At 36.0% G+C, this 60,948-nt stretch overlaps 4 protein-coding genes and 1 non-coding gene across 6 annotated transcripts; all 5 read left to right on the top strand.

Annotated features, from left to right (window-relative positions):
- The first annotated feature begins 521 nt into the window (after positions 1-521).
- On the top strand, positions 522-10,023 carry LOC141720876 (pentatricopeptide repeat-containing protein At1g76280). 2 transcript variants are annotated; one of them, XM_074523526.1, is made up of 14 exons: positions 522-662; positions 742-826; positions 922-973; positions 1,129-1,316; positions 2,020-2,127; positions 2,651-2,833; positions 3,515-4,039; positions 4,312-4,407; positions 4,605-4,778; positions 5,695-5,922; positions 6,640-6,783; positions 6,885-7,073; positions 8,146-8,280; positions 8,986-10,023. In XM_074523526.1, the coding sequence occupies exons 1-14, from the start codon at positions 649-651 to the stop codon at positions 9,697-9,699; spliced, it is 2,835 nt and encodes a 944-aa protein (XP_074379627.1). In that variant the 5' UTR covers positions 522-648; the 3' UTR covers positions 9,700-10,023. The 2 variants fall into 2 exon arrangements, with proteins under 2 accessions (XP_074379627.1, XP_074379628.1); XM_074523527.1 differs by lacking the exon at positions 922-973 and having other exon boundaries at positions 602-662.
- Positions 10,024-10,649: 626 nt separating this feature from the next.
- On the top strand, positions 10,650-16,148 carry LOC141720874 (O-fucosyltransferase 16-like). Its single transcript, XM_074523524.1, has 10 exons — positions 10,650-10,875; positions 11,108-11,152; positions 11,248-11,347; positions 11,448-11,524; positions 12,319-12,407; positions 12,538-12,721; positions 13,267-13,448; positions 14,113-14,215; positions 14,574-14,905; positions 14,999-16,148. Exons 1-10 carry the CDS (start codon positions 10,702-10,704, stop codon positions 15,393-15,395), a joined length of 1,683 nt encoding a protein of 560 aa, XP_074379625.1. The 5' UTR covers positions 10,650-10,701; the 3' UTR covers positions 15,396-16,148.
- A 155-nt stretch (positions 16,149-16,303) lies between these two features.
- LOC141720875 (uncharacterized) lies at positions 16,304-17,844 on the top strand. The gene is made up of 2 exons (XM_074523525.1): positions 16,304-16,600; positions 17,086-17,844. Exons 1-2 carry the CDS (start codon positions 16,451-16,453, stop codon positions 17,716-17,718), a joined length of 783 nt encoding a protein of 260 aa, XP_074379626.1. The 5' UTR covers positions 16,304-16,450; the 3' UTR covers positions 17,719-17,844.
- A 7,265-nt stretch (positions 17,845-25,109) lies between these two features.
- LOC141717114 (uncharacterized) lies at positions 25,110-26,196 on the top strand. Its single transcript, XM_074519226.1, has one exon. The coding sequence runs from the start codon at positions 25,195-25,197 to the stop codon at positions 26,113-26,115; it is 921 nt and encodes a 306-aa protein (XP_074375327.1). The 5' UTR covers positions 25,110-25,194; the 3' UTR covers positions 26,116-26,196.
- A 22,222-nt stretch (positions 26,197-48,418) lies between these two features.
- On the top strand, positions 48,419-48,525 carry LOC141723096 (small nucleolar RNA R71). Its single transcript, XR_012576088.1, has one exon. It is a non-coding gene; the product is annotated as a small nucleolar RNA R71 (small nucleolar RNA).
- Positions 48,526-60,948: the final 12,423 nt, after the last annotated feature.

Raw genomic sequence — 60,948 nt, 5'->3', positions numbered from 1 at the left:
TTTTTAGTTTATAGTGTATGTAAATGTATTAAATAATACGTTTATACAAATTTTATAAAATTGTACACATACTTTATACATATATAAATATATTATTTGTATTTAATCGTAGAAAATGTTCTATAATCATCATCAAAACGGTAGGGGCAACAAAAAAAAATCAAAAAATCCGATATTCGTCCGAAATATCTGCATTAGTATTCGAGAAAAAACGGATATTATCCGTATCCGAAATAAAGCGGATATTATCCGTATTCGAATCCGATGATTGCGGAGGCATATCCGTATCCGAATTATCCGTTTGACAACCCTAATTTTATGTACCAAAATTAACAATCCAAACCCTATTGCACGAGATTAAGATTTCGATTTTTGTTAACTGAACTGGTTAACCAAAAAACAAGTGGCCTTTATATTATGTCTATCCTGAAATTAATTAAAGATTTCCTTAATATACCAAGAATCAAATATTAGCAAAATACAATAGAAAATGAAATTTTAAAATTACCCGGAAAAAAAAAAGTTGTTGAAGTTAATCATAAACACAAAAGAAGACAAAATTTGAAAATGAAGCAGTTGTCGTAAAATGAAAAACCCTGGCACAGCCGCCCGGTGACAACACTCTCTGGGTGAAGGCGCGAGAGAGATATGTATAGATCTCTGTAAGTCTCTATCTATATATTTTTTCAGTTCAATTTATTTATACATCTTTGCCTGCCTAATTGTCTTCACATTTCACAGAATTTCTCGTTCATTTTCGTACTCAATTCGCAATTCACAGCTGCTTAAATCCCAATTATCCCTAATTATTGACCCGCCCACATATGTAAGTTCATATATAGACGTACATGTATGTATCGGCATCACATCTGTTTCGATATATTTTGTTTCTTTACGCCTGTGTTTAATTGTACAATACAGGCTGAAAAGACTATTGCTGCTAAATTAGGGCAAACATTCTCGCGATATAGACGTATGTAGTATAAAAACTCAATGACATTTTACTCCTTTTTCCATCTAGTCTAGTAATTTATTGAACCTGTGTGGCGTTGTAATTCGTGCTTTAAAACACGTAGGCCTGATTAATTGGCAGTGGAGTATTGACATTGTTTAGCCCTCGGTATGCAGGTAGTTATGTAAGTTATAAGGAGGCAGTTGAGGAATCGGTGCAGGCAAAAATTGTTCAAGCGCTTCGTGTAGGTGATCGGAGTACAGCTTCCTCGTTGTTGCAAGATGTTAACTTTAAAGACGGTGTTCTTAGAGCTGATGATTTTCTTGATATACTTAAATATTGCGCGAGATCGCCTGATCCATTGGTACTTTACTGTGCATTTTGTGTTTATGAAAATTAATATATATAATCGTCATTGTTAGATTGAATATGGTTGTTGTGGCGAAAGATTGTCCTGTGCATAGGTAAGAAAATGTAGGGACTTGACTGAGATGGATATTTGATATTGTAGGACATGTCTTATTACACTGTTCGATTTTTTTATATGGTTTGCAAAGAGAAACAAATGCTAGAGTGTTTCCATATAGGAGTACTTCTTTGCGAAAACTAAGATAAATAATATCAAAACCTACCTACACACCCACCCCTTAAGTGGCGAGTGAATGTTCTTTTTGGGGCGCCAACCTAATGTCAAACTGTGTTTCTTTAGTATTTGATTTTACTTTTTTAATGTCTAAAATAATTTTACTTATGAAATGACTAAAACAAGACAAGTCTAATTTACTTCTTATAGTTTAAACAGATTAGAAAAATGAGAATCAAGTATATGAAGGAAAATACTATAATTAATTTCCGGAAACAATTACTGCGAGAATTATCTGAGCAAAAACAGATTTGGAATTAGGGTTCAGGTCCCATAGGCCACTAATTATCATATTTTATCGATTTAGTCAGACACTTTACTAAAGACTAAACTTTGCATGATGACGAAACTTACCTTGAGATAAATTATAAGGTTGAAAAATTATCCTCTAACATCACTCGTGAAAGTTTTGTTGTCAATGCAGTTTGTTATGGAGACATGGAGAACTATGCAGTTAAAAGAGGTCAGCATGTCCGGAAAATGCTATCTTCTTATAACCCGAGCTCTTTGCAAGGGAGGTTACATAGAGGAGGTATTAATAGTGTATGATTAGAGCACTTTTGGAATATCATTGATAAACATCATCATAACCGCTATGAAAGTAATTCATCTCTATGTGGTTTTTTACAGAATCAAGATATCACATCTTTTGTATATTATAGAAATTTGTTTGCACACCTTATATCAAGATATCTGATTGTGTTTGAAGTACTGGAATTCAGATGAGAAACTTCAAGTTACATTATATGGACACAGGGTAATTATAGAAACCAGGCAATTCCTGAGACTTAAATAAATATTTACAGGGTTGTAGGATTAACTTTACAAGATTTCTGTCAGGATCTTTAATTAATCAATAGATATGCTGGGAAGAAGCTAGATAGAAGCAGTGGTTTCTGGGCGTAATTGTAAAAATCTCTAGGTCTCTTAATTTAATGAATCATAACTTAGATTCGATACTTGTCATTAGAAATGAAATTAAACTACTTAAAAATGTATTACTGGTCTGTGACCATAGTACTTGTATTGTAACTCATCCTTTTTTCTCTGTTCAGGCCTTCAATTTGATAAACAATCTTGGCGAAAATTCAGACATCTATCCTGTCTTGCCTATGTACAATAACTTATTGCATGTTTGTGTTGAGACACATAGTGTTAATAATGTGATAAAATGCCTGGATTTAATGGAGAAGCAAATGGTGGGGAAGAATGAAGCAACTTATATGCAGCTTCTCAAGGTGTGTGAAGAAAATTGGTTTTCTTTTCTGTTGTGTTTTTAGTTTTAGTAATGCATTTGAGAATACTGGGTATAAAATTCACTTTTCTGAAGCTTATTGTATCGTTTGCTTAAGCAGCTGCTTGGACAATGTATTAATTGTTTGCAATCTAAAAAAGGAAAAACACATATTGCATCACAATGGTAAAGAGTCTTGTTTTCTCTACACCAGGAAATAATTATTGGTTAATTTAGCATTTAGCTTAAGATGAAGCAATTTGTGCATGGGTTTACGTGGAGAGTAGGGATTTTTTATCCCAATTGACTACATGGGCTGGTTACATTCACAGTAATGCGAACATGTGCACAAAGGTTGTGCATGCAGATATAAACTGGGAAAGAGAGAGCGGGGAGGGAGAGTAAATGTGCTTTGCATCTTTTTTTCAGAGTTGTTTAAGGCAAATCAAATTCTTATGTTAATCACCTTCTTGGATGCTATGTGCACTATATATAAAATTAAAAGGAAAAGAGCTTTTTGCTTAGGTGGTCTCTCAGTTGTGAAGAGAGTCGATTCAACTATGCTCGCAAATCATTTGCAGTTTGCATCTTTTCCTCATGCACACATATGTTCAGAGTCCCAGCGTAATATTGAAGTGTTTCAGGATTTATAAATTGATTGCTAGTCTTATTATGTTGTTTCCAGTTTGCAGTTTTACAGCAGAAGTTGTCTGCAGTCCGTGACATTTGGAAAGAGTGCAACAAATACTACAATCCCAGCATCATTGTCCTTAATAGATTTGTATGTTCCTTCGCGAATCTAGGAGATTTGAGTGCTGCCTATGCTGTTTTACAGCATATGCTAGGGTTGCTTCTCCAAGGAGGTTCAATTATCAAAACAAATGCCAAAGGAAGTCCATATACTCAGAGATTAGACATTCCTATACCTTCCTACACTGCCTTGAATTTGGAAAATGTTAACATAGATAATCAGCCTTTTGTATCATCTGTCGTTGAACACTGTAACAATGTGGGTACACAGGAAAGTAATAACATGCAGTTATCTACTTTCAACTTAAAAAAATGTGAAGGTGGAAATATTGGAACAGATGTCCTAAGAAGATGTGTGAGTGTACCAGTACTTCAGGTTTTGAGGGCTTCTTTCAATAGTGTTATATATGCTTGTGCACAAGCAAAAAAGTCTTTGTTGGCAGAGCACATAATTCTACAGGTACCCCAGTTTGTTATATTCTCTATCTATATGTCTGTGTTCAATGTATAGTTTGTGGTAAAATGTAACCAGAACCTACATAGTGATCAAACTTGATGTGTAAGCTTTGTTTACCTAATGGTCAGAGCCACTGAGTATGCCAATTAATTCCTAGGGATATCCTTATTAAAATAATGCCGCTTGTTGATATCTAGCTTTGGTGAAGCCAAATGTTTTTTCTATAAATACTAGCAATCATTCTCTTCCATAAAGTTTCATCTCCTTTGGTTTAGATGCAAAATTTGGGTGTGGAACCGTCAAGCAGTACGTATGTCGGGCTCATGAGAGCTGTTGTTAAAGATAAGGGTTCCCAGGCTGGAATAGAACTGGTACGGATTTTTATTATTGTTGTTGCTTTATGTCTTTTGCAATTACCAAAGTTGGACAATTTGCCAATCAACTTATTATAAATTATAATACATACAGTGATATTTATAGTAGATTGCTGAAAAAGTTTAGTTTTGGTTTCATGTCTCTGAAAGTGACTTTTACTATTTACATGCCAAACAATTCCATTTTTGTGCAGCTCGAGTCGATGCAAAACAAGAATGTCCAACCATGTGATTCAATATTTGCAGCCATATCAATTGGGTGCAGTCTCGACTTAAAAGTAGATTTGGCTGAATCATATCTGGACCGGATTTCACACAGTCCTGTTGTTTATCCCTACAATTCTTGTCTTGAAGCTTGTAAAATTCTGGTAATTATTTTACTTCAGTTTGCAGTTCTGCACTAAGTCTTAGTCATATTAATTCAGTTTTAGCAGGTATAACAAACAGTATAATTCGGTGCAGAATCTGAACTAAAATGCTGAACGCACTGATTTAATGTCATCGAAAATATTTTCCCTATTCAGGACATCGACTATTAAAATTAGAGAACAAACCATTGCGCTAGCTATCTTAATATCCTTGGCTGGGTTCAACTTAAAGAATAGATTTAAATCCCATGCTGACCTCATCTTTATATTCATTTAGGTCTCCACAGAATTTAATTATGTCACAGTTCTGATCCATCCATATAATCAAACACATAACGTTATATACTAGTAAAAATATGTTGCATTATGAAACGACAAAATGAGTGTTACACTGTTGGTGCAAATAACCCTCCCCACCTGATATATTTTTAACTGCCAACAGAGTATATTATGGCAAGCATTTTGTTTGTAGAGATGGGTGGAAGTTAGAACATCTGTCTGTATAGTTTTAGGCTTTTAGCAGCTTCAGTTTGTTTAAAGAAACAGCTGTTCTTTTGTGTCATTTTTTGATTCTAACAGATTATAGTATTTGATCCCAGTTTACCATCTTGAAAGAGAAGTATTTCATTTAATTTGACAACAGCTTCTTTTGTCTTGATGATTTAAGTGGTGACATGGAGGAACTCTGCTGGATCTGTATCCAATAAGTTCATGACGGCTAATGGGTGAAAACTGATTATAGGTTATACCAAATTAGTCGATTACATTAATCCTTGATGACTACGTGCTTTGTAGTTTGATGTACACTCAGAGCGCTGACCATCCTTTTCTTTTAATCATATGCATCCACTTTGAGTTTGTTTACCATCGTATTCTCAAAGAGCTGACTTCACTTTAATAATTGAATATTTTTCAGGATCAACCTGAACGTGCTACTCGAATATTAGCCAAAATGAGACATAAGGAACTCCGGCCAAATATCAGAACATATGAGCTTATGTTTTCGTTGTTCGGCTATGTAAACGCGCCCTACGAATCTGGAGACATGCAATCACGCTTAGATGCAGCAAAAAGAATAAGTGCAATAGAAGCAGATATGCTAAAGAACGGCATCCAGCACAGTTCTTTATCAATTGCGAACCTGGTGGGTGTACTCTACTTATTCGCAGAGTGTCCTAATTTTTAGTGTAGCAGTTAATGGTCTCTGGGATTTTATCTTGCATAAAACTCTCATCAGTTTTAGTCAAACCTATAATTTTTTGTTAAATTGGTTGTAAAAAGTAGTTTGCTACTTATCTAGACCTTAGAACATTCTTCCATCAATAAATTATGTATGACATAATTTGTTTGATATACTGTGTAACTATGATGATTATTTGGGTCATGTATTTATGTGAGGTGAACCCTATATAGGATTGTATCCTGCGCGATTGGAACTCAGTTTGGTGAGTATATACTAATTCCCTGCCCCACCCCTTAATTCCACAAAGGGTGCTAATTACTTCTTATACCATTTTCCTAGCTTGCTTAGAAGTACTTTGTAATCACTTCTGTTGTATAATTATGTTATAACTTGTTAGAGAAATCAAGTACAATATATTTAACATTAAAAGCAAATTATCGAGAAAGTGTATTTCACTTGTATTTTGTGCTCAACTGAAAGTTCAATAGTTTTAACTTGTAGGATTAGAAAAGTACCCTCATTCTTCTTGAGATAAAAAAATACATATAGAATTCTAAGCATGTTTGCTAGTGAGTCGATGTTACGCCTCAATAACTTAAAATGATTTTTAAGTAGGTACATTTTGCGCACTTTGTATGTGCATTTGTTTTAAATATCTATTTTTTCTTTATAATTCAGCTGAGAGCACTGGGGGCTGAGAGGATGATAAAAGAACTGATGCTATACTTGCGTGTGGCAGAAAGGAATTTTTCTTTTTACCAGAAAGAATCAATAACACTGATCTACAATGCAGTGTTGCATTCGCTTGTTAAGGCTGAAGAAGTAAGTATTTATTGTGTCTGATTGTTTTGACTATATCAGTTATCCTAACACAGCTGTTCATTATTTTTTAAACTTACTTTTTTTCCCCTTTCTTGATCCAGACTCAATTGGCAGCAGAAACCTTCAGAACTATGATAAATTATGGATATCAGCCGGATCTTGCTACTTATACTACCATGATTGATTGTTGCAGCATTGTTGGAGGTTTTAAGTATGCATGTGCACTAGTTAGCTTAATGATACGTAATGGATTTTGTCCACAGGCGGCAACTTACACTGCTCTCACAAAGGTATGGTTGTGGGTATTCTTCATCCTGCAATTTTTGTAACCTCTTATATCTGCCATTTAGATTTTTACCCTGATTTATAACTCCTTATCTAAGACTGTTGTACCATCACTTTCTAGACAAGCAGCAACATTCATAATTCTTCATCCACATTCAGTTTAGTTTTCAAGATTGACATTAAATTCCATTACTCGTGTTCCAATAAGACCACTCTAAGTCTGTGTACTAGTTCTGGTTATTCAGCACACTAGTAAACTTAATTCTTGCTTCTTTGAGGTATGGCTTTAGTTACTTTAAATCCTGGTAAGTCTACCTTTTTAGTTATTTGATTTATGATATTTTAGTTTATAAAATTCATGTGCTCTAGGAAAAAACATTCTGTTGAGGTACATGATGATTATTAGTAGCAGAGAAACAGAGATTAACTATTTATTATATTTTGTTTTTTGCTTGTGGAATGATGACTCTCTCTCTCTCTCTCTCTCTCTCTCTCTCTCTCTCTCTCTCTCTTATATATATATATATAGAAGAACACATTCACATGCATTTACTTTTGGGAAAATATTGAACGGAAGTTTGAGGTTTTTAACCGAGTAAAGTGTAAACATGTTCTCTATATTCTTTTGGTACATGTGTCTTTTCCCATCTATTGCAATCCTGGAACATTTGAACCTTTCATGTAAATTTTGTTGATGACCATTTACCTTAATTTCTTACTGTCTTAATATGTGGACTGTCTTTTGTGTTGCTCTTCTTTACAACTCTTTCTTTTAATTATTTGCTACACTTATTATCCTTGTATCTTGATTCTGTCTGTATTTTGTATCTTGTAACAAATTATGATCCATCTCATTTAGAAGCAAGTTGCAGAATTCATCTGAGAAATAGTAGATTACTCTTTGTTAAACCTAATGAGTTATTGCCATAAATAGTGCAAGATAGTATCAGTGCGTTTGCATTTTTATTATTAAATTTTTTTGAGGGGGAATAATAGCAGTAGGTTTATTTATTGAATGCTACAAGTGGTTTAGCCTAGCTGTTCTTGACACTTTTCTACTGTGTTGGATTAATTCAGATTCTTTTGGAGAATGAACATTTGAAAAACAAGGATTTTGTTGGCGCACTGAATCTTCTGGATATGGCATGTTCTGAAGATATTCAACTTGATAAATTGCTATTTAACACTATCCTTCGAGAAGCGTACCACCAGGTTGTATATGCTGTCTCTCATTGGTGATACTTTGTTTCAAAATTTATACTCAGAAACCCTAATGCATGTCTATGCACTGAAAAAGAGATCCACCAAGTTTATATTTATCTTCGGAATAATTTTATAATACAACATAGATCATGTTATACCTAATAAACCTCCTTAGACCCAATTCAAGTCATTTTCCAAATTCAGTTGCATAGAGTTCCCTTTTGAATGTTTTTTTTTAAATTTTGCATTTCACAGATTAGCTCCTTCCTTTTGTCAGAAGAAGGTTGCAAAGAAGAACAGATAGTAATCATGTAACTGTATTGTGGTTCTACCTGATATTGTGTATTGTGGTTCTACCTGATATTGTCTGAAAGTGATATTTTTACCTCATATCTCCTGCTTTATTTTGTGTCACTTTGTGTCCTGACTTGTGCATGTCTCCCTTGGCTTGGTACTTCTACATAACTAATTACAGGAGTTGGGGCCATGATGGATACAAAGGGATGCAATATGATTTAAATGTATAATTTGTCTTGTTGCAAAATGAGTTAACAATGTTAATGGGTTTCTACTTGGTATATTTTCTGCCTCTAGTTTTAGTGCTAGAGAATTTTTTCAATAAGGGCGATTAGGTCGTTGGTAAAATAAATTTTCAGCAAATTATTTTGCTTGGATCTACCATCAAACTTACCTTGTCTGTCTATATGTTCTCAGAAAAAGCTTGTAGTAATTGAGCTTGTTCTTCAGAGGATGCATGAGAAGAAGATCCTTCCTGATCCAACTACCTGTAGCTATGTGTTTCGTGCTTATGTTGCTCGACGGAGATACAGCACAGCTTTGGAAGCTTTGCAGGTTCTGAGCATGAGGATGATTCTTGAAGCTGGTAGCAGTCTTGAAGAAATGAGATCTGCATATGAGCAGCAATTTATTTTGGCAGAGGACATGGAAGTTGATTCACGGATAATTGAGCTCTTTAAAGATCGTAAGGATAATCTTGCTTTTGGACTTCTTAACTTAAGATGGTGCGCCATAGCTGGACATGCAATTTCTTGGTCACCTGATCAAAGTCCGTGGGCTAAGAGACTGTTGAAGAGCTATGGTTGTGGAAAGCGTGGTAGCTATATAATTGATAAGAAACTTTCAGATACTTATGTTTCTTTACAACGTCGTACCATAAAACTTCTTAAGCATACATATCTCCTTCGAAAGAGTCATAGTTCTAGACAGCGGGGTAGGGTAAAATGTCGTAATAAGGTTTCACAACTTTATGGTTCTAAAATACTTCGTAGAAAACTTGCACAACTTGTTGGTTCCAAAAAGCATGATAGTAAGTGTGTTAGTACCGGAAGGCGTAGTAAAAAGCCTAGCAGGTTAAAACTTGATAAGAGACTTTCAGACAAGTCAGGTTCTAGAGAGACAGTAGCTTAGAATTCCTAATCGTAGTATAGTTTTCTGGTTCACTTGTAATTATAGAAGCTGGTAATTGCTCACTCAGTGATTGATCACTGCTTGTTTGGGGTGATGCATCAGATTGAAAACTTATTTGTTGTGAAATAGTGAGCCTTTGTTTGAAATCAATTTCCTTGATGGCACTGGGTTTTGGTTTTAGCTCACTGCAAGCTCTCACATATCTCATCGAGGAGCTTGATTAAAGCAAGAGCCAGATAGCAATTTTGTAGCATCCTGTTTGAAAAGTGTAACATATATTTGCATCACTAATTGAAAATTGAAAATGTAATGTCATATTGAGAAGGTATAGTTGTTTTTTTTGTTGTGATTCAATTACTTACAACTGTTTAGAATCTAGAAATGCCAATACGAAGTGATATAATGTAGTTTCACTTTCAGCTTACTGTGACTGAATTCTGATGGTTCATTTTGTAGCATAAATTGATATATATTCGATCAATTGCGTTTGCTCTGTAGCTGAAATTAATATTTTTCTCTTTATCTAAATTAAAACCCTTATGATTGTTTCGAGCAAAGAGCAATTAGTTTGTCATCAAAATTGGTCCCTGAGAGAGAGATTTCTTTTCCTGATAAGATTAACTACAAAAATACTCTGACAAAAAAAAGAGATTAACTACAAAAAAATGTAATATTTAAATAATATATTGGATCCTGTTCAAGCGGGAAAATAAAATTTAAATTTTATAACTGCTCCACAAATTGGTGTACCGTCTGACAACAGAGATCTAGGCACCACATTTGTCGGACCCTTTCTGATTAAGAAAAACTGTCCGGGAGATCTTTGTCGCAGTAGTTTAGAAACTAAAAAGTAGGATTAGAACGTCATTATATACGCTAAACAAAGATCCCCCTTGTCTTCTTTTTCTCTCTCCGATCAATAATACATGCATGCATGCATGAACAACCACTCCACATGTGTACAACATATGATGATTATTTGATACTCCGCTCACTTCCATCATGCCTCCTAATTACCGGCGGCGACATCACCACCAAAACCACTATCGCTGCCGCTTTCATTTTATAATTCTGGCATATATTTTTTCTGGCTTCCTCCTCCTCCTCATTATTTTCCTTTCTTTTTACGCCCTGTCTCCTATCAACGCCAATCATCTACGACACCCTCGTTTCTCGGTACTTTCGCTTTGTATAAATATGTTGTTGTGCTCTCTAGGCTCTAGCTATGAGAACAAGTTTAGCGTCATGATGTGTGGTGTTTTGCACATTTTGCCTACATTGTCCTGGAAAAATGTTAAAAGTGCAAAACAATTATTTCTTTCTGACATGAGAGCGAGCCTCTATGTATTTTCCACATTGATTATTTATATTTTTTGCGCGTGATTGATTTTTTTGACATGTCATGCAGTTGTCTTATGGTGTTGGTGCTGCTGGTGGTAAATTTCACGTTCCGGTAAGGACTACAATTTAACGCTAATTATATAAATTTCAAATGTCGTGAAATGAGGTTTGATTGTATCCTTTTTTTTTTTTATTAATGTTATTAAGGATTATGCCGACGATGCAATAACTGATAAAGGTGATATCTGGAGATGGTGGTCGTCCAAATACTTTTATGGATGCTGCAAGCCCAGCAATGACTTTGCAAGTAAATTTATACTAGCCACACATACATACACCTAACGCATACATTTTCGATTTCATGATTAGTAATTAAGTTTAAGTTGTTTCTGCTGTTCAATTAACAGAAGCTGAAGAAATCACACAGGAGAATCGGTACGTGTGCATTGCAACCAGTGGTGGTTTAAACCAACAAAGAACTGGGGTAAAGCTTCATCATTTAAATTGATGCAATAATGTGCCATGTAGATTGTGCTCCTTTCTTGCATCTTTAATCTATCTTAGGTACTTTAAAACAATTTGCTTTAGGATAATTAATGTCAATACTTCGGTTCTGTGTAATAACTACTTCAGACCAATTTTGAGGACATTTGAAAAAATTATTTGATTCATGATTGTGCAAGTATCTCTGTACTTAATACGGGGATTGGACTATCCGAGTATTTGACACATGAAGCCCAGCTTCCTAGGGTTGATCATATAGTCAAACACACCCTTTCTGACGTAATTTGTTGACAATCTTCCCTCTTCCAGGTATCTATCAAATTTCTGATCTGTATAATAAAGCTTAAGTTCCACTTAACTATCTTAATTATAGAGTTTCTACCTGTACTTCAGAATGTTGGTCGTTGCCTATTCTAGCTAATCTGAACACATAGATGCATGATCTGCAGATAAATAAATGATTGAAACTTGATCCGTGGCTAAAATGTGCATTTGTATATGTGTTTGAATAGAATGGTAAAGGGTGTATTGGACTTCATATACTGTTTTAGACTTTGCTGGAACCAAGTAACTTGTCCAGAAATTTGGGGGGCCCTGCAATGGGCTAACACGAACCGTGCACTCTTGGTACAAGTTGATGATGGTTGTGCCTTGATCTGGATTGTGCATTGTAAAATCTGTATTATGTATTTATGCTGGCATTTCATTGTTCATGTTTATATATGTTTTTAAGTTGGATATTAATGATAAGATTGTCACATGTCTTTTTCCCAGATTATAGATGCTGTTGTTGCTGCTCGCATCCTGAATGCTACTCTTGTTGTTCCGACTCTGGATACAGAGTCATATTGGAAGGATTCTAGGTAATTCTGAGAAGTTGTTAATTCTTATGCCACATCTATTGCTATTTCCGAGTGAAACTAACATAAATGGATTTGTTCAAGCAATTGAATGGGGAGATTAGATAACGAAATATTTATTCTATTTGTGTAGTAACTTCTCGCAAATATTTGATGTTGATCGGTTCATATCTTACTTGGCTGAAGATGTTAGAATCATAAAAGAACTTCCACTGAAGGAAGGGAATACATGGATTCCATACAACATGCGTGTTCCAAGAAAGTGTAACGAGAGTTGCTATGTAGATCGTGTTCTGCCCAATCTCCTAAAGAGACATGTAAGTTATTATAATCTGGTTCCTTGTACATATTCTCCCTGTTTTCATACAATTTGTTTTTGTGGCATGCAAGTGTATGCTGAGCTTTATATAGCTAATCTCTATACTGTATTTTTACTGATAGACATTTCTTTTTCCTCTCCCTTCAAGTTCCTTGTTATCTCTTATTGTATCTACTTTCTTCAATAGTTCTTACATTCCATCAATTCCCCTATTCCCATCATTGTCATCTGTTTTCGTTATTGTGCACGTGAATGCATAGTGTATGCTGCAGTAAATTTAGTCATCGTAGCTGATGTTACTTCTCTGGAGGAGTTGTTGCTATATTAACTTAATAGGCAAACTGTAAAGAAAGGACTTCAGATTTTTAATAAATTAGTCTGGTCTTTGGGGTTCATTAAAATGGCCTGTAGACGTAAAAAACCTTACCATTGAGGATTAAAGTGTCAAAACTTTGCTCAGTAGCTGTATTTTGCACAAGTCTGTGACTGAATTAGCTTGAATGGATTCAATTTCTTTTCCTAATACAAACTATGTTTTGACAGGCTGTTCAGCTCACTAAGTTTGACTACAGACTCTCAAACAGGCTGGAAACAGACTTGCAGAAACTCAGATGTAGAGTAAACTTCCATGCTTTAAAGTTTACTGATCCTATTATTGAAATGGGTGAGAGATTGGCCATGCGAATGAGGACTATGAACAAGCATTATATTGCCCTTCACCTGAGGTAGTTTGGATGATTTTTCCTATTTAAGTATGTGGTTTGTTTGGACCAATAATATTGATGCTAATCGTATTCTCTATCTTGGTCTCATCTTAGTGTAGCACTCTTTTGGATCTGATATGACACTACACTGTATATAGTGCAAATATGCCTCGATTGTTCGGTTAATAATTACTGCGTAATGAGGTAGTTATGTTATTGACTATTGAGTGACTTAATCAAAGAGTAAATTGGTATGACGTTTGTGGATGGGAACACAATTTCAATGATCATTTTGATTAGTGATGGTTTAGGGAAATCATGAATGATTTAAACAGTTAAAGTTAAGGTTCCTTTGAATTGAAACATTCCAGTACTATTAAACAAGGGGAATTATCATTTGTTTTGCTATACTTTCTGATATACTATTCATGCTCTTTCTTTATTTTGCCATTTTAACTAGCCATCTCATAGTGCAACAATCTGTTCATCTAATTTGTTATTTACTAGTGCAGTATTGGCCATATATAACATAAAACTTTCTTGTCTTTTTCCTTCTCGTGTTAGAGTTGTTTTGAGCATAACGAATCACTTGGTATACCTGTACTGCCATTTGATGTTTGTTTAGATCGTTAATACTGTAATTGTAACGAGATATATTCATGCAATAGTATGTTTCTTGTATCAGGTTTGAACCTGATATGCTTGCATTCTCAGGTTGCTACTATGGTGGAGGAGAGAAGGAGAAAAATGAATTGGCCAAATTACGTAGAAGGTGGAAAACACTGCATGTAAGGTTTCCCGATTTTGTTTGGTTAGTATAACCTAAAACTTAGTTTTAGGGACTGCTAAGCATATGTGCTGAGCCCCGTTCTACACAAGTGATCAAAATTTTGCTTCGACATGTTAGAATTTATTGCAAGGACTTGGATTATTATTTTTTTGCCAAGTCTTTGATAACTAATTGCTTCTTCTAGAAGAGTATTAAAATACAATAATTACCGGAGTATAGATATCTTCAGTGTTTAGAACATGTTTCTACATTGATAAGTTATGAATTTTCAACTCAAACCTGTCTTTGCCCACAAGTCTATTTTAAGTAGGCTAAATGGTTCATGATAGTTGGATAAGAATCTCTTCTTTGTACAGATTAGTGAGCCAGATAAGTTAAGAAGTAAGGGGAAATGCCCACTTACTCCTGAAGAAGTAGGTCTCATGTTGAGAGCACTGGGTTACAGTAAAGATGTTCATCTGTATGTGGCTTCAGGCGCAGTATATCGAGGAGAAGAGACATTGGCTCCCCTGAAGGCACTCTTTCCAAATTTTCACTCGAAGGAAACCATAGCCAGCAAAGAAGAGTTAGAACCATTTGTGCGGTTTTCTTCTCGCATGGCTGCACTGGATTATATAGTATGTGATGAAAGCAATGTATTTGTTACCAACAATAATGGTAATATGGCTAAGATTTTAGCTGGAAGGAGGTACCCTTGTTTCTATTTGTTCTTGATAGTTAAAAAAAAACCTTTCTAGCGCTGACCATATGCTATGTGAATGTTAATTTTTGGTGATTGCAGGCGATATTTTGGGCATCAACCTACCATTCGTCCAAATAACAAAAAACTCTCTAGCTTGTTTCTGAATCGCGAGAGCATGACATGGGATAAATTTGCTTCTGAAGTTCGTAAGCATCAAATAGGATTTATGGGGGAACCCCAAGAAACGAGACTAGGCAAAGGCGAGTTTCATGAGAACCCTTGTGCCTGTATATGTGAGGATTTAACGGCTAAAGCAGTGGCTGAGTTAAATCCGCGAAAATTTGGCATGGGAAAGATCTCGATGAGGGCAGATGTGAGTGCAACAGTTGATGACGAAAGTAATGACAATGAGCCAGAACTCCTTGATCAGGAAGAAGAAGATGATATGAATGGGTCTCAAGATAATAGTCAGTTCAACAGAACAAGTACTGATTAAAATGCTTCGACATTTGTGGAACGAGAGTTTGAAGAGTTGATTTCAGAGTAGTCAGTGAATTGTTTTGAAATTCAACCTGTTGCAAAACGTTAACCGTTACTAGAGTAGTAGTTCTTGTAATTTCTCTGGGTCTTCGCTTTCTCCTGCTGAATTACTACCAGAAGATGACAGAGTTGCAGTGGATCATCGAAATACAGAAATCAGTTACTTGATGATTGAACCATGCACTATTTAGCAGCAGCAACATGAAGCTGCTGTTTCTACTTGCATTTGGTGAAACAGAATGGTTAGAATGGCTAAGGAGAGACCAAGTCTGACAAAGCATCTACCTGGCTATTACTAACTGATTCAAAGTTAGTTATGACGGTTTTTGAGAGCTCTACTACTAAGCTGATGCACAGATAGTATAAATATAAAAGAATAGAATTCGAGTTAGTTAGTAACGTACAGATAAAAGATATTTAGATACAGAAGAAAGATGAGTAGAGAGTAGTTGTAATTGTATATACAGTTGTATAAGCTTGCACAGCATTGGAGTTTTAGTTTAAGCATTTTTGTGTACTTGTTCATCGCGTAATCAAGCATATTTCACACTCTTTTTAAGTGTAATATAATACGGGGAGCTGTTGCTTCCAATTTTCAGCAAGATTGTAAACAAGTTTACAGGAGAGATTACCGAAAAGTAAAAGGCGATCAGGTAAATTTGTAAATCCTTTTCGATTATGAGAGAGGTGTTCTCTAAAATGCGCGCAGACAGTTGGAAACAAACTGCTAAATATTTTATTTATCTATTTCGTTCCTTTCTGATTTGGTAGGGTGATCCAGCAATTAGACTAGCTTAGAAAATTAAATATTACTGTCCGTAATAAATGAGTTAACCATAAACATTAGTAGGAGTAGTATTTCTTATTATGTGAGTGTGGACACACGCACGCATGTCTATTTTAAAGGAAAGCCGGCTAGAATTGTGTGTGCTTTGATTTCAATCACTCAATTGATAAAGAAATCAAAACACCCTCAACAATTGAGAGCAGATCATCAGGTCCAAGCAGTGAATGGCCGGATTATTCGACAAGCAGGCGGAGGTATACTTGGAGTCCAGGCCAAATTATCCAGCTCTATGGTACTCGATGCTCGCCGATCACACCCTCTTTCACTCTCTTGCTTGGGATGTCGGCACCGGCAACGGCCAAGCTGCTATTGCTGTTAGTTTCCTTCACTTTTGCCCTTCAAATATCCGTCTTCTGTTAGAGTATCATATCTTATCTACTCTTAATTCACACATTTCTTTCAATTTAAGGAGGATTAGCGACAACAAGTTCTCTTTTATTTCGTAATTAGGGGTGTACATGAGTCGGTGTAAACCCAAATTTACAACACAAACATAATTAGTCGGGCTTAAAAATATTAGTTCTTTCTGTTAAAAAATGTACAATCCAAACTTATTATTTGCAAAGCTCGGGTTCGGGTTGGGATGAGTTCATCGGAGTTGTGTTTGGGATTAGGCATTCAATTGATAACATTTTGCATTTATGATTTAACAACCCAGTTGAGTTACGCTTCACTCTTACAGATGAAAATTTCATATATTATTTTTTTAATTGCAAAATATTTAGCACAAGACAGGTAAAAACCACCTCAATCAGAATTTAGTGTACTAGTTAAAGCTTATGGTGTTGTCTTTTACAAGGTTGCTCAACACTATGAAAAAGTCATTGGAACAGATGTGAGTGAAGCTCAGCTAAAATGTGCTACACAACACCCTCGAGTCCAATACATTCAAACCCCATTATCTTTATCTAATGATGAAATTGTCTCCTTAATTGGCGGTGAAGATTCTGCAGATTTAATCACTGTAGCTCAAGCAGTACATTGGTTTGATCTCCCTAACTTCTACTCAATTGTTACTCGCCTTCTCCGTAAACCAGGAGGCTTATGTGCAGTTTGGGGATACAATGACATTGTAGTTAGTCCTACATTTGATCCTGTCATGAAGCGATTTCATGACACGACACTTCCTTACTGGAATGAAAATATCAAATACATATTTGATGGCTATAAAACTCTTCCATTCCCTTTTCAAGACGTGGGGTTGGGTTGCAAAGGTAAGCCATTGCTACTTGAGATACCGAAACAACTCTCATTTGAGGGGTTCATTAGGATGTTGAAATCTTGGTCAGCTGTTATTACAGCTAAGGAAAAAGGGGTAGATTTGTTACCCGAGGATATGGTTAAAGACTTTGAGACTGCATGGGGTGGCCCTGATTTGGTTAGATCAGTCGCGTATAAGGCGTTTATGCTTGCAGGAAAACCTCTGGAATAAGGTTTGTGTTAAAGTCTTATGTACTCTTTTATGTTGCTATTACAATAAGGACTATTGCAGTTGTAAACCTGTCTGATATGTTATAAAAATTTCTAATTGTTAAGCTGCTTAATATCATTATTCAGATCTTGCTTAGCTTCATTTACAGCTTGGAAGTAATAAACACGTCGAATTCAGAAAAGTCATTACACACATCACAAAAATTCATTAAAACAAGTTCAAATAAAGGTTAACAAGGATTATGTTGCAGAACCTTGTTGATAATACCTTGACAATCAAATTCTACTATGAACTTCAAACAAAATAAAAAGTAAACCGCGGTATAATAAGGTAAAATTCAGATAACAATACTGTTATTTCTGGAGCTTGAGCATATGAAATGAACTTGAGATTCTTACGGATTAAACTTCATCTTCTTTATTAAATACAGTAAACAAAAATTATCAAACTAATTTTGTTGCAGAGAGATTTAGAGAGAATCTTACTCGAGAGAGAGAAGAACATTGTTTCTATATTTTGTAATCTTACTTTACATCTAGCTTCTTTCCTACTATATACAATGTGTAACTAATTGAAAGTTTGTTACGCTGAGCTGGCAGATCTCTTAGCTGGCATATCTTTTTTCTCATAACTTAGCTATGCTAATGGACTAATATAGTAGGCTCAGTATCTTGAATGGAATGGGCCTGAGTGTTGTCTGGATTTGATGGACTTGCAGATGAGTCCATATATTTAATATCCCCCCTCAAGTTGGAATGTACAGAAGACATTCCTAACTTGGAAAGAAGATGATTAAATTGAGAAGAAGGAATGACCTTAGTGAACACATCTGCTAGCTGATTCTGTGTAGGTAAATATGTAAGCTAAATAAGACCTTCAAGCACCTTGTCGCGTGTAAAATGACAATCTATTTCGATATGTTTTGTGCGCTCATGAAAAACTGGATTTTTAGCAATGTCGATTGCAGATTGGTTGTCACAATGCAAAGTGATTGGTTTGAGATTGGAAACACCAAGTTCCTCGAGTAATCGGACTGTCCAAGTAACCTCTGAGGCTGCAGCAGCCATAGCTCTATACTCTGATTCTGAAGAAGACCTAGATACAGTGCTTTGTTTCTTTGATTTCCAAGCCATAGGTGAATTGCCAAATGATAAAACATAACCTGTAATGGAGCGTCTTGATTCTGGACAAGAAGCCCAATCAGAATCAGAATATGCTTGTAAAGTAAGCTTATCTGTCGCCTGTAATAAAATTCCTTTCCCGATAGTGTGAGAAACATATCTCAAAGTATGGATAAGAGCCTGAAAATGAGGTAATCTTGGTGCATGTAAGTATTGACTTAAAACCTGGACTGCATAGCTTAAGTCAGGTCTGGTATTAGTCAAGTAATTAAGTTTTCCCACAAGAGACCTATATTGTTCAGGATCAGACATTAACTCACCATCATCAGTTTGCAGTTTGAGATTGAGGGGCAAGGGAGTTACTGCTTTTACAAATAGATCAAGATTGCAGCCAGCAATGAGTTTCCTGGTAAATTTATTCTGACATAGAGTAATACCATTAGGTTCATAACCCACTTCTATTCCCAAAAAGTAGTTCAAATAACCAAGATCTTTGATAGTAAAAATAGTATCAAGATGATGTTTTAAATCAACAATGGCTTGAGTATCTGAACCAATAATGATAATGTCATCTACTTATACAGCTATTACTGTGATATAATGACCAGATTTCTTAATAAACAGACTATAGTCATTTTTAGACTGTTTATAGCCCTGATCAATTAATTCTGCAACCAGTTTTTCTGACCATTATCTTGAAGCCTGTCTAAGACCATATAGAGATTTAATGAGCTTACAGACCTTACCATGTGGATAAAGATGACACAAACCCTCAGGTATCTTCATATAGACATCCTCATGTAAATCCCCATGAAGAAAAGCATTATTCACATCAAGCTGATGAATATGCCATTTTCTACTAGCAGCCAAAGCTATAATACATCTGACAGTATTCATCTTAATAACAGGAGAAAAAGTTTCTTCAAAATCAATTCCATACCTTTGATTAAATCCCTTAGCTACTAATCTGGCTTTGCACCTTTCTAAATTTCCATCAGATTTTAATTTGACTATGTATATCCACTTACATCCTATAGCTTTCTTTCCAGGAGGTAAATCCACAATTTCCCAAGTGTTGTTCTCATGTAAAGTTTTTAATTCCTTTTGCATAGCTTCTATCCATAATGGATGTGTTGAAGCTTCCTTGTAATTAGATGGTTCAGAAAGTGCAAAAATATGATCCAAAGAAGCTTTATGAGCAGCATAATATGAAGTGGAAGAAATCAAATTACACCAGTGACTGTTATGACTAGTATAACAAGAGTAATCAGTAAGATATGAAGGTTTTTGTTTAGTTCTAGTTGAGGTTCTGACAGGTATACTGACATCTATAGTTTGATCAGAAGAATCAGGACTATAAATATCAGAAGAGTAATCATCATCAGACAAATTTGTATTATCCTCAGGAGAAGAAGAAAATGGCTCAGTTTAACCTTCAGCAGTAGTGGGAGTTGTGAAGGTAGGTAAAAATATGGCAGAATTATAGAAAACAGATTGATCAGTTGAGATAAGATAATAAGGAAAATGCAACTCATGAAACTTTACATCTCTGGAAACAAATAATTGCCGAGTCTGCAAATTTAATACCTTATAACCCTTTTGTGAAACAGGATATCCCATAAACACACAAGAAGCTGCTCTTGGTTCAAATTTGGACCTCTGTACTTTATGAGTTGCAGCAAAACAAAGACAACCAAAAGGCTTGAGATTATGCAAATCTGGAGATTCTTTGTAAAGAAGACTGTAAGGAGTAGCATTATTAATACTGACTAATGACATCCTATTAATCAAATAACAAGTACAAAGAATACAGTCTCCCCAATACCTATCTGGAACTTTAGATTGGAACAGTAATGCCCTGACAGTGTCCAATAAATGTCTGTGCTTCCTTTCTACTACCCCATTCTGTTGGGGAGTATAAGGACAACTTGTCTGATGAAGAATACCTTTATTCTGATAAAGAAATTTCATTTTCCCTTCACATAATTCCATTGCATTATCAGTTCTTATGCACAGAACTTTTGAAGAAAACTGATTTTCAGCAAATTTAATAAAATTCTCCAATACATTAACAACTTCATATTTGAATTTAATAAGATGTATCCATGTGTATCTGCTAAAGTCATCAACAATAGTGACAAACTGATTACAACCAGAATGGGTTTTTGTTTTATAAGGACCCCAAATGTTAATACGGAGCAATTCTAACACAGATTTGGACTTAACAGTACTATGAGAGAAAGAATTTCTTGGCTGTTTAGCAATAGGACAGACTTGACAAATGATGTCTGAATTATTTTTAACAGAAATAAAATCTGACAAATACTTCATCTGAAAGATGGGCAAATGTCCTAATCTGAGATGCCACAACTTGGCTTCTTCAACAGCAGAATAACAACATCTAGCAAAACTTCCAGCAGCTTGAACAAGAGTGTGATGATCTATTATGTAGAGTCCATTTCTCAGTTTACCAAGAAGAATTGGATGTTCTTTCTGAGAAAGGGCCTGAATAAAACATTGATCATCAGAGAAAATCAACTGACATTGTAAATCTCTACACATTCTGTGCACTGATAACATTTTGAATTTAAAATCAGGGACATGTAATACATTCTGCAATTATATGTTGTCATTGAGTTGAATAGTGCCAACATGTAAAGCTGTAACTTGGCTTCCATCAGGTGTAGTAATCTTATTGTCAACATTAATAATTGTTTCATACTTAGAAAAATCCGCAAGATTGGGACAAATGTGATATGTAGCCCCACTGTCTAACAACCAATATGATTGACATGAAACAACATTCATTAAACATGTTTTACCTGCAAGAGCAACATGGGAATTAGCACTGGTATCACCATTTGAATTCTGGATTTTCTGGTTCTGAAGCAGTTCAATCAATTGGTTATACTGATCTCCTGAAATGGAGTTGGAAGAAACATTAGCTTGAGGAAACTCTGTGGAGTCAATGGAGTTCTCATGACTAGATTGAGAGACAACAACAACTGTAATTTTCTTGTTCCTGTTCTGTTTGAAACCAGGTGGAAATCCATGAATTTTGAAACACCTTTCAATGCTATGTCCTGAAATCTTACAGTTTGTGTAGTAATAGTTAGCTCCTGGTTTCTTCCTGTTAGTATTACCACCAGAAAAAATTGCTTGAGGTCTAGAGCCAGTCCCATTGTAGTTAATTGTATTACCAGAACCAGGAGTCCTCTTAAAAGCAGAGTGCCATAGCATCATTTTGACTAGAATTAGAGAATTCTTTGTGAGTTTCTTCCTGAACAATGAGCCTAAAAGCTTGTGAGACTGAGGGAAGAGGTTGCATCAAGAGAATATGACCTCTCACAGTCGAGAATTAATCATTCAGTTTCATGAGAAACTGAAGCAACCTCTGTTCTTGAACCTTTTGTATCAATTTGAAATTAACTTGGCAAGTGCATTGTCCATAATTGCAATAAGCAGAAGGATTCACTTCATCAAGATTATCCCATATTGACTTAATCAGTGTATAAAATTCTGAAATGCTTTGAGTACCTTAATTAATTCCTGTCAATTTCTGCTCCAGTGAGTATACCTGGGTGATTGAAGTAAAACCAAATATGTCTTCCAAATCTTTCCAGATTGCACTTGCAGTATCAAGAAACAATACACTTCTTGCAATAGTCTCATCCAGATTAAACAGTAGCCATGAAATTACTAAATTATTGCATCTCTCCCAAGCAACATACTCTAGAGATGTCAATTCAGGTTTTGCTATAGTACCGTTCACAAAACCAAGCTTATTCTTGGCAGGCAATGCTAATATCATAGACCGTTTCCAATTGGTGAATCCGTTTCCATTAAATTTCACGGAAACTAATTGAGAATTAGATGAATATGATGAATGTATGTAATAGACACTCGAAGGATCATGATTTGTATTCACAGTATTATTAGAATTCGTTTGAGTAGCCATATCACCAGAAGATTCAATACAACTCTTAACAGAAAATTTGACGCAATGTTTAACAAATACTCATGAACTAATCGAGATAAAGATCAAGAAATGTCATTGTAAACAACAGTCAACAAGATCGCAGTTAGATCAAGTTCAGAAGTCAAGCAAGGAAGTTTCAACAAAGAGATGTTACTCTTATCAATTCAGTCGCAACTAAGTGTTACGAATAGTTCTGATTTTAGAACTCAGAAAACACAAATATGCAAAAAACAAAGATCAACATGAAATCGATGAAGGAGATATGAAATCACCTTGTAGATTCAGAAAGATTATGCGCAATGAAACAACAAATCAGCGAAGAACTAGCTCTGATACCATGTTATTTCTGGAGCTTGAGCATATGAAATGAACTTGAGATTCTTACATATTAAACTTCATCTTCTTTATTGAATACAGTAAACAAAGATTATTAAACTACTTTTGTTGCAGAGAGATTTTTACAGAGAGATTTAGAGAGAATCTTACTCGAGAGAGAGAAGAACATTGTTTCTATATTTTGTAATCTTACTTTACATCTAGCTTCCTTCCTACTATATACAATGTGTAACTAATTGAAAGTTTGTTACGCTGAGCTGGCAGATCTCTTAGCTGGCATAAGCTGGCAGATCTTTTTTCTCATAACTTAGCTATGCTAATGGACTAATATAGTAGGCTCAGTATCTTGAATGGAATGGATGGAATGGGCCTGAGTGTTGTCTGGATTTGATGGACTCGCAGATGAGGGACTTGCAGATGAGTCCATATATTTAATATTCGACGAAGATCATGTAAAACTGTCAGAGTTTCAACTGCCCCGAAACTATGGTAAGCATCGTTTACAAATGTGTACTGAATTTATTAAAAACTCTTTTATACTCAGTCTGAGTTGCAGTTACATGTAAAAACTTGGACATTCAAGTTTAAAGTGGAAGAATAGATGTATTTTTTTCAAAAATACAGGCAGAAATTAATATGAATCCACGTGTGATGACTCAAGAATGAGAGACTTTTGACCTCTAGAACATATTAATGGAATCAACGTGAAGAGAATCACATCTGCTATCCTCCTGATTTCCGGAGTTTAAAGAAACAAAAGAAGTTGATTAAACTCAAGATATTTGTAACTAATATCTTACTAATTAACAACTAAACTTTGACATTGAAAGTAGTGCTTCCTCACCGCGCACGAACAGATCATGAGTTTACTAATACTTTTGTCCCATTTTAAGCTTAATTGATTATCTGGTAATGTTAAGATGTACTTATGATTATATTTTTGTTCAAAATTTGCATATCATACACTAGACATTTATAATAACTTTTAACATGAATTATAACGAGTCTACTGTTTGTGCTCTTGGAAATGGAAATAATTTACATTTTTGTTTTTTATTCGAGGCGGAGGGAATAATTCTTATGCGTGTTACATTGAATCCAACATTAGTAATTCTTAAGTTGTTAATGATTTATGTATTATAGTCATACCTGTATGTACTACAGTGAACACACACTCTGTGTGCATAGTTAGGTAGAAGCTTATGCAATATGGTATGCCTGTCTGTCATGTTTTCTGGGCGTGGCACCATGATTTGCTGAATACTTAGCATTAATTAGTCAGTTAATATGAAATCAGTAAGAGGACATTCACTTATTCACAGATTGATTCCAAGTCATCCCCTTACCAAGTGGACATGTTAAATATCAGAACCTAGCTGTCAATCAACAACACGGTACTTTAGAACTCAGCAACTCCATTTTCAACATGCTTGAAATTATCTAAATAATCATCTCCAAACAAATCTAACTTGTTGCAACTTCAAATTTGGTTCATACGAGTTCAAGTTTGTTTGTCGACAAACAACTCAGTTCGTTAACAGCTCTATAGACATCTCATATGCGATATCTAATATAGTTATACGTTGTTACATTGTAATACTAATAGTCCTTATTGTTGAAGACTATTGTTTCTCTAGTTCTTTTGTTATGAATAGAGAATTCTCATATAAGCTTTCGTGAGCTGGAGGATCCAGTAATTAACAAACAAACCAGTAGCTAATAATCAAAGTTGAATAGGAATCAAAACTAATTAATCGGGCAGTTAAGCGTGTAAAATGCACGTGGAGCACATCGATAGAAACGAGATGATCCAAAACCATTACTGCAGATACAGCACAGCCAGCCAACAATCTCTTTAATAATTCAAGGATCCAGTTCCCTTGTTTCCTTGTATCCGCGTTCTACACTTACATTTGTGACTTGACCATATATATATAGACACCCTTTGATTACTCAAAGTTCATCAATTTATCACTTCATCATCTTAGCCTATACTCTCTATTCTTTCCTGATACCAAAAACAAAAAAGAGTGAACAAACATGAGTGCAAAACTTAAAATGGTTCGTAATTTTCGTCGATCGCTTTCTTTTCCTAATCAGCCATCAGCCAAGCCACCACAGAGGAAAAAGACATTCCATGTCAGATCAACAAGTCTGCCATGCAGCACTCATCCTCTTGTTTCGCAACTCAAAGACTCTATTTCTCACCTCAAAACTTCGGTTTCCAAGCCTGATAACCGGACTTCAGCTTGGATTTGTGATGCCTTAAGCCAGCTCAAATCAGTTCATGAGTCGCTTGACGATCTTCTTCAGCTGCCTCAAACTCGTGAGGCGCTGAGGGAGCGAAGCGAATGGGTAGAGAAGGTATTGGAAGGCTTTCTACGGTTTGTAGATGTTTATGGAATCTTCCAGACGTTGGTTTTGACGTTAAAACAAGAACATATGGCGGCCCAAATGGCTATAAGGAGAAAAGATGATTCCAAGACTGCTCTGTATGTAAAGGCTTTAAAGAAAATGAGCAAGGAAATGATTAGTCTAATGTCTACTCTCCAAACCATGGGAAAATCTTGGGATTTGGAGCAAAACTCCTTGTCTATGTTTGACAATGGTGATGCTGAAATTGAACAGATCATTATGGATGTTAATGAGGTGACAATTATGGTGTCATCTTCACTTTTTGGTGGAATTTCCGCCTCGTTTTCCATGCAAAAATCGACGTGGAAGGGATTAAGATTACCCAAGAAGCAAGTGAAAATGGAGGAAAATATTCAAGAATTGGAACAAGTTGGAGTAGAGAACCTATGGGGTTTGACCAAGAAAGGTGATGAAAAAGTAAAGACATTGGTGAAAAAAATGCATGAAATGGAGGATTGTTTGTGTGGCATTGAATGTGGAGCTGAGAAATTATTCAGGAGTTTGATTAGTTCTAGGGTTTCCATGCTCAATGTTCTTACACAATAGTCTAGAAGGAAAGGGAAAAAAATTCAGCATGCATGTACACTGTATTCATAATTTTTCATATCAGATTAATTAGTTCCCATACTTCGTGGTTTTTCATTAATGAATTATACAAAGAACTTCTTTATACATACATTGCAACTTGTTACTGGTTCGATCTGTCTAATTTACTTCTGAAATCTGAACTCGGATAATTTAGAACAATACAAGAAATATTGGACTCCATATCAAATTATTCATCTCCCTGTGTGTTTTAATAAGAGGGCCAAGATATAATTTCGACAAGTATGAATTGGGGCCTTTTCCCAGGTTAGTTATAAGGCAGGTGCAGCAGGCAATCATGCATACTTCCTAAGGGTTGCCTATTGAGTGCACATGAATGTACTAGCCTGGATTTTTTTTTTCTCTATTCCCCTTGTTCATTTTAATCCGGCAAAAGCAGGCATGCATGGGGAGCATTGATTGTATTGAAACAAATAAATTAAACTTGAAAAATTTCGATACTTCAAATCTGTCATTAGATTCAGAAAAAGTTTGCGATGAATGAGCTTAAAGAGGCTTTCCGGTGGTGCACTGCAGACTAAGAAATTTGAAGATGTATAGATGCAAACACAGCCGTGATTTTGGAACTATTATTAGTCAGAGGTGCAAAGAAGAAATATTTGTATTATAAAACAGATCAAGATGTTGGAACAAATTCTGACAGGTGAACTGGAATTGTAGCTCCTAACAGAAAAATAATTGAAGAACAGACAGTTAAGCAAGTAAAACGCACATGCAATGTTGTTGGAGTTGGAGTTGGAGTTGGAGTATGATATATATCACTTTCAACTTATAATTGAAGAGTAGATTTATAAAGCTAACTACCTATATTTAAGCAACTCACAGGTGTTTCTGCTTGGAACTTTATCGTATGTTCATTATTGATGACTTGAATCATTCCATCTTCGTATCATTTGCCTTTTGCCTTCAAATTTAACTTCCAATTCAATTATGCATGTGTCCCTTGAGGCTAGGGGTGTACATCACGATCGGATCAGTTTTGAGGTAAAAGTCGAACCAAACCGCGAAGAGCGGTTTTAGAAAATTGTCTGCGGCTGCGGTTCGCGTCAATTGCGGTTGCGAATTTGCGGTTATTGCCGATCGGTTTGCGGTTCAACCACTTATTTTAAAATAATTAATAATTTGCTAAAAAAATAAATTCGGAATAATAATAAATTCAAGTTTAAGTTACGTGATTAATTTATATTAAAAATAAAATACAAAGTAATGCTCCGTGCGGAGTAAGAATATTAAAACATACAAAATATGGAGGCGGAAGAAAAGAAAAAAGAAAAGGATAAAAAAAATTACATGTTGATTACATGTTCCATTTGTTTGGTTATATTTCTTTCAATGATTGTGAATCTTATGAATAAAGTCTTAACATTAACCTAAGATTAGTTAATAAATGTGTATACTTATTAATTTATAGGATTAAATATCAAGGTGGTTACTCAACTGAAGGCCATATATCAATTTAATCATCAAACTTAACGGGTTATCATTTGAATCACTAAAGTCATAATAAATATCAAACATATACTTCAAAATATGTGTTCGAGAATTAAAAATTATTTTATGGTTTTTTTATATATTTTTCTTGAATCCTATTATAAACAAATGAAAATTTATGAATTCTATTATTTTAGTTAATACAGTAAGATTTTTAAAAATTTATCTACTATTTATTTTTAATTTTGTAGATTTTTTTTTATTTAAATAGAAATAATTAGCAGATAAATTTTTAAAAATCTCACTATATCATCTAAAATACTATAAATTCATAACTTTTAGTTTGGTTGTAATAGGATTTAAGAAAAATGTTTAGAATTCCACAAAATAATTTTTAGTTCTCGAGATTTATTATAAGTTTGGTAATCCAAATGATAGCCCATTAAGTTTGATAATTAAAGTGATATATGGTCTTCGGTTGAGTGACTACTTTGATATTTACGAGTTGCGATTGCGATTTTACGATTTTCAAGAATTTGAAATCGCATCCAAACCGCGAATGAGCAGTTTTTAAAATTTAAATCTACAACCAAACCGTGTTTTACGATTATCCGCAATATACGGTTAGATTGCGAGCGGTTGAGCGGTTAGATGTGGTTGAGCGATTAGTCTGCACACCCCTACTTTGAAGCCCACAATTATATAACATACCAACTCTTTAAAACGTTATATATTCTGTACTTTTAGTAAAATTTAAAAAAGGCTAATATTAATTATCAAAGGCTTATTAGATCAACTTGCTGAAAATATATTTTTTATATTCTTTCTCATCCACGTCATTTTAAGCACCCTTATTTCAGAAACACTATATCATTGTCATTTTAACATATCAATTTTATTAATTTAACAAAAGAAACTTATAAAAAAAAATAAACGAAAAAAATGTATATACTAGAGAAATAATAGTGCATACACTGTTGTGAACAGAAATGAAGCTACCCTACTTTATAAAATCTCATATTAATTAACTCGATTTATTCAGAAATTCCAAGTTATATCGTGTCATATGACGTTGACATCAATATAATGTTTTTATACAATAAAATGAAATGGTTGTTTTAAGAAAAAAAAAATAAGAATTTAATAAAACATGCCTTATCTTAAGGTATTTCCATAATATGTTATCACTCGAGCCAAGAAATTAGATATGAAATTCATGGCCTTGAAAAAGTTAGATTTGAAATTCATAACCTTAAAAAAGATATGTCTTATGATTAAATGTTACAGAGTATTTCATTTTTCAATGTCAACTTGTATAACACAATTATTTTAAATCATAATTAAAACAAATTGATATGCGGAAGATTTTGACGGGGATCAAATGGCTGTTCAAGTCAGGTGCCTTTATCGTTTGAAACTCGACCGAAAGCACGTTTACTTATGTTTTCTCAATTAACTTTTAACTAGTACAATGGTCTTGTAAGACACGGGCCGTTTCTAGTAATGTATTGTATATTATTTTTAAATTTCATTTTTTTGTGGTTAAAAATAAAATATATAATTTCTAATAATTTAATTAAAAGTAATTCATGCTCAATGATTACATAAACGTTTAAGTGATAATTTATGATTTTACATTTATTCTTATTCTTTCTTTTTTAGGTTTTGACGATTTCAAAATATTTTTTATTGTAGATGATATATTAGTTAAATATGTTATTCTTTATAATTTGACTAGTTCCAATATATATGAGCGTAACATGATGAAAACTTGTTGCACATGAAGTAGAAGATGTCTAAGTCCAATCTCTATTTTTTTTGTTGAAATGTCACTATAATATTATTAAATTATTTACGACAGTGTTTAGTTAGCAAATATATGCATATCTACTATTTAGCACGAAAATGTACCTAGGATATGTCATTTTGGTTGATAGCGTACGTGGTAGATCACATATCATTTGGTAGTATAGAGACCATTATAACGTTATTTTAATCGCTGTCCATTTTATTTATCAAAGATTTTAACCTTTTTTCATATATAAATTCAGTATAGTCATATATATTGGTTTTGTGTGCCAAACTTTATAAATTCGATAAAATTGTCATAAATATTAGTACTTCAAATTTTTAGTAATCGTTATATTTTGGAGACTGATTTTGTATGAAATATAAATTAGAAAATAAAATTGGATCTTTAAGAATTTACCATTACTAAAAAAACATATACACATAGTTTAAATTTTGATACGCATGCACATTTTGTTTTAACAAAGTGAATATGGAAATAAAAAGGTTGGCTGAGTACAACACATTTAGCTTTACCGGGCTAAATAAAAACCAAATTAGCAATTTTGATATGAATTATTTATTGACTTTTCCTTATAATGGTCTCTAACACCTTAATCCCTGTGGATGTAGGATGACATAAATATCTTATTTTATTAGTATAACGTCCTCGTCGATCAAATAAATAAACTTTTTAAATCCGCTAATTGAAAATAGCACTTCAGCTCTATCAAGCTCTGATACATTTTTGAAAAATGGTCAATTTTGTATTTTTTAAATCGAGTAATTTTTTTATGTCAAGTTAAAAATAAGTTTTAAATATGTTGGTCTAAATAAAAAACCAAATAAATTTATAAATCGTGGATACACTTAACAATACTTTATTTATCTCATAATTGTTGACTTACTTGATTTTGATCAAATGACTAAAATTAAACAATCTATTTTCTTAAAATTATATTACATATATTCTAGCAAATAATCTTTGTTGAATAGATACGCATTATAAACTTTATTTATTTATATTCCATGTATGTGTTAACATGATCATTTGATATTATTATTTAAATCTTATATAAGTTATATTTTAATAAGGCAATTACTTAAAAACACATATCTATACTATACTATTATAAGCAGAACACTCAGTTGGTCGGTTGCTCAATACAGTTGTTTGGTACGGTAAATACAACCGTCAGATCTAAAAATAGATAGATAGGAACCGTTAGATATAATAATAAAATAATATTATATTAATATTTAAACTGCTCTCATAAGTTCAGGGTTCGAATCCCGTCAACAGCGTATTATATTTAAACTTTTATATTTTTTATTTTTAACAATTTCTACAGGTTTAAGATTCAAATCCGGTGAACAACATATTATATATTATATTATTTGTTTTCAGTTAAGTTTCAAAATATTATAAAATATATATTATTATAACTTATTATGTTGTTCAATTATTTTTTCAACTAATAAAAATTATATTAAAAATTATATTATTAAAAATTATCGAGTGCTAAAAACAATCCGTGCATCTCACGGGTTATATGATAGTATTATATTATTAACTAAAAACATGTTATGTCTATTTTTTTATATTTTTCGTATAATGACTATCTTTATGCATCACATATTGATCAAAATTATTATCATAATTTCAACTTTAATAATTTAGAAATATATAGTTAATTATATATATATATATATACATGAAAGAAAAAATATGATAAAAAATAATTTCATGAATTACAATAAAATTTTACTCTTTAGCGACACACACATATTAAGTACTTGACTAAAAGCATAAATGACTAAGTGACGTAGTGGTACTGAAGGTTGAGAATTAATGGGCAGACTCAAGTTAAATTCCGTTAAAAACATTTTTTATAAATATAGTAAACACACGGACACATATGTCATTTCACAAAAACGATGATTAAGGATCTTATTTTCTTATCAACTAATGATATGCTTATTGGACTTTATATCTTAACTAGCAGGAATTGTCGAAGTATTTGTGTAAATAGGTATAATTCATCTAATTACATAAACTGTTCGTATTTTTATAAATAAGTATAATCCATCTCATTATCAAAACTATCAAAATAAAAGAATTTATGTGAATAACTATAAGTATACGAAAAAGAAGAACTTTTTTTATAATTCTTATAATGCAATTAAAGCTTATCGGAAAACGAATCAATTTTGTTACACAGTAAAGAATAATTGTTTAAGGGGGTTGGATGCAATTATTCAAACAAATCGATTATCAAAGAAGTAAAGTAAGAATAAATAGATCAAATAACAGTTTATTATATCTCTTATAAACTGTTACAGAACTCTCTCAAGAAAATAATATTCTCAAGAGCTGCTAGGTTACAAATGATACTTGAGTGATTCACCAAATGTGGTAACCTATTCCGTGTTTATATAATACGCAGCTACTAAATCAATCTCTATCAACTACATGATATGTTACAATATGATTTATCTAGTTTCTATACATATCTAATTAACAGTTGCGATCCTATATGTTAGGTTCCAACTATATAAAACTCCTCAAATGCCGGGACTGTATAAATCAACAGATTTTGATTTATCCTGAAGTATAGTTACATCCTGACAGTTCGTATATTGATGCCAATCCTGACTGTATGCAGATCCTGACGATTGATCAGATCCCGACGCTTGAGCAGATCTTGATCCTGATCCCAACAAATCATGATTTCTGATTTAGATATTTTCCAACAATCTCCCCCAATTTATGCTTTGTAGAATAAGCATAAATTCTATAGTAATGTCCGGTGCCAAAAATAGAAAGACAAATGTAGAATACAAGAATTGTAGAGCATACTCAGATACAGAAGTTGATCTTCACGGTTCATGATAAATTTTGAAATATCTCTGAACAAATGCTTTTTACTCTATCATCTATCTTCTTCAAGAGTAGCTGCTGTAGCTTTTTCTTCAAGTTCCTCTCATATTCAGTTTCCTCATATAACTGATATATGGCAGCTCTCAACATTCCAATTGGAGTTCTTTCTATCATCAAATCATCCAGTGATACATAACATGGCTTTAGTCCATCATGATTCAAATTTAAATGCCTTTGAGTCCAAACAGTTTCAAATACTATTGCTCCCTTTTCCATGTTCACTTCCTAATTACTGAGATTCATGTATATAAGAACATAATTTCCAGTTTACTGTATGCCCTTGTCAAGAATTTTTCTTCTGATGACATAGAAAATTAAGTCCGACCATTTCTTGGATGCTTGATTTTCAACCCTCAACAAATAATGAATGCACTTGAGTTCTTTGGTTGACATCATCATCAGTTCATACGTGAAAGAACTTGAACTTGATCACCCTATAACATAAGCAGAATCTTCTGTTTTGATTCTAAGCCATCATGTCTATAAAGAATGATTTTCACAGCTTCAAGCCTGTCTAAATGATTAGCTGTAACTTCCTGACCAGGTTTATCAGCCAATGTGAAATTCACCATTCTTGTAATTATCAATTGAGCTTCATGATGCCCAATTCCTGCTCTTGTGCATGGATTAGATAATTTAAGAGCTTGAGCCTGTCTCACCCATGAAGGTGTATCATCATTTCTATCCACAATGTTCGGCCTAGGTATTTTTTCCTCCCTTATATCTCCTGGAGTAAAATTCATCTCCTTTTTGCATTTCAGATCAACAATTTTCTCCCCCTTGTAATTGTGCTTCATTTTAGAAAAGTTATAATCTCTTCTTTCTGCTCTTTTTTTAAGTTCTTTCCTGTCTGTGCTTCTCCATCTACTTCTACCAGAACTCCACAGCATGTTTGTGAATTCTTGATTAGCCCTGTTGACTGCTATTCTGATTTTTCCTTCTTCTCTTCTTCCTTCTTCATCAATTTCAACATTATAAGCATCAACATAAGCATACAAGATTTGAATATTTAAGTGCTCCAAGAAAGCTTCTTCTCCATCTTCAACCAAGTCAGGAATAGACCATTTCTCAGGATCAGGAACCGATATGTCAGGATTTGCAGTGTTAGGATTTCCTGTATCAGGATTTTGACTTGAGTTGTTAGGAGCTGCTTCAATTTGCAGTTGTATTGGTCTTCTAAACAGCTGAACTTCTTATTCTTCTTCTTGACTTTCTTCTCTGTACAAGTTTAGGTTAGGTACCTCCATTTTCCGTGGTACATGATTGAGAAATAATGGATCAATAAGCACTTTAGGAGCATGAGACTGAGATGTCTCAGGTATTTCTTCAATCTTGACCCCACTTGATCTTGCTCTTCTTTGAGAAGGACCAATATCTTGTTGATCAGTTCTAGGAGTCCTACCTCTTCCACCTCTTCTACCACTTCTAGGTCCTCTAGCTTTACCTCTTCCTCTAGAGGCACCTTGATTTGCAGTTTGTAGTTTTCTGAGAATTTCCTCCTGTTGCTTGAGCATTTCTTCAGTTGACATGTCAGGAAATTCATCAGCCAAAGGAAAAAGAGCTATCATCTCTTCTAACTCCTCAACTCTTTTATCCTTGTGGTAGAGAGTTATGCTAGCACCAGCCTTGGTCCTGAAAGTACTGTAATATCTCTGAGCATCATCAGGATTGTCAATTCACTTCATTTATATCAGGAATTGCAGACATAGTTTGTTTTTCCATCAGGATCTGATAGTGAGTAACTGTTTGAGTTTTTACAGTCTTTGAACCATCTTGAGAAATATGAGTTGGCTATGTGGTTTGAGTTCGAGTTTGAATCCCAGTTCTATATTGAACTACCACAACATCAGAGGTCCCTACTGTTATGACGAAAACACGTGCTAAAATTACACGCAAGTATATGCGTTCGCAAATAACATAGAATTCTTTCTAGTTCGTTCCTACAGAGACTGGTTTAGGTTAATTTCAATTTATGCACTTATGCAACAATGATATGGCAATCGTTCAATGCTAAGACAAATAACAAACTGGGTTTCGATTAAACTAAGAGATTATACTAAATAGCATTAACTAAGAGAATTGAGGTTGAATTACTTTTATGAGACAAACATGGGATTCTAACTTCATTACTACTTCATTCAAAGTCATTGTTCTTAACCTTAGCATGCAATGATAATGACAACTAATCAAATAACACGAAACTAGTAAACGCCAACTTTCGTTGTATGAATACCCTACTACCAGACATCCACAAAAGAGATAGAAGCTGAATAGACACCAAATATGTTAAGACCCTATATGTCTATAAAATTTGACAACATAAAGGTTTAATGCGCAAGTTATCTATCATGATTATATATGGCAAGTAAGATGGTTAAAATTACCTACGAATCATGCATAATAAATACATGAACCTATGTTAGCATGACAAGTTCTAACCCTCTATATTCACTGTCGCTTCAATAGAGATTAGACGCTATCTTATAAGTTCGCGACACTCATAAGACGAATAAGCACAACCAATACTAGGATATCATACAATCACCACACACTTAGGTATCGAAACAAATTAACTATTGACATCCATAAGTAAATCCGTTAGAACCCCACGATAACGATTAGCTCATAACTGAACTCATCATCACCGTGGGTTCCGATGAAAGCATGATAAATAAACTAAGTCTTTATAAACTGAATAAATAATCAAAATACCTAAACAAGAGTATTAGGTTCAACAAAAAAGAAAACGAGCATCCAAGATTACAACTTAAGCAAAGAATCACAAGTAAAAACAAGCTCTTCTTCTATTTCATTGAATTTGTGCTATTAGGTCTTCTTCCTGTTATCTCCTTGCTCTCCGTTATGAAAAACGTCTTTATAAAGCAGCCCAAATCGACCAGAAGTCCAGCAGATCAATATTCTACTAGAAACAGGATTCTGGAAAATCGACCTAGCGCGACCGCCCTGGGATTCCGCGCGGCCGCTCTGAGTATGGCGCGGCCGCTCCCAAGTGTAGCGCGACCGCGCTGAACTTCTGGAAAAACTTCTTTTTTCTTATTTTCTTGCCTTCAACTGCTGGTTCCTTTTGCCCATTTGACCAAGGCTCCATCCTAACACTTTTCCAAGCATAAAGCATGCAATATTCAGCCCTTCTTCCTGATTGTGCCCTGAAATGCAAAACACTATAAAAACACATCAAATACACAAACAACTTGAGTACAAAACACCAATTCGAGCCTTTATGAAGCGTTCTAAGTGGACATGAATACCACTTAACACACCCCCAAACTTGAATCGATGCTTGTCCTCAAACATAACAGACTCAAAAACAAGAAATAAAAATGCATGAATGGAACTAACATGAAAGCAATGATCCCATCAGATTAACTAAACCAACTTATGAACAACATCTCAACGAATGCAATTATTCGCACAAAGTTCAATCAAATCCCACAAATCAACTCACAAGCCAAAAATGTGCGTGTGTTGCATTTGCTTAACAGACATACTCTCGAAACTAGATCAGTAATCATAACTCACCACTCATCAAGACAATCACAAGGTTATAAATAGAATAAATGATAAACTCAAAATGACTGACAATACTTCAATTTTTATCTGAGTTATACAAGGATTCATGCTTTTATTGATAACACATAATAACATATATATGCTTATTTGATCGTGCATGAGTGAGGTCCACAAAAGACTTATGTAATAATATCCATGTAGCGAGCGTTAGGTTAGTGGATCCCATACTATAAAAGCCTTAGGTCACTAGGCACAAAATCCCCTAGAACTTAATAATTCGAGTATTAAAGAGCCCACTCGTGATCAATTATGCAGAACACATACTTTTTTTTTCTTTTTTTTTTTCTATTTTTTTCTTCTTCTTTTTCAACAATTTTTGAACGAGTGCGTTTCGCTCCATCTCGCTCAACTCTAGACCACTCATATAAAAATGAGCCGGCTACTAGCCATTTGACACCTAGCCACAACTAGCATTGAAATCCAAGTTTTTCTCCAATTTTAAAAATCCATGTTATTTCGTTACTAAGAGAATATCATAAATTCTAGACATAAACAAGTAATTAAACCTCGACAAACAAACAAACCATGATCATGATCTAGCACTCAAGCAGCCTATAAGACTCAATGAAATTTTTTCTTGTTGTAGCATGCAAATTAACTCGTTTGGCCTTAACATTCCTCTATACGACATCACTACACTCGAATCAAAATCACAAAAATTAATCGGAAAAGCAAACTTAAGGGATCATAATATCATGTAAATGCAACTATGTGCAACAAACTAACATGATAAGAAATGCACAAAACAAAAATAAAAACAAATAACTACATGACAAATATGCAAACTATATTAACTAAACTATCATGAATATGCATCTAAATGGACTCACACACAAATATTCCTTAACGACAACCCACAAACTTAAAATTTTCACTGTCCTCAGTGAAGGTAATAGAAAGGAATCAAGGCATACCTACTCGGAATCAGGATGGTCATCACCCTCCGCAGGTGGAGTGTCCGGAGGCGGGTATATAGAATCCTCTCCAAAAACTGGCCACTGGATGTCAACCCCCGTGGCTTTAAAAGCTTTACCCAACGTCTGAGTAAGATCCTATGCAAACCTACTATGGATGTCATACATCACATCCATCCGCCTCGTCAAGCGCCTATACTGCGCCAAACCCAAACCAACATTGTCCTCTACCTCCTGCTACTGCTGCTGCTGCGAAGAACCGGCCTCACCCATCTGATGTCTCCACGCTGCTCTGCATGCCTGAGTCGAACCACCAGCATAAGTCTGATCAGCTGGCTGGCCACCCGATAAATGATCATAGGTGTACCCTAGGCCCTTCTCATCAGCCTTCCCACCAAACCACTCCTGCATGCTCAATATCTTTGAACTGTTAATGGGGGCACTCAGTAACTGAAGCTGCTCATGTGCGGGCCAATGAACTCCTACCACCACACAAAGCTTGGTCACAATAGAGGCATAAGGAATAAACCCCGTAGTGCTCCCACGCAAAAACCTCAGAATACCCTGATAAATAATGGAACCAAGATCCACATATTCTCCCTGCAAAATCCCCCATAACAACTTTGCACGATCCACAGTTACACCATGCACATGGGAAGAAGGCATAATGTTCGCACAAATAAAGGCATTCCAAGCACGAGCAAACCTGTTCATACATGAGGCAGGGAAAGTGGCATACTCGTTCGATCCCCTCTTGAACTTCTAATGTGTATCCGGGACACACAACGTAGTCATAATCAAATCCAAGTCAAAATCCTCCCTAGTCTTAGTAACCCACTCCTCCTAAGTAGGTTGTCTCTTGGGTTGGTTGATGACCCTACAAATAGCCTCAGGGCTGTAATCCACCGTCAACCCCCGCACCATCGTATACCCATTCTTATCGGCCTTCGCGTTGCATAGAACTCGCGAACAACACTCATAGGCACAACAACGGGTGCCTCACAAAAAGAAACCCAACCCATCTCCAAAATCATCTCAAGAAGCTTACCATCCTTACCCGATGGTAGAAAATCCCTTTCCTTCGCTATTTGCTTCGTCAACAGTCTCGTGTACTCCACTTCAGCCTCCGGAGTAGCAAACCTAGGCCTCGTTCCCCCAACACTTGAAGAATCAGTAGTGGAGGGGTTAGTGCTGCTGCTAACTTGAGTGCAAGCTCTCTTGGGTGCCACTGAAATTGATAAAGTGAGAAAAGAGAGATGTATATAGAGAATTAGGGTTTGAGAGAATATGAAAAATGATGGAGATGGATGTATGTAAGTGTATGTATATATAGGGAATTAGAAATTGATTTAGAATAGAAGTGGGAATTGATTGTGGGGTTAGTGGGGATACTGGGATGTTTTGAGGAGTAAAAATCGGGTAAAAGAGATTATAGAACTGATGTGGGAAACTCCTATTTTCTTCTGATTTTCGGATTTGTTCTTCTTTTTTTACACAGGGGCTCAGCGCGGCCGCCTCGCTAGGCAGTGCGGGCACGCCTAGTTTCTGCTGTTACAGCGCGGCCGCCCCGCTTCCCAGCGTGGGCACGCCGTGCTTCTGTAATCTCAACACGGCCGCCCCGCCAGGCAGCACGGGCATGCCGTGCTTCTGTAGAAAATACCCTATTTTTTTTCTATTTTTATCATTTTTTTTGTGTTTTCTTCTGGTTTTTCTTCCTTCTATCTTCTTTCCTTCCTACTAATGTACATCAAGCTTGGGTTGCCTCCCAAAAAGCGCTCGGTTTACGTTGCTAGCTTGACGTAGAATTCCAAGATCAAGTTGATAATAAAACGGCACTAACCACCTCACGGTTTGCCGTATTTCTATAGTAATGCTTCAAACGCTGTACATTAACCTTGAATGCTTGTCCTGGATCATTCTCAAAAATTTACGCCACTCTATGTGGAAACACAATTTTTATAACAAATGGCCCTGACCATCTCGACTTCAATTTTCCAGAAAAAAGATGGAGACGAGAGTTGAACAAAAGGACTTGTTGCCCCAAAACAAATGATTTGAGCACTAGACCCCTATCGTGCCACCTCTTGACTTTCTCCTTATATATCTTGTTGTTCTCATACGCTTGAAGTCGAAACTCATCAAGTTCATTCAATTAAAGCATTCTTTTCTTACCAGTTGCATCCATATCAAGGTTCAATTTTTTAAATCCCAATATGCTTTGTGCTCTAACTCCACAGAAAAATGACATCCTTTACCATAAACCAGCTGAAACGGTGACATGCCTAGCGGAGTCTTGAATGCTGTTCGATACGCCCAAACAGCTTCATCTAGCTTCAAAGACCAATCCTTTCTCGATATGATAAAAGGACCGGGTCTCGGAAGAGACGCGGCATTGCCCTTCTTCACTCACGCGATATTGCTGGATCGGGCTTTCGTGGACATACAACTTTCTCTAAAATTTGCTTGATCTCTCTGTTAGATACCTCAGCTTGACCATTAGTCTGAGGATGGTAGGCTGTAGCAATGCGATGATTCACATTATATCTCTGCATCATAGCAGTGAACTTACGATTGCAGAAATGTGATCCCTCGTTACTGATTATGACTCTTGGAGTCCCAAATTTTATGAATATCTGCTTGTGAAGAAAATTTAGCACTACCTTCGCATCATTCATCGGCAAAGCCTTGACTTCCATCCATTTTGAGACATAATCGACTGCCAACAAGATATATTGATTGTTGCAAGATGAGACAAATGACCCCATGAAGTCAATTCCCCACACATCGAAGACCTCAACCTCGAGAAGCACATTAAGAGGCATCTCATTCTTCTTTGACATATTACCAACACGCTGGCAGCGATCACACTTCAAAATGTACTGATGCGCTTCCTTGAACAATGTAGGCCAGAAAAATCTTGCTTGAAGGATACGAGCTACTGTCTTTTCTCCACCATAGTGGCCCCCATAAACAGTCGAATGACAGTCTTGTAAGATACCCTCTGTTTCACTGTATAGAATACATCTCCTGATGATTTGGTCAGCTCCTTAATGAAACAAAAATGGCTCATCCCACATGTACCACTTCCCCTCATGAAGAAACTTCTTCTTTTGAGCAGAAGATAAGTCCGGGGGCATAATATTGCTCACAAGATAGTTCACAATGTTTGTGAACCACGATTCCTCTTCTTGCACCCCAAACAACTGCTCATCGGGAAAAGACTCATTTATCAATATCTTATCATGTGAAGCTGTACTTAGATCTTCTAAAAGAGAGAGATGATCATCAACTTGATTCTCAGTACCTTTCCTATCCTTGATCTCCAAATCAAACTCCTGAAGTAAAAGAACCCATCGAATCAATCTAGGCTTCGAGTACTTCTTCGAGACAAGATAGCGAATTACAGCGTGATCCGTGAAAACTGTTACCTTCGTCCCAAGCAAATAAGATCGAAACTTCACAAAACTGTAGATAATGGCTAAGAGTTCCTTCTCAGTAGTTGTATAGTTCAATTGAGCACCATTGAGGGTTTTATTAGCATAGTAGACCACATGAAATATATTATTCTTCCTTTGCCCAAGAACCTCTCCAACTACATAGTTACTCGCATCGCACATCATTTCAAAAGGCTCGTTCAAATTAGGTGCAGTTACGACAAGTGCCATGATCAAGCTTTTTCTTTAAGCTCTCAAAATCAGCTAGACACTCATCATTAAACTTGAAAGGGACATCTTTCTCTAGCATATTGCACAATGATTTAGATATTTTAAAGAAATCCTTGATGAACCGCCGATAGAAACCCGCGTGACCAAGAAAGCTGTGGATTCCCTTAATAGAAATTGGTGGAGGAAGGTTTTCGATGACCCCCACCTTGGCTTTGTACACTTCAAGACCTTTAGTAAAGACCTTGTGCCCAAAAATGATGCCCTGTTGCACCATAAAGTGACATTTCTCCCAGTTGAGAACCAGATTGGTCTCAACACATCTTTTAAGAAATACGCCAAGTTTTCGCAAGCACTCGTCGAAAGAATCCCCAAATATAGAAAAATCATCCATGAACACCTCCACATTCTGACCAATCATGTCAGAGAAGATATCCATCATGCATATCTCAAATGTGGCATGTGCACCACATAACCCAAAAAAACTCTTCTAAAGGCAAAAGTACCAAATGGACAAGTGAAGGTAGTTTTTTTTCGATCTTCTGGAGCGATGCATATTTGATTATACCCCGAATAGCCATCCAGAAGACAGTAGTATTCATGCCCAGCCACCCTGTCAAGCATCTGATCAATAAAAGGAAGAGGGAAGTGATCCTTCCTTGTGGCTTTGTTCAGCTTCTGTAATTCATGTAAACTTTCCACCCCATAACTGTTCGATTAGGAATGAGCTCATTCTTTTCATTAGCAACCACTGTGATGCCTCCTTTCTTCAGCACACACTGAACTGGGCTCACTCATGAACTGTCAGAATAGGATAAATGATGCCTGCATCTAGCCACTTGAGAATTTCCTTCTTCACCACCTCTTTCATGATTGGATTTAGCCTTCACTGTTGCTCAACAGTTGCCTTGCTTCCTTCCTCTAGCAGAATTTTATGCATGCAATAAGAAGGGCTGATTCCCTTGATATCTGCTATAGTCCATCCAATTGCCGATTTGAACTCTCTCAGAGTTCTCAAGAGCTCTTCCTCATCACTACCTGAAAGGTCAGATGCAATAATAACAGGCAAAGTAGATGTTGTTAGATATATTTGTGATGTCATGTCTAAACTGATTTATTTAGTTTCAGAATTTATTATCAGAATATAAGAACTTAACTGGAAATTAGAACTTACTGAAGAAAGAAAGTTATCAGAATTTAAGGTGTTAGAACTTATATCAGGACTTAAGTGCGGGTAATAATTACTGCACGTTTACCGTGCCCACTAATAATGTTTTGACTGTTTACATGCTACCAGGTGTCAAATGTCGGTTCTGCTTCAGAAATTAGCCATTGTAATTAGTGGAGAGAATATATATACCGGAGATAAAAGATTTTACAATCTTTTACCTACTTTCTTACTCTTTTCTAATCTCTCTTATTTTCTCTCACTCTCTATTATTCTCTGAAGCTATTTTCTCACAGGCATTTTATCAAACACTCTATACACACACAACTTTTCACTTAATTTTCACAGAAATGGCACCTAAGGATCTTATCTATGATGGAGCCAAGTTTGTCCCCAACAACTATATGGCTATTCTCAACAAGGACGAGGCTCCTTCAGAACTTCATTTCATTCAAGATTTTCTCGCTCGAAGTGAAATTGGGTATGCTCTGACCCAACCACAGACTCTCTCAGGCAAGCAAATTCTGGAGTTTTGGAGGTCTAGAGTTTATGATAATGGTGGTGAAAGTGGGTCCCCAAGCATCATTTTTACAACAGGGGAAGATGAGCACTTGCTAACCTTGTCCACTGTTCGACAAGCATTGCATCTTCCAGAAAACTGTACTTACAATTCACAAGTTGGGGAGTCAGTTCTTCAAAACATGATGGCAAATCTTGGCTATGAGAAGTCTTTGTCCAAGCCGGGACAACTGAAGAGGCCCTACATCAGGAGGGAGTGGAGATTCTTTTTTGACTGTATTACCAAAGCCTTTGCCAATAAATGCTCAAATTTTGATGCTATTCCAATCATGAGTCAGCAAATAGGGTATGCACTTCTTAATCAAACTCATTTTTATTATGCTACTGCTATTTTGGGTTTTATAGGTGATAGGATGAGAGAAGATATCAACATAGTATATTTTGCTAGATTCTGTTAGCTTATATATAGTTTCTGTTATTCTGATGCACCTCAAAACTTTAGTGAGTTAATTAAACCCTTTAAACTTCACAAAAGGGCTTTCATAGACTTATTATTTGTTGACAATAAGAAGGATATACTAAGACCCCTCCAAATTCCCCAATCTGTCAAACAATTCTTAGTAAATTCTGATCCTCACACATACACAACCATATATCCTGATATTGTACCTACACACCCTACTACTTCTCAACCGCCACCAACCCAACCTTTCAATACTCAACCACAGCCTATTATCAGAATCTACTATCAACCAGCACAATCCTCTCAACCACAACCATCAGCACCTACTATCAGAACTTCACCTCTCAAATCCAAAACCAAACCAACCTCTGGTACTTCTCAAAAGGTGCCAGTTATAAAATCTGACACATCCTCTAGGCCCAAAACCAAAAGAACTATCTCTGTGCCTAAATCTCCACCAAGGAGAAGAAGAAGGATGATTTTGAGAGATGAATCTGATGAGGAAGAATAAGTCCAGGTTCCTGCATCAGAACCAGTGACATTAGAAGCTGAAGAGGTAACTCCGCAGAAACAGAATGAAGCTGAGGGTTCTGGGATTTTGAAAAGGAAAAGACCTTCAAATTCTGATACAGATCATATCACTCCACCATCTAGAAGATCAAGGAAGACTAGAGCAGGTGTGCATATTGCACAAATTCAATTTGAGGATGCTGAAGATGCTGAGGAAGGGGATCAGGAATCTCTGATCTCATCAGAACCTACAGTCATTGAAGCTTTGACAGCTCCACATCAACCTGAAGACACTGTTCAAGACACAGTGATCACACCTCCTATCTCTCCATTCAAAGAAACTACCCCAGTTGGAGATTCAGGGTTAAGTCCTAAAATTGATATTCACAGGTTGAATATTCCAACTGTTTTGTATCTGGAAGCACCACCAGCAAAAGAGGCAACTCCACCTGTTTCTCCAATACTAAAGGCTAAAATTCCTACTACACCAATTCTGGATTTAGAACCTGAAGATCGGAATTTGGAAACAGAAGCTCCAGAATCTCCTTTAGTTACACACTCTGGTGTTATCAGAAGATGATGAGACTTTATCAAATTCTGGAGACAGTGCTGCAGCAAGTGCTCCAGTTAATGCTCTAATTCTTGGCAAGGAGACACTGTTTAAATTTGCTGAAGAAGATGCTCCTATTCCATGAGAGGAAACCTTTAGAGGAGTTGAATGGACAAAGAAGTGGAATGAACCTGACTTCATTCCCAGCTCAACTGTTCTGACAGATCATGTTGCAAAAGCTGATGAGTTGCTGATAAATTCTAACTTCAAAACATAACTTAAAGTCACTGCTCTCAGTACTAAAACTCTTCAAGGTCTACACTCCAAGACTCATGAAAAGGTTGATAAACTTCAGGAAACAGCTGATAAGCTAGACCTGATGCTCAAACTAGACAAGAATAGGTTTATCAGACCAATTCAAGAAAAAGTGGAGGCTATTGAGCTTGTTCAAGAAAAGCAGCAGGCCCAACTGGATGAGATCTTACAAAATCAAGCTGCTCAACAGACTCAATTAAATGAGATCTAATCTTCAGTAGAACTCCTTCTTTCTCTACTCCTGACAGATGATGCCAAAAAAGGGGATAAGGTAGTTAAGTCCAAGTGCTCACCAATCAAGACACTGAAGAAAAAGGATGATCATGGTGATGACCAGGGAAACTCTGATAAGAGTGTAGGTCAAAGTCAAGGAGAGCAATTGAGCAGGATTCCTTCTCAACAGATAGGTTCTCATCAGAGATTGTCTAAATCTACTCAAAGGAGGGATAAGGAAGGAAAGAAGCCTACAAATCAGGATGTTCCTTTGTTGATCACAAATTCCGATGATCAAGTTCTGACAACTACTTCTGATGTAATGATTCAAGCTGGAAGCCAAGATTTACAGAAGTTTTTGCAGACTCTGAAATTCAAGGGAAAGAAAGCAACATTCTTTTACAAGGATCCCAAAATTTAAACTATTGATGATAAACTGGCCAAAAATCTATTCCATTAGGATAATCCAGGAGTGGATTTAGAGGAATTAAGAGAAGAAGAAGCTAAATTTGCTGCTGAGAAGAGCAAACCAAAGTCAAAAGTTTCTGATGCTAAAAAGCCACCAAGGCAAAAAAAAAGGGGATTGTGATAAAAGAAATATTTTCCACAGAGATTCCTAGATCAAGGACTAGTCTCAAACTACTACTGATCCCAAAGACAAGGGAAAAGGAAAATTTGGGGAGACAGTCAAGAAGCAGAAAATGAAGATTCCTCAAATTCTGATGGATCCTGTGTGCAAGATGGTTCAAGTCTTTGATGATACTGCTGAAGAAGATGAAACAGTTAAAACTCTGAAGAGAAAGAGGATGATAGAAGAATTTAAGACAACCTCTAACATAGCTCAAGTTGTTCAGAGTGAAGATATTTCAGAACAGCAAGCTACAAATGAAACTGCAAATCTTGAAAAATTCATCAAGACATCAACCTCTGACACTGTTCAAGTTAACATATACAGCTTAACTTGATCAGAAAAAGAAGCTGCTATGGAACAAAGCTACTCCAGAGGAACCTAAGACCAATCTAATGTTGAATTAAAATATAACATTTGGGTTAAAAGCCAAGCAAGCTAGAGACAAGTCTGGATTAGGTTCTGACAAAGAAAAGATACAAACAGGAGTAGAAGTTACTCTCAGAGATCCTTTCATTTTGATAGACAAACCATATGAAGAAATCAAACAAAAGCACCTTGACAAAGTGCTGTTTGCTCAAATTGTCATGGATACTCATGATAAATCAGAAGTTAAAGAAAAATTGATCCCGTTTCTCAATGATGGCAGAACTTACAGATTAGCAGATTCTGATGTGCTAAAGAAGTCTGTCAAAGAGCTTCAACATATTCACTACCTTCTGGAAGTAAAATCTGATATTACAAGAAGATGGTCAGATTACATTTTGAAGGCTATAAGAGATCTTTTCAGAATCTCTGGTGCAAAAGCTTCTGAATACATTCCAAAAATCACTGAGGATGATGGAAGAGAAGTTTCTATGAGGAAGAATTCTGCTAAGGTAGAAGTAATTTTGAAAGGAAGATGCTTATGCTACAATGAAGACTCTTCAAATCCCAGAGTTATCAAACTTGGAGATGGACTTGAAAGAACATCAATTCCTGCACTCAGAGCAGCCATTTATCAGATTGGTGATAATGAAGATGAAGAACTGATGCAAGTCAAAGCACAGTTAGTTAAAGTTCTGAGAAATGCTGAGGACAAGCTGGTAATAGACTTTACAAGGAATCACTTTGGATTCAGATTGATCCAGTGATATTGGTAAATCTACATGTATTGTAAGTTCTATTTAGATATTTAAAATAATATCTCATTGCATTTGTACTTAAATGTTTTTGACATCATCAAATCTATTAACTTGTATATTTTCCATAATTTATAAGTTGGGGGAGATTGTTAGATATATTTGTGATGTCATGTCTAATCTGATTTGTTTAGTTTTAGAACTTATTATCGAATATCAGAACTTAGCTGGAAATCAGAACTTACTGAAGACAGGAAGTTATCAGAACTTAAGGCATCATAACTTATATCAGGACTTAAGTGCGGGTACACTTTTTACAGGAGAGGATCTGGATTAAACAAGTAAAGATATGCATGAAGAATTGGACAGCTATAGGACTGTAGTAGATAATCTCTGATTGATATATTCTAGGAAACAGAATCATTATCATATCAATTGGTAGTTATCTTGTAACTGTGTAGTATATAAACACAGATTAGGGTTTACACTATATGTGTTATCATTCTCGAGAATATTATTCATTGTAACCCTATCAGCTCTTAGTGATATCATACATCACTGAGAGAGCAGATTAAACCTACTATATCAGAGTTTGATATAATGAATAAACTTGTTTTCTGTTACATACTTGTGTTCATTGTCGAATTGATTGTAGATACTATATTCAACCCCCTTCTATAGTATCATTGAGGCCTAATAGATGTATCACCTAAGAAAACATACCTCAAGTGTTCAGGCAAAGGTTTAAGCTCGAGTGTAGGAGTTTCCTCAATAGATGGCTTGAGACGCGCCTCAACATTTTTGAGTTCTGACATTCTAAGAGATTCAAAAGGTATATCCAGCCTTCGCTTCCAATGAGAAGCATTCAAATACTGCAACTGCTCATCACCGTCATCATCTTCACTATCTGAATTCCCCATCAAGCCTTTCGCTAAGGCATTAGACCTTAGCAATTGATCAAGCTCTGAAGTAACCACAGAATCAACCAATTTCACTTTTAAGCACTCCTCATTATCAGTAGGGAATTTTATGACATTGAAAACATTAAAATTCACATCCCGATCCAGTACTCGCATAGTGAGCTCACCCTTCTACACATCAATCAAGGTTCGACCAGTAGCCAAGAATGGTCTTCCCAAGATTATGAGAATCTTTTTATCCTCCTCGAGATCAAGAATTACAAAGTCAGCAGGAAATATGAGTTTGTCCATCTTGACCAAGACATCCTCCACAATGCCTCGTGGATATGTAATAGAATGATCGGCCAACTGCAAGGACATATATGTAGGCTTTAGATCAAGTAAATACAACTTCTTGAAGACAGACAAAGGAATCAGATTGATGCTAGCTCCCAAGTCACATAAACACTTGTGGAACGATAACTTTCCGATGGTGCAAGGAATAATGAAGCTTCCAGGATCTTTAAGCTTCAGAGGCAGCTTCTGTTGCAGCACAACACTGCATTCCTCCGTAAGAGCAACGATCTCTAAGTCATCGAGCTTCACTTTCCTTGAGAGAATACCTTTCATAAACTTTGCATAGCTAGGCATCTGTTCAAGAGCTTCAATGAAAGGTATGTTGATATGAAGTTTCTTGAACACCTCAAGAAACTTAGCAAATTGCTTATCCAACTTTTACTTCTGCAGCCTCTTGAGAAAAGGAGGTGGAGGATAGACCTGTTTCTCCCATGTATTACCCTCAGGAGGAGTGTGTTCCATAGTTTTCTTCCTTGTTTCCACTTTTGCTTCCTTCTGCACATCTTTTTTAGCCACAACTTCATCTTCTGGAACTTGAGATTTTTTAGGGTTCGCAACCTTCCCAGACCTCAATGTAATTGCCTTTACATGTTCTTTTGCTTCCTTCTTGCCTGGAACTTCTGTGTCACTAGGGAGTGTTCCAGGTTGTCGATTCAACAAGGCATTGGCGATCTACCCAATTTGATTCTCCAAGGTCTTAATGGAAACCGCTTGGCTCTTGCACATGAGCCTCCAGCTGAAGTTAGGATGATTGAGGTTGTTGGGATGATAGGTGGCTGGAACTATTGTTGTGCTCTATGAAAGTTGCTCACGAACTGAGCTGATTCACTAGATATAGCATACTGCTCCGTCTCATGCATACCAACACAAAGCTCACAAACAGTTGTGATCTTATTAACTCCATAATTAGCTAAATAATCCACCTTCATCTTTAAAGCCTTAAGCTGAGAAGCTATAGTAGTAGCTTTATCCACCTCTAGAATACCTGCTACCTTGCCTTGAGTTAGTCTCTGAGAAGGGTTCTGGTATTCATTAGCAGCCATTAGTTCAATCAACTCATAAGCTTCATCGTAGCTCTTAGCCCATAAGGCTCCACCTGATGCTGTATCAAGCATGGGTCTGGACTGTGCTCCCAAACCATTATAAAAGCAGTTGATAATCATCCAGTCAGGCATCCCATGATGAGGACACTTCCTAAGCATCTACTTATAACGATCCCAAGCTTCACATAAAGACTCTCCTGATTGCTGCGCAAATTGAGTAAGGGCATTTCTGATTGTTGCTGTCTTTGCCATAGGGAAAAATTTAGTAAGAAACTTTTGAGCAAGATCTTCCCAAGTAGTAATAGAGCCTGGTAGTAGAGAATGCAACCAATACTTAGCTTTATCCCTCAGAAAGAATGGGAAAAGCCTCATCTTAACAACATCTTCAGAAACATTATTGAATTTGAAAGTTTCGCAGATCTCGATGAAATCTCTAATATGCATGTTGGGATCTTCCGTTAGAGAACCCCCAAACTGGACTGAGTTCTGCACCATCTGAATCGTGCTAGCCTTGATTTCAAAAGTGTTAGTCGCGATGGCTAGTCTGACAATGCTAGACTGAATATCATTGACATTCGATTTGAGTTTGAGTTTGAATCCCAGTTCTAGATTGAACCACCACGGCATCAGAGGTCCCTGCTGTTAGGACGAAAACACGCGCTAAAATTACACGCAAGTATACGCGTTCGCAAGTAATATAAAATTCGTTCTAGTTCATTCCCACATAGAATGGTTTAGGTTAATTTCAATTTATGCACTTATGCAACAATGATATGGCTATCGTTCAATGCTAAGACAAATAACAAATTGGGTTTTGATTAAACTAAGAGATTATACTAAATAACATTAACTAAGAGAATTGAGGTTGAATTACTTATATGAGACAAATATGGGATTCTAACTTTATTACTACTTCATTCAAAGTCATTGTTCTTAACCTTAGCATGCAATGGTGATGAGAACTAATCAGATAACACAAAACTAGTAAACGCCAACTTTTATTGTATGAATACCCTACTACTAGACATCCATAAAAGAGATAGAAGCTGAATAGACACCAAATATGTTGAGACCCTATATGCCTATAGAATTTGACAACATAAAGGTTTAATGCGCAAGTTATCTATCATGATTACATAGGGCAAGTAAGATGGTTAAAATTACCTACGAATCATGCATAATAAAAACATGAACCTATGCTAACATGGCAAGTTCTAACCCTCTATATTCACTGTCAGTTCAATAGAGATTAACACGCTATCTTATAAGTTCGCGAGCTTATTAGACGAATAAGCACAACCAATACTAGGATATCATACAATCACCATACACTTAGGTATCGAAACAAATTAACTATTAAAATCCATAAGTAAATCCGTTAAAACCCCACGATAACGATTAGTTCATAACCGAACTCATCATCCCCGTCGGTTTCGATGAAAGCATGGTAAATAAACTAAGTCTTTATAAACTGAATAAATAATCAAAGTACGTTAACAAGAGTATTAGGTTCAACAACAAAGAAAATGAGCATTCAAGATTACAGCTTAAACAAAGAATCACAAGTAAAACAAGCTCTTCTTCTCCTTCGTTGAATTTGTGCTATTAGGTCTTCTTCCTGTTATCTCCTTCCTCTCCGTTATGAAAAACATCTTTAAAAGGTCTTTATATAGAATCCAAAATTGATCATAAGTCCAGCAAATTAATATTCTACTAAAAATAGGATTCTGGAAAATTGACCTAGCGCGGCCGCCCTGGGATTCCGCGTAGACGCTCTGAGTATGGCGCGACCGCTCCCAAGTGTAGCGCGGCTGCACTGAGCTTCTGGAAAAACTTCTTTTTTCTTATTTTCTTGCCTTCAACTGCTTATTTCTTTTGCGCATTTGACCGAGGCTCCATCTTACACTTTTCCAAGCATAAAGCATGCAAGATCTAACTCTTCTTCCCGATTATCCCCTGAAATGCAAAACACTACAAAAACACATCAAATACACAAACAACTTGAGTACAAAACACCAATTCGAGCCTTTATGAAGCGTTCTAAGTGGACATGAATACCACTTAACACCTGCACCTTGATTTCCACCATTATTATCAGTATTGGCATTATCTTTCCTCAATACTAATTTAGGTGCATATTTTGTCTTGGGTACCATCTTCCCCTTTTTGGCATCAAGACCCTGTAACAAGGAGAAAATGACATCCATTTTTTGATTTATAGCTTGTTGAGTTGCTTCAATAACACGCAATCTCTCAGTCATTTATTCTTGTTTAGACTTCATACTTAACATCCTTTTGACTAAGTCATTGTGCTTATTTGTGCCTTTGATGGTCACAGAAAGGTCAGCACTTCTTCTTTCAGATCAATATTGGAATCTTTTAAGGAAGAAATAGAAGAGTGCATCCCTTTGACTAGCGTTGTTGTAGCTTTGATCACATTCTTCAAGTCAGGATTAGCCGTAGAAGCAACAACATGGTCTGCAAGAATATGAACAGCATCCATAGGGATTCTTTCCCTGGTCAGCCTCCGGGAATGATTCCACTCATGTACTATATGAGAATTAAGAGCAACATGGCCTGATGAAGATCCATAAGTAGATATTTTAGTAGCTTCAATAGTAGCTTTGAGATGTGCATTAGTAGGATCTTCACTATCAGATGCAGAATCAGAGTCAGAATCAGAATTACCAACTTGATCAGAAACATCAGGAATGTCAAAAACTGGCTCATTCACTTTGCCTTTAAGTTTAAGATCAGAAATAGACTTAAAAGGCCCAGCTTTCTGTGATGAACCTGAAACAAAAGAACAAGGAACACCTAAATCTCTCTTTTCTTTTGAAGTGATCTCATCACTTTTCACACAGATATTACTTTTGAAAGTAATATTTTTCTCACTTTTATCACTCAAATCTACCTCTCCTTTTTCCAGTTCAGGAGACCGCCTCTCAGAAAATCTGTTTTTCACTAAATCTTTTCTTACATTCTCACTAGAAAAGTTCAGTTCACTTATAGTAGAAGAAATAAGAGGTGGAAAAGATGAATGGACTACAGTCATATAAATAGGAGTATCCTCATGCAAAGGTCTATTTATAGTCATACTAGCAGATAAAGTAGCAGTTTGAGAGAAAGATGCACCTTTTGTAGTTGGATCTATGGGTAAAATAGATAAATGAGTCACCAAGATAGCTCCAGTATTGTCCTTGTCAGTTACAAGTTCAACCTTTGCATTAGGTTGTAAAGTGTCAGGAAGAAATGCATCAGGATTAACATCAGGAATGGATGTGTCAGGAATTACTATGTCAGGATTGGACCCCGTGTCAGGATTTCTAACTTTGTCTGCATCAGTACTTTGAACTGATGGTTCTTGTGTGACTGGAGGTTTTGAAGTTATTTCAACACTTTGAGTTGAAGGTTCTTGTGGGCTTCTCTCAAAGACAGGGTCATTGATCACAATATCCAATTTAGCTAAGTGTTCCTGATGAGCTTCCTTCTGTTGAACATGTTTTACAATCTCAGCTTCCACAGTGACAGAAATACCTTGAGCATTGTCAGGAATTGTCCTTGTAGCTTGAATATCTACACTCTCACTTTGAGAGAGTGCTTCTCGTGGGACATGAGACTAAACATTTGCACTTTCATCTTGAGAAAATGATCCTTGTGTGTTGTGCTCCTTCTATGGAGATTAAAACTTTAATTTCTTTCTCTGGAAAACTTCTGTTATGTCAGGCTTCCTTTTTCCAGCAGTATCAAGACCAACTTTTTGAGCTAACTCCCTCATCCTTTCAGCTGAAACTTTAATAAACTTGGCTAGAGGTGAGTCAGGATTGGCTTGATCCGGAACTAATATAACTTTATCAGGAATTGATGATGCTATACAATTAGGATAAAGCTTTGATTGATCAGTTGTTGCATGGAGTATAGTTTACATCCTGACTTTATCCTGTTGAGCTTTGAGCTTGTCACCCAACTTTATCAATTTTCTCTTTTTCTTTGGAGTTGCTCTCCAACAGTAGTCTATGCATCCTCAACAACAGTACCAGTAACCTCCATTGGTTTCACCTTTAACTTGAACACTATAAGACCTTCACCACTATTAGTTTCTGATGATTCATCAATCACTCTAATGCCAACAGTAGTAGTAGCTTTCCTTTTCTTTTCTGCCAAATTTTGCCTAACCTTGATGGATGGCACATGCTTTTTCCTTACTCCACCTTGTTTCTCCTGTGATTTCGGTTAGGGTGAAACAACTCTTGGACTTGATTGTCCTCCTGACACATCAGTCTCATCTAGTTGTTTAGGTTTTATAACTGGTTCTTTTTGGGAAGAACCAGAGGTGGAAATATGTTTAGATTTGGATTTTGAAACAAAAATATTTGGGTCAGGAACATGGTTGTGCCCTGTCCCTCAGTGTCAGGATTTGTCATTGTATAATTATGTGGTATGAACTTTGTCAGGAACTGCTACATCTCCTTTGGAAACTTAGCTCCACCTGCAAGCTTTTTTTTTCTTTTGGCCAAATTAGTAATTGATTTTGATGTTATTTGAAAAACAAACAGTAATTCATCCTTATCAAATGAAACATCAGGCAAGAGATAAGTGAAGATTAACTACAGGAATCTAGTGTACCCTATCACACGATCCTTATCACTTAATCTAACAATCAGGAACTGAAGAATAGTATTACATAATCAAATTTATGACCCATGATCAATGAATATCCTAACTGCAGAGATACTAGAGGAAGAACATCAAAATTTGTTACCTTTTTTATAAAGGCACGTCTGATACAGTCAAAATAAAAATTTCACTCCTTTCTCAGCTTCATTCTGAATAGTTCCTGGCTTTTATAAATTCTGTGCTATGTCCTATCTCCTTGAAAAACTCAAAAAGAGTTACAGTAGGTGTGACCACAACATCTTGACCATTCAATGAAGGAAACTTTAAAGCCTTTTCCACAACTTCATCATTGATCTCCTACTCCTTATTGTCATGGGTGAAGATGATTATACCCTTCTCAGCATCAATTCTCGCAGTGTTCCAAATCTGTATAATCTGTTTAAACCACATTTGGGAAGGAGCTGTTAATGAATACCCAATATCACTTTGGGCAAGAAAATCTTAAATAAAGCAAAAATCAATAGTAATGTCATCAGGATTCAAAGGATCCTTAAAATTATTAGCAGCAAAGGTCTTCTCATGAAGCATATACTTAGTTGAAGTGAGCTTAGAGGCAGAATCAGTATTGGCCATTGTGAAATTAGGGTTTTTCTGAGAAAAATTAGGGTTCAAAAATTTTGCAGAGAGAGATAAAGAAGATGAACAAGTCGTATGTAATGTGTGTATTGTGAAGTTGAGTAGTTTTTTCAAAAACTGATAGAGAGAGTACAATACAGTAAGACACAAGTACACATGAAAACAGTTAATTATATGCAATTATTCGTGAACTAGATAATGTGTAAATCTAGTAAATAGTGCACGACTTCTAAGGAATATTTATGTGAGACTACACCTAATAACTAGTAATTATATTAACACATTATTTTAAATTACAAACGACTATCTAATTATGCACAAAAATCAGTCTCAAATACTCTAAGTTAAATCAAGTATCAACTAAGAAAAATAATTGTACAAAATCATAAAATACTCACAGTTAGTATCTGAGCCTATCAAGATATAATTTTTTAATCAGGATTTTATCTTGTCAAGATTTGATATATCTTGTCAGGATTTGATTGTTCATGTTAGGATTTGACTCACCTTGTCAGGATATGGTATGTTAGGATTCGACTAATCATTTCTTCTCATAGCTGATCATTCCAAGTTCATGTATGAGCGTTGCAAAGGTTGCTTCTGGTAATGGCTTGGTGAAGATGCCAGTTACTTGTTGATCAGTTGGAATAAAGTGAAGCTCAATTATTCCTTGCATGACATGTTCCATGATAAAATGATATCTGATACTGATGTCTTTTGTGAGAGAGTGTTGCACTGGATTTCCTATTATAGTTATTGCACTTTGATTATCACAATAGATTGGGATCTTGAGTAGGACAATCCATAGTCCAAAAGCTGGTTTTCATCCAAATAATCTGAGCACAGTAGCTGCCTGCAACAATATATTCATCTTCAGCTGTAGATTTAGAGATGGATTTTTGTTTCTTGCTTTGCCATGTAACAAGTCTTCCACCAAAATACTGGCAGCCACCTGAGGTACTCTTTCTGTCAATTTTGCATCTTGCAAAATCAACATCTGAATAGCCTATTAGACTAAAATCTGATTCTCTTGTATACTATAAACCAAGAGATTGAGTCCCGTTTAAATATCTCGGAATTTGTTTCACAACAACCAAATGAGTTTCTCTAGGTTTAACCTGAAATCTTGCACACAAACAAGTTGCATACATAATATCTGGTCTACTAGAAGTTAGATACATTAATAAGCCAATCATACCTCTGTAAGCAGTGACATCAACTTCATTACCTTGATCAAGTCTGTACACATGATTTGGAAACCTTGGATCAATGAAACCAGGTGGTTGCTCAACATATACTTCCTACTTTAACTCTCCATTCTGAAAAGTACTTTTGACATCCATTTGGAAGACCTTAAATTTCCTATGCACAACATATGCTAAGAAAATAAGGATAGCTTCCAGTCTTGCAACATAAGCAAACTTTTCATCATAATCAATGCCCTTTTATTGTGAATAGCCCTTTGCAACAAGTCTAGCTTTGTTCCTGAATATAGTGCCATCTAAATCTGTCTTGTACCTAAAAACCCACTTTGTGCCAACTACTGATTTGTTCTTTGGCCTTAGAACAAGCTTCCACACTTCATTCCTTTCAAATTCATTTAACTCTTCCTGCATTTCTTAAATCCAGTCAGCATCTTTGAGTGCATACTCTACTTTCTTTGGCTCATCTTTAGAACGAAAATTATGATAGAGGCATTTATGCTCAGTTGCACTCCTTGTCTAAACACCAACATCAGGATCTCCAATAATAAGATCAGGTGTATGATCTTTTGTCCATTTAAAATCTCTTGGAAGTTCAGTCCCATTTCCTGATGCTCTCCTGAATTGGATGCATCATTTTTATGTGAAGCTCCCCCTATATCAGTGCTGTCATTTCCAGATTGTGAAGAACTTCCAGTTGTGGACTATTCACCAAATTGATCTTGATGCTCAGTTGAATGATCTCCTCCTGATGAGCTGTCATTTGTTCAGCTTGAAGAATTTTTAGTTGATCCAGTATTTCCTGATTCATCAGTATCATCAGGATTTGATTCACTAGAGTTATTACTATCTCTGTGTTGATGTTTCTCCCCCTTAACATGTGCATCTTCAATGATTAACTCTAGATTAGTATCAGTATTGTCATCATGATTTGACTCATTATCAGGATTTTACTCATCATCAGGATTTGATGAGTCATCAGGATTTGGATCATTTTCTGACTTGAGCTTTTTATTTGCAAATACAAGTTCTCCATAAATATCTGTAAGTCCCTTAACAATATGACAAGAATTACAGAAGGGGGGTTGAATGGAATTCTTGAAATAAAATGTTCTAACTCAAATATAAATATAAGTGTATTGATTAGCACAATGCAGAATAAAACTTAAGTGAATCAAAACACAAGTAATTAAAAACAAGAGTCTTTAAAAACTTTCTGATGGATTTGAATGATTCCACTAGAGATATATATTATATATCGAGAGAAACCTGTGTGCAAGAATGCTCACAGCTGCTTACAAATATTGAACTGCTGAGAATACAGAGAAATGCTAAGAATTCTGCTTACAAATGTTTCTCTTGTTGTATCTCAGATACTTGTTTCTATTTGCTACTTCTTGGTTTATATATCACCAAGATTACAAAGTAATAAGACAAGATAATAAAAAAACTATCTAATCTGTTACAATGCTACTTCATTACTCTATTCCAGCATCTTTGAATATCTTCATAATAGCATGGAAATGGCAATGCTTCTTTGTTCTTGAAAACCCAGTTGAATAGGCTACCACATTCTATTTGCATCCACTCGATGCATGTGACTGTGTTGTCACTGTCAACTGATATCTGAATTCTTCATCCGTCGGGTTCATGATCATCCGTCGAGATTGATCATCCGTCGAGATATTGATCATCCGTCGACTTCATTGTAGGTTATCCGTCGGGTAGCAAACTGGCACTTGACTTCATTTCACTTATGCAAAATTACAAGACATCATCTATGTACAATTAATCAACCTATTCTGCATATCTAATTAAAGTCAACATGACTTGAATACTACTTACATAATTTATATAATGGTGAATGCAGAAATGTGCTACAGACTCATTATTACATAAGCTACTCACTCGATGGATAAATAAGTCATCATCCGTCGGGACTATATTGAGTTATCCGTCGGGACTATAATTCTTATCCGTCGAGTGCTACATTATTTCACTAAGTAAAATCTACTAAGGTGTTTTGTTCATGGATTCATCAAGTACACAACATATGCACAACAATCTCCCCCAATTTATGTCTACTGGAATTGTATCCATAAATTAAGAGATACTTGATGATAACAAAACACCCTAAACATACAACTTTAAAAAATAGTAGATAATATTGATAAGTGCTTCAAATAACAAAATGTACAAAGTTTTGCTCACTGTCATTTTCAAGATGCTCCTCTAGCCTGAGCAGATATATCTAGTTCCTTGAAGGTCTGGATCTTCTTCCAAGCTTTCTGTTATTTTCTTCAATCTAATTTTGGAGCTACTTGTGGAATTCTAGTTCATCAGATTCTGAGAGATTTAGCTTTCCTTACATTTCTAAAAGAGTCTCATTGCTAGAGATACTCAATTGGTCTTCCAATCTGAAGAATCTTCTCACACCTATCATCAATGAACTCCATCAGCCAGTAGGGCCTTAGATGCACTCTTCTCCCAGTGTAAGGGATGATTAAAGTCTTTGGGAGTGCATCTTTAGCTCTAACACTCCTTAGTTCTCCAATCTTCTTCAATACTAGTCTTCTTGCAGTGACATTGAACCCAAAGTTTTTCTTAAAGGATGAGTAAACTTTAATCAGTACAACTTGGCTCTCTTGAAGAATCCTGTGAAGTGGCCACTGAATCTCCTTTCCTCCTTTATACTTGAACACTAACCTTTCAGGTAGTTTTCTGTATGCATCAATACCTCTTACTTCATCTAGTTCATCCAGATAGAGATTTAAATTAGAAAATTCTTTGATGTCACACAAGTACAGATAGTCTCCCCTATTGACTTTGGGCTGAACTTTGACTATAGATTTGGATTTGAGAGGTGACAGCTTCACTTTCTTGACTGCTCTTGACTTTGTCCTTTTTGGCTTGCTAAGGATTGGTAGATTGAAGTCTGGAATTGGCATGTTCTCCCATTCTATTGGCTCATCCTTGGGCACAATAGGTTCACCATGAATATTCCTGTAGGGATCCACCACCCTTATGTCTTCAAATACCACAGAGGGCTTTGTTGCTTGAGTTGTAGCTGGCGTGGATTCCTTAGAAAATTGATCTTCCAATTCCTTGTCAACAATATCCAGTCTCCTTTTAGTTCTTTTAGCCAATTCTTTCTTTCTTGGAGATTTCTTCTGTTCTTCAACTTGCTTCCTTGATTCAGTAGCTTCAGATGGTTGAGAGGGAATTTGTTGTGATGAATTTACAGCATGTAGCTTGGCCAATATAACAATCTGCTCTCTCTTCTGTTTAGCCTTTTTAGCATCTAGAGCAGCCTGCTTCTTTTCTTGCTTCAATCTAGCTTTTTCTTCTCTCTTTGCTTGAGCAAATTGAGGATGTCCAGCCACCACACAAATTTCTTTCCCATTCCTGAAAATCTTAGCAATCCTCCTTTTAGAAGCTGAATCAGCTGAATCTTTATAGAAGGCAATTGATCTTGACAGAAGCTTCTTCTCATAAGGCTTGGGTGTCTTATACACAGTGTCCAAGGGGTTCTTCAAGGATGATTTTGAGTAGTTTGCCCTTGGTTTAAGAATCATTTCAGCCTTTGGAGACTTGATGTATGAAGATTTACCTCTTTCCAGATAGTTCATGCTTATCTCATTCACACTAATTTTCTTGACTTGAGAGTGATGAATGGCTGACTTAACTGGCTCCTTGACAAGTTCAAACTTCTTCTGTATCTCCTCATCAATCTTCTCCCAGTTGACCAAACTCAACTTTTCCTTCTCAGCAACTTTCAAGTTGGCTGTTGCTGCTTGAATCAGATCTATACCATAGGTGACTGGTGGCTTTGAGATAGTAATTAAAGGCACAATTACTTTACTGATTTGTATCTGAAGCTTCTCCTCGTCACTTGGTCCTTTCTCCCCCTTTTTGTTATCATCAAGTTGAGTTGTGGAGGGGGTTTGAGCTGCCACCAATTTTTGAAGTAGATTAGTCAGTTGGGCTTGATGGAGATGAATGGCAGTCAAAGATGCTTCCATAGATGACACTCTTGTATCCAAGGATTCTATCTTGGTTGCAAGATCAGAATTTTTCCTTAATTGCCTCTTAATGTCAATCATTGCAGTGTCTGGAAGTTTAGAGTCTATTTTATCTGAAATGGCCTTCTTCATCTCCTCAATATCACCCTTCATGGTGTTCACATCTCTAGCATGCTGGAAGCCCTGGATTTGCTGAAGTTGCAGGGAGGCTAGATGTGCCTGAAGGAGCTTCTTGGTGCTAGAATTGGTAGTGGTTTGAAGAGCAGTGTGAGTTTGATTAATTAACTAGATCAGGGTTGTCTTGAAGTAATGCTCATCACAGTGCTTTGAGAATGCCCATGATGGCATACCTGACCTTGAGCTTGAGCCTACTTCTCCCCCTATGTCCATTGCTTCATCTTCACTATCCCCACTCCCATCTCCAAAGAAATCAGCTGAACCCCCAGTCTCATAGTCCACATCACCAGCGGTAGAAGGCAAAGCGGTGATGGCATCTTTAGCCCTTTGCATAGACTGGGTGGTATGCACCAGATTGAGCATCCTTTCTGCATTGTCATTGCCCTGTTCAGCTAGAATTTGATAAGCTGGAACAGGGTGAGTAAATGCCTCAGCATCAAGAGAAGTGGAATCTATACAGCTTTAGGATGCTGAGATAGTCCTTCCCTGTCTGCATCCTGGGCATTCATTGACTCACTAGCAATGACATCCATCCTTATTGCTCTAGTACCTGCATTTCTCTCATTTTCTCTCTTTTGTTGCATCAGGGTCTCACCCTGGCTCCCCACCCTCACACCCTCACCTTCACCTTCTAAGGTGGGACTCCTCTCACTCCCTTTTGCCAATCCTGAAGAAATGGATTGCAGATTTTCACTCATTTCCTCTCCTTTTTCCTGGGAGCAACCCAGAATCTCACTCAAAACACTCTTCTCTCTCAATCCTATGAGTGACTGTACAACCACTAAATCTTCTGCACTTGAAAGAGTTGAAGTTTGAAGCTGTGCAGAGATACTCGACGGATGAGTGATATCCATCGAGTGAGTGGTTTTGCTATCCGACGGATAACTGCTGTTAGGCTTATCCATCGGGATACAATCACTACTCGACGGATGAGTAATATCCGTCGAGAGAGTAGAAATGAATGAGCTAGGAATAGAAACTATTGTTGACTATGTGCTGATTGAAGATATTTTAGGCACAGATGACACAACAGTTGCTGAAAGAATTGGCAAGTGAGCCAACAAATCATCTAAAAGATGATGCTCACCTGCACTAGATTTTGGCTTCCCTAACAGAGTTAAAGAAGGGGAATCAGGAATTGATGTGTTTATCATATCCACATCCAGAGGATTTGTTGGTGAGTATGGTGTTTGAGGTGCTTCTATAACTAGAGATTTTGGTTGTGACTCCACATTTATTGGAGCCATATCAAGCTGAATTTGTGAGGGTGCAGTGACTGTGTCTTTAGCACCAGTTTGCACAGTCTGTGTACCCTGTGCATCCCCAAAGGTTTTTGATTTCTTCTTTCCGGCATAAGTTTGGGGTGAGCTTGTGTCCCTAACCCTCTTGGCCTGTGCTCTTGGTTGAGAGCTTTGTTCAATAGCTACATCCTTTTGGGAGGATGCAACTAGAAATGAGCTTTTGTCCTTTTTAAGCACTGCAGTTTGTTGGGAAACTGCAGTGTGGCTAGGCTGGGATTCACTCAACTCTCCAACCTTATTCTCGGGGTTTCTTTTATATTCACCCCTTCCCTCAGCTAACTTACCCTCCTTCACACTCCCCTCTTTGGCTTTAGTGGATTTTTCAACTGACATCTTTTGGGAGATACCAGAGGGGGCTTTCTTTGATTTGGATTTTGAAATAATAGTAGGTTTGGCATCTTTGGTAGGCAACTGTTTGGTCATTGGCACAGTTGCCATAGCTACTCTTGAACTCAAAGAAATTGTGGAGGTTGGAATAGTTGTAGGGATGGATGAACTTACCTCACTTACCTGAGGTGCTTGCATTACAGGAAAGTAGAACATTGGCACATCCTTGTGATGATTGGCCCTGTTCAAATCTGCAATGAGCCTTCTCTCTTGAACCCAACAATCCATTTTGTTGTTTGGGTTCTCAAGCACAATCTCTTCACAGAGGTGGTTAGCTAATAACATAAGACATCTAGCATAATACACATTTTTACCTCT

This window comes from Apium graveolens, chromosome 4 (assembly GCF_009905375.1).
Source record: "Apium graveolens cultivar Ventura chromosome 4, ASM990537v1, whole genome shotgun sequence".
In the NCBI taxonomy this organism is placed as follows: domain Eukaryota; kingdom Viridiplantae; phylum Streptophyta; class Magnoliopsida; order Apiales; family Apiaceae; genus Apium; species Apium graveolens.
The sequence above is the reverse complement of the archived record's forward strand: the minus strand, read 5'-3'. Positions and strand labels throughout refer to the sequence as shown.

Coding starts and splice junctions, on each gene's coding strand:
- LOC141717114 (XM_074519226.1), top strand. CDS start 25,195: ATGAGTGCAAAACTTAAAATGGTTCGTAATTTTCGTCGATCGCTTTCT.
- LOC141720875 (XM_074523525.1), top strand. CDS start 16,451: ATGGCCGGATTATTCGACAAGCAGGCGGAGGTATACTTGGAGTCCAGG. Junction 16,601..17,085: donor ACGGCCAAGCTGCTATTGCT/GTTAGTTTCCTT, acceptor GTCTTTTACAAG/GTTGCTCAACACTATGAAAA.
- LOC141720874 (XM_074523524.1), top strand. CDS start 10,702: ATGCCTCCTAATTACCGGCGGCGACATCACCACCAAAACCACTATCGC. Junction 10,876..11,107: donor TACGACACCCTCGTTTCTCG/GTACTTTCGCTT, acceptor CATGTCATGCAG/TTGTCTTATGGTGTTGGTGC. Junction 13,449..14,112: donor TATATTGCCCTTCACCTGAG/GTAGTTTGGATG, acceptor TTCTTGTATCAG/GTTTGAACCTGATATGCTTG.
- LOC141720876 (XM_074523526.1), top strand. Junction 2,128..2,650: donor AGGGAGGTTACATAGAGGAG/GTATTAATAGTG, acceptor TTCTCTGTTCAG/GCCTTCAATTTGATAAACAA. Junction 5,923..6,639: donor CTTTATCAATTGCGAACCTG/GTGGGTGTACTC, acceptor TTTATAATTCAG/CTGAGAGCACTGGGGGCTGA.